The 72089-nt window shown below is 34.4% G+C and overlaps 1 protein-coding gene across 1 annotated transcript; it reads right to left on the bottom strand.

Moving 5' to 3' along the window:
* Window positions 1-19555: 19555 nt before the first annotated feature.
* On the bottom strand, window positions 19556-33665 carry LOC145686548 (endocuticle structural glycoprotein ABD-4-like). Its single transcript, XM_081759984.1, has 3 exons — window positions 33520-33665; window positions 26045-26160; window positions 19556-20064 (listed from the first exon to the last, which is right to left on the bottom strand). Exons 1-3 carry the CDS (start codon window positions 33526-33528, stop codon window positions 19794-19796), a joined length of 396 nt encoding a protein of 131 aa, XP_081616110.1. The 5' UTR covers window positions 33529-33665; the 3' UTR covers window positions 19556-19793.
* Window positions 33666-72089: the final 38424 nt, after the last annotated feature.

Genomic DNA, 72089 nt, shown 5'->3' with positions numbered 1-72089 from the left:
GCGAAATTTGCCCCATTGCCATATTAAACTGGTGAATTACACTTTTTCAGGCGTTTCTTTTAAAATGATAAATATCTCTATGTATTGTCGCAGAAAAAGTAAAAATAAACGTATGTTTCTACTAAAATTAAAACTTCATTTTCGTTCAAGGAACCGAGAAATATCACTGACTAGCATTAACTACCTTCTTCGCTAGGTTAAATTAAAAAAATAGTAAGACGTTCCGTTAGTCAGTCACTTTTTACTATTACTAAAGCGATCGCTGATATCGGTCATTTTCGATCATTTTTATATTTCTCTTTTCTCTTTCACCCCATGCTGCTTGGCTGAATTTAGATTTAATTGGCATTGGAAATGTCACTGGTCACCTCAGCGACCTCGAAAACTATGGATTTGACACTAATATTGGGCATTTTGGGTCATATATATATATATATATATATATATATATATATATATATATATAGATAGATAGATAGATAGATAGATAGATAGATAGATAGATAGATAGATCCTCTTCCCCTTCCCCCAAACTGCAAGGCTGAATTAGAATTTAAACAGTATCGGAACTGTCATTATTGATCTTGGCAACCCCGAAACTATAGGTTTGACACTAATATCGGTCATTTTCGATCATTTTTAAATGTCTATCCCTCTTCCCCTTCTAGAAGTTCCACAGGAAAAGTGATATAACAAAAACCATCTCAGGCGAACCTCGTATATGTTGAAAATTTTTGATCGAGATCGGTTGGGTTGTTCAAGAGTTGATTATACTATATATATATATATATATATATATATATATATATATATATATATATATATATATATATATATATATACCTCCCCTAAGCTCTAAGCTCTACTGCCAAAGTGAAATTATAAAAAAAAAATCTTTTCAGGCCCGAACCTCATCTACGGTGAAAATTTGATTGAAATCGGTTGGATGGTTCAAGAGCGATGAAGTCACAATGTCAATCACTTTCATTTTATTTTTTTTTAAACTTCTCTAGGTTGCACTGTCAAAGTAAAGTGATAAAAATCGTCCCAGGACCGAAGCTCATCTATATTGAATACTTGATCGAGATCGGTTGCGTGCTTCAAGAATTATTGTTTTATTTACTTTTATATACATCTCCCCTTCCCTGCCCCCTAGGTTCTATCGTCAAAGTGAAATGATAAAATAAAAAGTTCCAATTCAGATCCTCATCTATGTTGAAAATTTGATTTAGATTGGTCTGGTGGTTCAAGGGATTAAGAGTCACAAACATCGTCACTTTCAATTTTATAATATAGATTTGACAAAATAGGTAGTCTGTCGCTAAAGGTTAGAAAACAATACTTAAACTTAGTATTAATTTGATAAAAATCGATTTATGCTACTACAGAACCTGGTTGATAGCATACGTTCAGAAGCAAACAATAGTTCTTAATTCACTTTCATAAACCATTTCCCTGCTGCAGCAGAAACTACTACCATAAATTTCGGTGGTGAGAAAACTCTCTAATTAAACCGGATGGACCAAATTTGTCAGTCCGCCCCTGACTGTGTGTATGTATTGGCAACAAGAACACAAGTAGGGAACTCGAGACTTAATCTGAGAAAATGGCTAAAAATATTGCATTTTCGAACGTTTTTCCAAGAAGAATGATTATAAAAGCAAAACAAGATTTGAATTTTAAAAATTAAGAATGATTATAAAAGCAAAACAAGATTTGAATTTTAAAAATTAAGAATGATTATAAAAGCAAAACAAAATGTGTACTGTTCTTATTTGTATCCTAATTTAATTTTAAAAATTAAGAATGATTATAAAAGCAAAACAAGATGTGTACTGTTCTTATTTGTATCCTGATTTAATTTTAAAAATTAAGAATGATTATAAAAGCAAAAAATGATGTGTACTGTTCTTATTTGTATCCTGATTTAATTTTAAAAATTAAGAATGATTATAAAAGCAAAACAAAATGTGTACTCTTCTTATTTGTGTTCTGATTGAATTTTAAAAATTAAGAATGATTATAAAAGCAAAACAAGATGTGTACTGTTCTTATTTGTATCCTGATTTAATTTTAAAAATTAAGAATGATTATAAAAGCAAAAAATGATGTGTACTGTTCTTATTTGTATCCTGATTTAATTTTAAAAATTAAGAATGATTATAAAAGCAAAACAAGATGTGTACTGTTCTTATTTGTATCCTGATTTAATTTTAAAAATTAAGAATGATTATAAAAGCAAAACAAGATGTGTACTGCTCTTATTTGTATCCTAATTTAATTTTAAAAATTAAGAATGATTATAAAAGCAAAACAAAATGTGTACTGTTCTTATTTGTATCCTGATTTAATTTTAAAAATTAAGAATGATTATAAAAGCAAAAAATGATGTGTACTGTTCTTATTTGTATCCTGATTTAATTTTAAAAATTAAGAATGATTATAAAAGCAAAACAAAATGTGTACTGTTCTTATCTGTGTTCTGATTGAATTTTAAAAATTAAGAATGATTATAAAAGCAAAACAAGATGTGTACTGCTCTTATTTGCGTTCTGATTTAATTTTAAAAATTAAGAATGATTATAAAAGCAAAACAAAATGTGTACTGTTCTTATTTGTATCCTAATTTAATTTTAAAAATTAAGAATGATTATGAAAGCAAAACAAGATGTGTACTGTTCTTATTTGTATCCTAATTTAATTTTAAAAATTAAGAATGATTATAAAAGCAAAAAATGATGTGTACTGTTCTTATTTGTATCCTGATTTAATTTTAAAAATTAAGAATGATTATAAAAGCAAAACAAAATGTGTACTGTTCTTATCTGTGTTCTGATAGAATTTTAAAAATTAAGAATAATTATAAAAGCAAAACAAGATGTGTACTGTTCTATTTGTATCCTGATTTAATTTTAAAAATTAAGAATGATTATAAAAGCAAAACAAGATGTGTACTGATCTTATTTGTATCCTAATTTAATTTTAAAAATTAAGAATGATTATAAAAGCAAAACAAAATGTGTACTGTTCTTATTTGTATCCTAATTTAATTTTAAAAATTAAGAATGATTATAAAAGCAAAACAAGATGTGTACTGTTCTTATTTGTATCCTGATTTAATTTTAAAAATTAAGAATGATTATAAAAGCAAAACAAGATGTGTACTGCTCTTATTTGTGTTCTGATTGAATTTTAAAAATTGAATCGGTGAGTTGAAAAAGTACACATTCCAAAAATATAAACTTTCGGAAAACTAAGAAAAACGGTTTTGTGAGAAACCTAATTGTTCTACCAAAACATTTACTATTGTCGATTTGTGTCGTTTAGTGTAGCAAACGTATTGCACATGATACCTGTACATAATTTTTTTTATATATACCATATAATTGTATAAAGATGTTTAGGAATATGTTCCTTTTTCAACTCAATGTTTTTAAATGCACAATACTTTATCCCAATTAGTGGATTATGTTAAACAGGTTTCAGAAATAAGTGAGTAATATTATTCAATCTTTGTATAAAGGCAAACAAATGTATTTCAAAACTGTTAGCTACACATATTGACAAAAATAACAATGTTTTCCGATAAAATAATGGTCATTGTTGAATTTTTCAGAGTAGACAATCGTCAATCATCTTGATCTAGCGGATCAGCAGCTGAAAAACAAAAGCCTTGATCGTAAAACATTATAAAAACATGTTCCCTTTCAGTTTGACCATCATTAGTAATTTTTTATGTCATTAAAACACACCGAGCTGCGAAAAAGTGCTGAGATAATAATATTAAAACGATTTATTTTAGTTTGCCATTGCAACTCAGTCTCTTTTTGTTACATACACGGTCCAATGTCATAACCTACCATAAAACATGTCTGTAATAAAGATAGCAATACTTAGGTTAGGTTAGGTTAGATTGTATTATGAAGTTTCGTGTTATATTCAGACTGTAGTTAGCATAGATAAGTTCAGGTAAAATGAAAATAGTCTAAACTAAAATAATTCACAAAATGTATAATACTGAATATAAAATGTACACGTTTTTCATTGTCATTAAGAGTGTTTGATTTAATTTTGATCTTCAGGTCTTCACAGGTACTGCAGACACCGACCTGAGGTCTGCCAAATCGGTAACCAAAGTTTTTCTTGAAATATTCTAAATAAAACTCATACTTAATTACATTCTTCAAGTAAGGACATTTTTCCCTGAAAAGTTCATGCATTAGGCTGAGCATCGATATATATGGTTGATGCAGACGTATAATGTGCAACATATTTATAAAATTAATCAATATGTGCATGTATTTTAACTACACGTGAGGCTGGAATAGCATTAGAACCGTGTTCCTGTTTACCTCTCATGTCAATAGGGAATTTCCAAGAAGCCAAAATCTTTGTCAACCAAATAACAACTTTGTGTGATACCGCATGAAGGCTTATGTACGCATTACGACATACTTCAACTCTGCTCGTCCCTTTCATGGCAAATTATTTGAAAGAGGACTCGTATTACTTTGGGTTAGGATTTGATGATCTGAGCCTTGCAATATCATGCCTCTCAATTAGGCTCACTAATAATGTGTCCTGCTCGTTCTTAGGTCTTCCACTATATAGGATTTTAATAATGTTCTCCTTTTCCTCAATAGCGAAACTATCCATGCATTTCCTCACAGCTTAGGCTGGTTGTTTTGGCTGGAACAAGAACGCCTGCTGAAGTTACACACTCCTCACCTCGACGCCTTGCTAACTTTTCCATCTTCCGTACACGTTTTCCTTTGTTGAGGCTATCCTTTTTAAGGCTTGGTTCACCACTGTCACTGTCTGTTTCGGACATTGTTACTAGGTTAAAGCAAATAAACATTAATTAACTTCACTACAATACTTTCCGCAATGATCTTCACTTTCCACTTTAAACATAACCAACATGACCTTAAACAACAGCTCATCTGTTAAGTCATAACACATAACTGAGCACTAGCGCTGTGGCGAGTGCCGCCGACACTAGCAATGCTGTGAGTTGAAGAAGGGACATATTCCTGGAATATGTTCCTTCTTCAACTCAATTTCAACTTCAACTTTTCTACATATTTTGGCAAGCTCATTTGCAATAGTGAAATATGTTTCTTTTTCTGCTCTATGGATGTAGATACGTCCAAATAAAAAAATGGCTATCTCAGTTTAATTTGTTATATTTTTGCAATATGTACCTTTTTCAACTCACCGATTCAATTAAGAATGATTATAAAAGCAAATCAAGATGTGTACTGTTCTTATTTGTATCCTAATTTAATTTTAAAAATTAAGAATGATTATAAAAGCAAAACAAGATGTGTACTGTTCTTATTTGTATCCTGATTTAATTTTAAAAATTAAGAATGATTATAAAAGCAAAAAATGATGTGCACTGTTCTTATTTGTATCCTGATTTAATTTTAAAAATTAAGAATGATTATAAAAGCAAAAAATGATGTGTACTGTTCTTATTTGTATCCTGATTTAATTTTAAAAATTAAGAATGATTATAAAAGCAAAACAAAATGTGTACTGTTCTTATCTGTGTTCTGATTGAATTTTAAAAATTAAGAATGATTATAAAAGCAAAACAAAATGTGTACTGTTCTTATCTGTGTTCTGATTGAATTTTAAAAATTAAGAATGATTATAAAAGCAAAACAAAATGTGTACTGTTCTTATCTGTGTTCTGATTGAATTTTAAAAATTAAGAATGATTATAAAAGCAAAACAAGATGTGTACTCTTCTTATTTGTATCCTGATTTAATTTTAAAAATTAAGAATGATTATAAAAGCAAAACAAGATGTGTACTGCTCTTATTTGTGTTCTGATTGAATTTTAAAAATTAAGAATGATTATAAAAGCAAAAAATGGTGTGTACTGTTCTTATTTGTATCCTGATTTAATTTTAAAAATTAAGAATGATTATAAAAGCAAAACAAAATGTGTACTGTTCTTATCTGTGTTCTGATTGAATTTTAAAAATTAAGAATGATTATAAAAGCAAAACAAAATGTGTACTGTTCTTATTTGTATCCTGATTTAATTTTAAAAATTAAGAATGATTATAAAAGCAAAACAAGATGTGTACTGTTCTTATTTGTATCCTGATTTAATTTTAAAAATTAAGAATGATTATAAAAGCAAAACAAGATGTGTACTGTTCTTATTTGTATCCTGATTTAATTTTAAAAATTAAGAATGATTATAAAAGCAAAACAAGATGTGTACTGCTCTTATTTGTGTTTTGATTGAATTTTAAAAATTAAGAATGATTATAAAAGCAAAACAAGATGTGTACTGTTCTTATTTGTATCCTGATTTAATTTTAAAAATTAAGAATGATTATAAAAGCAAAAAATGATGTGTACTGTTCTTATTTGTATCCTAATTTAATTTTAAAAATTAAGAATGATTATAAAAGCAAAACAAAACGTGTACTGTTCTTATTTGTGTTCTGATTGAATTTTATAAATTTCTTTAACAAAAGCAATAATAATAATAATAATAATAATTTGAAGGCTCGTCTCTTGAAACGGATACTTAAAATATCTCTTTGCATTTTTTAGTAAAATATAACTCATACAAGTTATGATATTTTAGGAACGTTCTCTGTACCTTTGTGATTGGACTGATATTGCTATTTAATTTCTGTTGAAAATAAGAGCAATATTCAAACAGCGATTATGGAAATTTGTTCACAAAATTCCTTCTTTGACAATTGTTTAGTAAAACCACATGTGTTCACTACATATAAAACGAGATATGTATATGAAAATTTTGCAGAATACCGTCCGTCTGTCTGTCTGTCAAAGATATCAGTGCAAAAATGATAATAGATAACAAGAAATTAATGGATGTTCATTTGTGAAGAATGCTGCGTTATTTTCTGGTACTTGCGGTTTGCAATTGAAAAAAAAAATAAAAGTGAGAACAGAATAGCTCTTAGAAAAGCAATAAGTGGGTCTATGAGAGGACATGCTGGTAAAACTGTGTGTAGAGAGCACCAGGCCGTGATCAGAACACTAAGACAGGAGTCCGAAGTATTTTGGGGGCTGACTTGAGTTCACCTTGCATTGCTACACAGGCCCGTAACCAGCCCAAAAATGTAGGGGGGGCTGAAGTTAGAAGGGGGGCGATCCAACCATATGATAGTTCATCACCATATTATAGTTCTTTTGCAAGCCTACTGTAAAACTTTTAGGGAGCCAGCAAAAATTTAGGGGGGACAGCCCCCCTAGACCGCCTCTGGATACGGGCCTGTTGCTACATACATACCAACAAACAACTGAAAGTTTCAGGGAAGCTCAAATGGTCAATTGGTGGCCTGAACCCCTGGCCATCTCCTAGATATAGGAGTGTAGCGCACAAATACCTTTTAAAAATGGAGTATTTATAATTTCAGGTTTAATCCTAGATCGTCCTAATTGCATTTTCTAGTGAACAACATTGCCGTACGCAAAACCCCATTGAACTAGGAACCCTATTCGAAAAAAAAATTAGCATAAGCAATTTACCATAAAAATTTACCGTAAATTTCAGAAAAATTCTTAAATTATATGAATGTGGTAGCTTGAACCAGTTTTCTCCGTGCTGAAATTATGTGTCTGTTACTAGTGAACGGCATTTCATGCTTAGGTTTTTCTCAAAGTTTTCTTTTTGTCTTTCTTCTTATTTCACTAATTACTTTTTAATCTTCTCATTTCATTTTCTACATATCCTAAGACTACGGCTGAGAACATCGAAATTCAATTTTTATATATTTTCGCAGTAGATAACATCTACCGTTTCTTACTTTCTCCACCATGCTAAGAGAGGGAAAAGTACCCTTCACTCTACGGTACGGGCATAATAGTAGATTTATAACTTATCAGCCTTCAGGATTGCAGCATATTTATTTTTGTATTTCTATATTAATTTTTTTCTAAATATCAAGATTATATTAAAAGGCTAGGTTTATATGTTTGTGGTCAAGAATCATTTATTTGTTTGTCTCCAATCCTTTCGACAATGAGATCTCGAAAACCACAAGATAGAAACGTGCCGTTTTCGCTGGTCGATTCGAAATTTTGTGTAGATTGTCCAGTTCTAATTGAATATTTAAAATAATATGGCCGTTATTTCATTATATTTTTAGGGTCACAATGGAAGTGTTGATTTTTTTTAAAAAAACTAAAGCACTGTATCCTACGAGTTATACATTCCAACACCACACATTTGTATGCGTGGATTGTATATTTCTCTAATGTCTTTATTTCATAGCCAAATGATAATGAGAAAGAAAGGATAACCATTTCACTAGTCTAACAAGGTACATTTGCGAAGTGTCCCCTCGGGATTCGTCTAAAATTGATTTAAATGCAAAGTTCTCCATAGCTTAATATGTATTGTACTAATTTTAGCTACCCATACGGGTAATTTGCATATTTATGGGCCTTCATAAATACGGAATTCATACACTACTATAACTCTCGGTCACAAAATTGCTTTTAGTTTCTTTAGACGTAACTGAACATGAATGTGGGCATATGCAGAACAAATGGGATCAAATACTGCTTCTCTGACACTTGTTATCCACACCAGCCGCCATCTTGGGTCAACCATCTTGGATTCGCCATAATAATTCAAGTTTCAACGTAAATAGGATATGGTAGATCTTCACCAAAATCTGGTCATATCTAGATTTACATTAGGCATTTTATTCGTAATACAATACTTCCTTGTTATAGTATAACATGGAAGTAATAACAATCACTCACAGAAATGTTGTAAGATTATGACACCAATGTTGTAGAGAGTTTCCTAATACTTTTCCAGTTAGAAATTGTTTTGATTTGTCAACATCAAAAACGTAAGCGTAACTGATATTACTCTGCAATGTCTATTCACGAAGTGCCTAGAGAGATTTAATATGTAATATCTCACAAATTGTACAAGCTACCGTAAAACTCACTACACTAATGAATTTCCAAGAAAATTTTATATGAAGTTTATGTATCACATGCACCTATTCCTATTTGAAAAATCGAAAGTTGAATCCAATATGGCGGATCCAAGATTGCGGCCGGTGTGGATAATACGTGTCAGAGAAGCAGTACTTGATCCAATTTGTTTTGCATATGCCCACATTCATGTTCAGTTACATCTAAAGAAACTAAAAGCAATTTTGTGATCGAGCGTTATAGTAGTGTATGATTGAATTCCGGGTATACGAAGACTCATAAATATGGACCGCTAAAATTTGTACAATATACATTAAGCTATGGAGAACTTTGCATTTAAATCAGTTTTACATGAATCCCGAGGGGACACTTCGCGAATGTACCTTGTAAGATGAATCTTTTTTTGTTTAGAGTCTTTTGCTTAATGAACACCATATATCACTGACATTATAATTTATTGTGCATGTAATGTACTTGCTTACTTCATGCTGTATGCAGAAAGAAAGAAATCATTGATCATACATAAATTAGAAACTCCAACTGGAAGTAAGCTGAAATCTTGCAAACGGTGCCAGATATTGGAAAAATAATCTCCCCTTTATGGTACCCCTTGCCGATTTTTATTATGACGTGTCTGTAAAGGGACATGTACAGGAATTGTTGAAATGAATATTTTTGTATGAGGGAGAATGTTTGCTTGTACTTTATTTTTCTACGTAGTCCCCTCCCAGATCAATGAACTTCCACCATAGGATAGAAAGTGTTTTGATAGCTCATAAGAAACATTCTTTTGGTTGACGCAGCAGCCACTCGTGCACCGCCAATGGGACGTCTTCATCAAACTTGAACTCCTGCCTCCAAGATGCCTCTTTAATGAATCAAAGATCTGGAAATCTGATAATATCGAATATGACGACTATATGTGGGAGACACTTGAATTGTAGGTCGTTGATACTTCTCATGGTTGTACGAGCAGAATGAAGAAGAGCGTTATCATGTTGAAGCAAGACACATACTCTTAACAATTCCCTTCACCTTATGTATATTTCTGGCTTCAAATAGTTCTTGAAAAAGTCGGTGTAGGTGGCTAGTCACTGTGATATGTGGGAGCATGTACTGTTTCAGAATAGGACCATTCTTATCCCAGAATAAAGTCAACATGACTTTCCCTGCAGAGAGCAGGCTGCGACGTTTCTTTGGTTTCAGAGAAGACGAATGTAATTTTTTGTTTGCATTTCGTCTCCGGTTGAAAATGGTGCACTCAACCTTCATCAGCAGTGAGTGACAATGTGAACTAGAAAATCCTTACCTCTTCTACGTAACGTCTCAGCATCTCTCGATATGTATCAATCCGATGATCTTTCAGTTTCTGCGTGAGCTGTCGAGGAACTCACATGGTGAACACTTTTCTGTAGTGGAGTTCGACACGCGTCATGCACTATTTGTTGTACTTAATCCAAACTCATATTCAGCTAGGAAGTCATTTCAGCCAGGGTGACACAGTTTTTCTGAATAAGCCGATCTGCTGTGGGGATGCACTTCTCTGTCACAACGCGATAAGCCTAACTCGGACAGGGGAACATGTCAACAGTCTTTATCTTCTGTGATTTTCTTGCACCACTCAAAGACTTGCCGTTGTGACAAGCAGGTGTCCTCATCTACCGGTACTCCTTCGTACTACTAGCTCGGAAAGACGTAAAGGACTGTTTGTAAATGTTCAAATACCTAAAAAAATAGATTTTTAATGGCACTCTTTATTGTTTTCATTCGATCCCCTCGTAAATAGATTACATGCTTTGTTTGTTTATTTATGAGCATAATATTACTATAATATGTATTCATTTATTGTCATGCAATTTTGTTCACAAGTTGGCGAACATGCGTTATGATGCCAAGGCCCGCCCATCTACGGATGGGAATGAAATGCGTTTGATGATAGTTTGCCTTTGAGAGCGAGTATTCTTTTTAGAGCAACTTAGGTTGAGGAGGTGGTGAGGAAAGCTCAAACGACCAGGCTATTATATTTTAACACTGGAGAAATGATGTGGTTTATTCTTGAGGGTGAGTTCTTTTCGGACAATTTTGTTCATATTTTATAAATATTTACCTGATAATATGGTGTAATTCATTTGTCTTAAATAAAATAAACTCTATAAGGGGGTAGCTTATTATAGGGAGTGAGTTATATTCAGACGATTTTCTCAAAATCAACTCAGCCAATTTTGTTCATATGTCATAAATAAATGTTTACATTAAATATCTGATATATGCCATAGTAATTTTTACTGAAAAAATTCACAAAGGGTAGTTTACATTTGAAGCTGAATTTTTTCCAAAAGCATCCTATAAGTTTGTTCGTAGTTCAGAAGAAAATATTTAGTTAATATCAACAGAATAACATTATTGATACCATTTCAAAAATAATAATAAATAAATAAATAAAATCTTTCTAGGGAACGACGAATACAAATCAGCTGCAACGAAAATTACTCAGACGATCATGCTAGAGAGACACGTCTGAAAGAACTCTTACTAGATTTTGCTGGTTAATAAATCGCAAATATGTGATACATTATTATTATTATTATTATTATTATTATTTTACCGAGTGAACAGTATATAGGTTAGTATGGTTCAGGCCTATATTGACGTAAGGTAGAAAACATGTAAATTAATATATATATATATATATATATATATATATATATATATATATATATATATATATATATATGTATATATATATATATATACATATATATATATATATATATATATATATATATATATATATATATATATATATATACATATATATATATCAATCCCTATAGAGGTCTCATCTTAATGACCCCATACTGATCCCTCAAGTAAGTAGAACATGGAGCGAAGATAGTAAAAACTCTCTCTCAACGACAGATTTCGATCACTCTTTACAATGGTATGACCATTTACTCATCCCGAAAATCATGAAGTTGTTTTTGATCTCGGAGACAAACACTGGCGGTTTAATGATTCTAAACAAGGGGTACGATAAGCAAAACAGCGGCTCCATATATTTATATAGAATAAAAATAGTACAAAAATTTCACATATCTTTTATATATATATATATATATATATATATATATATATATATATATTACATTTTACCAAATGACGTCATTAATGTACAATTTTCTGCAAAAGCAAAGGAAGTGCAAAATCAAACACATTTTTGCTCAACAATATAATCTTTTATTTATTATTTACATTGAATTTCAATAATTTTAAAATTTCGCGCTTTTCCGTTGAACTATTGATAAATTTGTATAATAAAACTTGCTCCAAGTTTTCTCTTCTAGTAGATAATATATTAAACTATGTTTTTAAATAATAATAATAATAATAGCATATTTTATTTAATGGTAATAAATAAACCAATATTCCTCTATTCCAACAAATGTTCCTTTACAAAAGGATTTTATTCAGTTACTCAAAAATTTTCACTGGTCGCACGTAGCTGTATAACATATTCACAAGTTCTGTTGAAAAAATGAAATCAAATCTTTGAGTTTTACGTCCCACTCTTATGCCGGTTAGGCTAAAGGAGATGGTGATGATGAGTAATGAGTGAAATGGTGGAATGAAGAACGTGGGAGGAAACGGGAGACCCCGAGAAAACCCACGCACACGGTGTTTGTCCACCACAAGGTTCGCTTGGCGGGGGCGGGGATCGAACCCGGGACCCCAGGCATCAGAGGTGAGCGCTCTACCACTGAGCCACCGCGGCCCCCCCACAATTCTAAGGATAATAGCAGCTCAAGCGTTTTACCATTTTCACAGAGAGTATTTGTAATTCGAAATCTCCAGTCAAAAGGTCCAGAGATGGCTTGGATCAATGAAAACTTGACCCACAACCCACTGACCCACGACCCACCATGATCCGCCACACACCGTGATCCACTGTGACCCATCAAAACTCATCGTCATCAACTCTAACCCACGATCCACGCCTTCCTTTCAACTGACTAAAATGTTTACACTTGTAATAAAATAAGGCTGTAAATTATCACTAATTGGAGTTTGAAATTCTACGGTCAATCGCTCAAGCACAGCTCTGTTGCAATACCGGTGGATCTGATATTTGCGATATAAAATGGTAAAGTGTTTGCCATGGGCCATGAATTTCAATTTAACTACCATATATAATTCTTTCCCTGTTGAATTACACATACTTTTTTAGTGGAAAATAGGATTAAAGTCCCAAATCAAGGTAAGTAGACCAATGTAGAGGGTGAAACAGGGGTAAAATTTTCCATATAATTAAGCGTACAATACAAACTAAAAAAAATTCCGTGTAATTAAGCTTACAGTACAAATTTAATGTCTATTTTTATCACAACTTTATGATTTGATTGCCTTGTGCTGTGAACGCTCCATATAATAAACACAAGCTTCAGCAATTATTATAATAGAAAGCAGTGGATATAAAATACGGAACACTGTAGCTTTTTTTTCTCACAAGGCAGGGTACCTAGGTGTAACATGCCGATTGTGATAAGATTGCACAGGTATAAAGAGCATTGAAAAAGAAGCGACACGTATTTTTTTATATCGGCCAACAAGCGCATTGAAAGGGTCAAATAGAGGCATAAAAATGGGGTCAAAATCAGATTATGAGGAATATAGCGAGAACGAGAAGAAATATCGGAAAAGGTTAAATGTACGAAATACTACCCATAATCGACGCAATTCAATGAGGTAGAACGCACCCATGAGAAGAGAGCAGAACATCCGGAAATGGATCAATCATGTGTACAACATTGTCACAATGTGTTACAGAAATGAGCGAAAAGGGTGATAAGGAGCAGGAAGAAAGAAGAAACGAAAACAGAAAATACGTGTTTTTGCTTTTGGTGCATACATCACCCATATGCGAAAAAATCGCAGATTTATCTCAATACACGAAGATGGGATAACACGCATGAAGGATGCAAACGCCGTTCGTATAGGCAGCCAGCGAGTCAGTGCTGCGCAGTGGGTAGAATATATCGGGTAATGGGAACAAAAATTCATAGCACAGTACAATGTAATAATAGCAGGTGGTTCACATACGTAAGATAAACAACAACATTAATATCAATACCACACATGAGTATCAACATTATACCACTACGAAAATACGCGTACAACATAGCAGTAATAGTAATAATTTTGTTTTTGTGTTACTACTGCTTACACATATTTTCGTTTCCAACATGCATCTCATAGTTCTTCTCATTACGCGATATATGCAACCCACCGCGCAGTGCTGTCTCGCTGGCTGTCTATATGAACGGCGTTAGCATCCTTCCTGCGTGTTACTCCATCTTCGGCCATTGAGAAAAATCTGCGTCCCTTTCGAATACGGGCAACATATGCACCCAAAGCAAAAACACGTATTTTTTTCTATTTTCGTTTCTTCTTTCTTCCTGCTCCTTATAACCCTTTTCGCTCATTTCCGTAACACATTGTGACAGTATTGTACACGTGATTGGTCCATTTTCGGATGTTCTGCTCTCTTCTCATGGGTGCGTTCTACCTCACTGAATTGCGTCGACTATGGGTAGTATTTCGTACATTTAAACTTTTCCGATATCTCTTCTCGTTCTAGCTATATTCCACATAATCTGATTTTGACCCCATTTTCATGCCCCTATTTTACCCTTTCAATGTACTTATTGGCCGATATAAAAAAATACGTGTCGCTTCTTTCTCGATGTTCTTTATGTCTGTGCAATCTTATCACAATCGGCATGTTACACCTGGGTACCCTGCCTTGTCAGTTAATAATTGTTTCTCAACTAATATCGATCGTTTTCAAATCAAACCACTACCAATTTCCCATATAGAAAGTGCCCTTCTTCTCATAAAAGAGAATTTTGAGAAATGCTAGAACACGTTCTGTTTATTTTTAATAAAGAGTTAATATACGGAATTTCAGCTCCCTAAATTGAACGGCTCGTGAGATACTCAACTTCCACAAAAAAAAAATCTCTACTCCCCCTTAGGATATGTATTATGATGAAAGTGATATGATAACATCCTAGTTGGGATTAGGCCCTAACTATATTCCAAAAGTCACTTCATTTAACTTGGCAATTTGGCCTTATGATCACGCACACATAGTTGCATTCAATTTTTATATAATAATTCATATATTACCGGTTGATTCAGAAATATATTTTATCCAGTAGTTAGCTCCTCTAAATAAATGGAAAGAAAAAGACAGGCTGTGTCTCGAAACTCAGGTAGTAAGTCCTATTGCTATTATTACAATTACAAATATCAATATTCAAAAGTGCCTGAAGTTATTTTTTTACTTAGATATGCTCATCTCAGGTAAGTAAACAGAAACAAATAAAAAAGGAAGAAAAATAGTGTTTCTTGAATGCAAAGCATAGACAAATTTATCAGTGTTCAAAAGATGCTTTCTGCAATGCACTGAGCAGAGTGGGTCTGTAGGTCAGAGTGGATCATGATGAGTCGGTGGGTCAAAGTGGAACATGGTGAGTTGTTGGGTCTGAGCAAATCACGGTGAGTGGCGGGTCACAGTGGGTCACGTCCTGCCAACCCACGATCCACTGACCCACTCTATCTCTGGAAAGGTCATTTATATACTGAATCACCTGAGACAAAAGAACGAATACTATAAGCTGCATTGATTCAATAGGAAACCAAGATCATTATTCTACACAGTGGCGGCGGTTGGACGTTAAAAGTGAGGGGGCTAGACATGATCTGAATATTTGTATATAAATGTTAGTTTTCCTGGTTGTTTCTAACATTTTGTTTGACGAAAGGTTGTATAACTAATAGGATACTATATTTTCAGTTAAAATACCGTATATCGTATATAATAGTTTATTAAGTAAATTGAGAAGAACAACGCAAGTAGATACTAGCCCTTTGTACTCTTAAACAACGAAAGTGTAAGAAGAGATTTGATTCCTTGCTCATGAACATCTTAAAATTCTGTCTGAAAAATTGTGTGATCAGATTATTTAATAAATTTGCAAAACAAATAAATAGAAAGGATAATATTAATCATAGTAATGAATAATGATGCTTGTTTTGCAAAAGTTATATTGAAACTGAGGATTAATGAAAAACTTAATATTTAATTCCACACAAGATATTAAATGTATATTATTACTCTTAGAAAATGAAAGACAGTAAATACTACAAGCATATGCTACGACATTTAAAGAAATATTTGCTTTTGCAACTTCTTGAAATATGTTCGTTGCCATTAGGTGCAGATTTCACTTTCTTGGAACACATCAAAACACAAAAATACTTACAATCCACACTTCAGTTATACAAAATAAACTTAAAACCTAGAATTATGTTCAATTTACTAAATTTTATTGTATATACACTCGTACATCCTTAAACACAACACTTCACTCGTATATTACACTACAAAACAATGGAAAAGGTAGAAGTTGTTTCTTATCACGCTCTTTTTAATCGATATTCCTTACTTTAGAAAGAAGAAAAGACATTTTAGGAACTGTCAATTTTTGTGCAATTAAAGAATAACTTGTGAAATAGGCCCTACTTTTTTGCATAATGTTCTTTCGATTAGCTTCAAAGCGGCTCACTAACATATCGAGCCCTTGTAAGAAGAAATGAAAGTATGCTGAAATTGTGCTCCAATAGGTTATTTTTGGGGTTATTTTCTGTGGCGATTAAAACGCAATTACTGTAGCTTTCTTTACTCCACGGGAAGACAACCAATACGTATTCACGCAACAGCAAATATTATATGGCAGCATTTTTTCCTATTAATCAGTAACACATACAAAATCGTTACATTTCCAAATGAAACTATATACATTAATTGGCTACTTAAAAAAAGTGCGGGGGCAACTGCCCCCCTTTGCCCCCCCCCATGATTCTACAGAGAAAAAGATTGTAAATGATTTCCGTGACTTCCTGACGAATTGTCGAAAGAAAATTGAACAAGTATACTCGAGTAACCGTAACAAACCTTCAGAAAGTTACAATCCTGATTATGGTGGATTTGTTATGTCGTTCTGTAAGAAAAATACTTAGAAAACTGTTTCTTTACATAAATGCGATCATGGTTGAAGACATTCTTGAACTTCATGCTTTGTTAGCTTATGAAATAATATCTGCAAATTAATTTCCCTGCATCTCAGATTAAGGGGTTAATTCGCTTGAATAGCATTTTGTTTTTATTACACAGAAGCTCTTCAATAAATAATAACTTTTCATATAACTTTTTGAAAATCTATAATATGCATCATAAATTTTGATTTCTTTGCCTAATTGTTCCCAGTTTTTTTTCTAATCTTCTCAGGTTCGAGTCCCGATACCCTATCATAATGGACACAAACTCGGTAGTTCGGTGAACTTGTAGTGAACATACTGGCAAGGATCTGTGTCATGAAAGTGCAGTGGAATTTCACCCTTCGGAACATGTTTCAGTCACGTGTTCCTCGTTTACTTGCTTCGTTTACTAACAAAAAGATACATGATGAGGAATATGGAAGAGTAATTCAGTTTTCTCGAATTTTTAATTTACCATCTTATCTTTTCTGTTCAATTTTAACACCTTATAAGTAACAGCTCTACAGATGTTATTCCATCTACTGTATCTTAGTCGAGGTTTCTGTTTTCATTTGAAGTAGACAGACGCTATTGGAATTATCAGCGTATTAACTCTACGTATTCTAGACTCGATGTTTTCGCTGACTCTCGGGTTCCCACCCTGGTTCTGAGAAGTTAAGAAGTAAGAATTTGAAATTGAGGCTGTCATCTTTCCGTATTTGAGTGCCACAGGTAGAAGGCGCTGAGAAATGAAATAGATATATCTCAATATTTAGAAACACTTATTCCAACAGTCTGTAATACACACAAAAGAAGGTTTAAAAATGCAAGGTACTTTATTGAAATTCGGGAAAAGGCTACTTGAAACATATAAATCAATAACGCATCGTAATCATGACAGTACTGAGAAAATCAAAAGTTTTGTGAAAGTTTTACTCTGCAAGTACACACTTATTTTCTGGTATACAAAAAATACGCACTGAGGTTTGGTAAACCTTGGAGTACTTGGATTATTCTACATAAGATTTGCAAAGTAATTAATAGAACTTGGATGCTTTTACATAAGATTTTAAATAAACTTGGATGATTTTGCATAAGATTTTGAAAGTAGTTAACAAAACTTGGATAGTTGTACAAAGATTATGAAAGTAATTGTGAGACTTGAATATGTCTTAATGCAGGAAGATAAGTCGACAGATAATAAATATACATACAGTATGTCGGAAAATATTGAGATTATATATACATAGACACGCGCTCGCAATATTACACCTTGGTTTTCGTATTATTTAGAACATATAGGACTTACGAATAATGTTTCCGGAAGCTTAGTGTAAATTTAAAATATAGTCGGGACCCTACAGTCTCCAGTGTGCACTTGAAGGGTTAAAATATCAGAAATGGTTTTGGGCAGTGGCGCACACAAAAATTTCATGAGGAGGGTGTTAAAACCCGAAAACTCCCTTTGTGTACGCCACTTGATTTTTAGGGAAAAGGTATATCAAGAGAATATACCAGCGTTTCCCAACCGGTGTGCCGTGAATGGGCCGCTAGTGTGCCGCGACGAAATCGAAACAAATTATTAATTCTATAGCAGTCAAATTGCAAGACAGGGAAAAATGTATATTTGTATTTAACATTAAAGTGAACCTCTACTAGGTATCTATAATTTTGAGTTTCACACTGTTACTTTTCTGTACATTTTTAATGTTGAAAATAGTATTTGTTATCATTGTTATGACCATTATTGCTTCTTTATTGTTACAGACTGTTTCGTAACTTGAAATTTTAAAATACATCCAGTCCTTTCGACAAAGCAAACATGCATACAAATTACCTACATTTGTGTTTTAAAAGTAAAAGAAATTTGTTTGTTCAGTGATCTTGTTATTTATTGATCTTCCTTCTTAGTGAGAGGTTGGATACAGTTTTTTAAAAAAAAGTGTATTTTTAAAAGCCTTGGTCCCATATCTCATTGCAGTTGTTTTATATTTTTAAATTAGAATTTAAAAAAAGCATAATGATTTACCACGGGGGGAAAATAGTGATCGAGCTTTTTTCTCTGTGAAAAGGAGATCAGTAATCAAAGAAAAAAATATCACTATATTTCATATTTAGAAATAATAATAATAATAATAATAATAATAATAATAATAATAATAATAATAGTAATAATAATAATAACAATTATAATAATAATAATAATAATAATACTAATACTAATAATAATAATAATAATAATAATAATAATAATAATAATAATAATATCTATATGAGTGTGCCGCGAGAATTCAAGTTACACCTATAGTGTGCCGCAAGTTGAAAAAGGTTGGGAAACGCTGGAATATATGGTGAGTGATCGCGAGATCATGTTGTAGATACACTTACAATATTAGAGCAAAGAAAATAGTGTTTGCTTCAAATAATTAAATCTACAATAATTGCTTAGTGTTTTTCTAAGCAAAGAATAAAAATAACAAATAAAGGAATATAATGTTATCATTTTTCTTAGGAAAAGCTCATTTTATTTTATACTTTGTATAAAGTATGTACAAAAATAATCCATATAAATGTTTCTGGTAAAAGAACAGCCAAGACTAGAAATTGTCATTGTTATTGGGTTCGGATAAAGTTCTTAGTTAATCCAGGAAGTACGCCGCCACAAAGCTAAAGGTGCTTCATGATTATGCTTCCCTTTAGCCTTTTGGTCTTAATAACCTTCTCATTCTTCACTCTCTATTTATTTTCGCTTTCCAGGTGTTTCTGGTGTTGGAGGCAACGATTTGAGATATTCCAGAGCTCGCTGGATTTGAGGAGGGATTTCTGGAGGTACTGGCAGATGAGCACCTTGTGGTTGGAATCCATTTTCATCAGCGATGTAGTTCACTTCGATAACACTGCCGTCTGGCGCAGTGTATCTGTATGATCCCTGAGAAACCTCACCGGCTTCGTCACCAACCTGCTTCAGTTGTCCATTTTGATTGGCAGTGATGCCATCACCAGTTTCATAACTGAAAAAAAGTAAATTCATATTTGAAAACACAAAAATGCTTTATTTTACTTGATTGTTTTTTTTAAATTCAAATTATCGTAGCTATTCATACTTATATTTACGTTTTTCATTAGATGGAAGTGAAGTCTCAGTTAACTTACTTTAAGAACGGCTCTCTTGTAAAACGAATCATAACACCATTCTACAAAATTAAAGATACTTTAATTTGGTGTGTGAAAGGTTACTTGTTTTTAATTAACAATATTTATTAAAGTTTAAAATATTTATAAAAGAATATTGTTTCCTTTATATTTCTTTTTTACATATTCAAACTACATGAAACAATTTTTTGGTATATTTATAGTTCAAGTTTTTTTTTTTTTTTGACACAATTGTCTTGCTTGCATCGTTCTAACGTTATCGTGATTATGCAATGCAAAATTCCATTTGTTTAGTTACACAATAGTCAAAAAGACAAGATATTAGTGAATTTTAAGGGGCCAGCAAAAATTTAGGGGGCCTCCCCATAGACCCCTCCCTGGATACGGCCTGGATTCATTTCACTTTCAATACTTTCGTACGTTAGTACTGTTCTAACAGTACTAACACTTCTATTATCCCCAAATGTTCTCTCATTTAGGACACTCTAACAACTCAGCGTCTGTGCCGAGATCTCACCACACAGTTGAAATCATGAGTTTCAACGTTTATAAAAATGAGTTTAGTAATATTTATGCTGATTACTACAGTTCGATTCTCGAATAGAGTTCGTATCCAGCGGAAGTCTTTAAACAAACAACATTTATGAAGTCCTTTACTTTTTTCTTGATCTATTACCCTCTATTCAGAGAAAATTAGTTTTTTTTTTTTTAAGTGGATTTTCAAGTCCAAAGTCTGAATATTTAGACATTAGAAGAAATAAACTATATAGTAAGACATGTTTTGTGTTTCATTTCCAATTACAATTTCTATAACCATTGACGTTCCACTTTACACTCAGCTTTAGCCATAGGCTAAGCCATTACCTCTGTATGTAATAATACGATAAGTTTACAACAAATTATTAGGATATTGTTGTGTCAGCTCATTGTAAAATATTACCAGGGTCAAATAAAAAACAGTATCTGTTTGCGTACTTATAACCTAACGCAAAGCTTCCCACTTAATGATATAAAAAAATGATTAATTTTTATTCACAAAAGTGATTCGATTATTGTATTCACTCATGTGAATCAATTAGGGTTTTGTGGTTCTTTTTGAATTACGAATTCCTTTCAATTATTCATCGTTAGAGTCGTTTAATTTTCTTCGCTATTCTTTCGCGGTGTTGAATCGGATAAGTCGTGAACGGTGAGATTATATTGGACCTTTGTTCTCTGTACCTTGTAATTATGATGCTGCTTGCCATGTGTTATTGTAGCTCCAGTCTTAAGATAACGTTTCCAAATGGTATTTCAATCTGTATAACCGAGAAGATATACTATACTTCCTATTTTCTTCCTTATCCCCCCCCCCCTGCTTTGTACCAAGTATACAACGAAATCTTTCAGTATCGGACATCGATGGGACAAAACTATTTGTTCATACGTAAATGAGAGATAGCCTATCCGTTACAGAGAGGTAACATAAATTTAAATTACTCAAAGCTCATATGATAATTACGGTGTATACATGAGATACCATTAGTTAAAATTATGAATTAGCCAAATGAATTATCCGAATACTGTACTCAGTACTCGAATTACTGAGGTAATAATGGGGAAACCCACTCTGAAAAGAAGAAAAGGATATTTAAGGGGATGTGTTTGTACGGGCTTACACTACAAAATTGTTGGATGGTCTTTTTATTCTCTACTAGTCATATATATATATATATATATATATATATATATATATATATATATATATATATATATATATAAGTCCCGTAATTCGTTTGCTATCTGCTTGAAAATTAAAAGTAACCCAATAACAGCATGCAATGCCATCGCCAAATATTGAAAATGTAGAAAGAACTAACGAATCATAATTGTTATTGAATTTCTTGCTGAGAAGTCTTCAATACTTGTCTGCCCTATTTCCGATCTTTTTTTCCTTAAAAAAAAAAAAAAAAAAAAAAAAAAACAATCGGAAATTTGTTTTCATTTGCTAGGAGAGTTCAAGGCATCAATTGAAGATTTATTTTCAGATGTAAGAAAGTATTTTCGGTGCTAAATAAGTATAAGTTGATAATAATTCCTGTCTGTTATGAAGATATTACTAAAACATTGAGGGTAAAAGAAAATTGACCGTGTCCGCATGCCTATCTGAAAGTATCCGTGGAAGTGGGAGGGGAATCTTTATCATAACAGTACATAGATTTTTGTAGCGACAAAAAAAAAGTACGTGTTATTGAGGTATTTGCTATTGAAATATGTCCGTTAACGGAGGATAAATGTGAAGCTTTAGAAAGAACCTAACTGATTCGTTTACACGTTTGGTGATTGTTGGTTCACAATTCGCTAGTGGCAAAGAATTGGTTGAAGAATGATTTATGATAAGAATCATGATTCATTTCTGAAAAGAAACATGATTTATTTGATTTAAACGATGAGTTGATCATAATGATCGATTCGCAGATAGGCGACAGAACAGTAGACCCCCCTAATTCGGCTCTGGCTTGCAATACGACAACTTCTGTAAATTTAGTTATATAGACAGCTCATACTGGTCATTTATGTATATTTTCAATAAACGTTTGCATCGTTTCCGTTTAGTGTTGAACGAAGTTCTGGGCACTGCAGAGTTCTCATTGAAATATATTGGCTGTCCTTGTCCGATATCTTAGTAAAGTATCGAAATTCTGATATATTCTACAGATACCCATGCTACATCTAATTTAAAACTCTTTAATGATTCTGATTCGATAGTGTTGAGCTAATTTCTAAAACGGCGTTTTCACCAAAGTATAATTACCGATATACTCCAGATGTAACAAAGATTCGAGTAAGATCCGCCCGTAAACTTCGAAATTATGCTATACAGAAATATGTAAATTTGTATATGCATGCAGACGGGTTTTGTCCGTCCGTCTGTTGACAGGTACCGTATCAGGGCAGAATCTGTAAGGTAAAGTGAGAAGCAGTTCTTCTTTGATCGACTCAGCGTCCCAGAAATAGGAACCCATATATTCCACTTAACCCTATAATTAAATCAGAAGTGGTGTAAATAAATTAAAACCGGTAAGACATAGCGAGTAATGGCTTTTCCAGATAGGGATTCACGTTCCAATAACATAGGGTCTATTTCGTTTTAAGATTTCTATTATTGCCATATTCAAATCGGCAGGGATGTAAATCTGCCGATTTCCTGTTTCAATATTGATCACCATAATGAGAGAATGGTAATAGATACCAAAAAATAATTTATTAGTATGGATTCAGTGCCATAAGAATGGTCTGAATCTACTATTTTATTTCTCTTTTCTTTATGGTGGACAAAAGTAAACGCAATGACGACTCATTTGGAAAACAGGTGTCGCGAAGAAGTCGTCTCAGTTATTCGATTTCTAGGGGGCGAAACATGTAACCACGGCTGAAATTCACCGACAGCTGGAAGAGATTTATGAAGAGATTGTAATGTCTCCTTAGCGTGTCACAAAATGGTGTCGAAAGTTTGCGGCTGGTGGAGGAAATGTCTCCGACGAGGAACTTAATGGCCGACACAGCACGGCATCAACAGATTTGAACACAGCTCGCATACGGGAAGCAGATCCGGGTCCTCGCTCCAAGCGACTTTCACTTGTTTCCATATTTGAAGGAGCACCTACGATACCGCCGCAGAGCTTCAGACGATGAAACACTTCAGGATAGAATCTTCAAACTCATAACACGATGCAACAAGTGTCTCATCCGATATGCAGACTATGTCGAAAAATAACGTAATATATGTGCTATCTGCTGCCTGTATTGGTTGTATTAAATGATACACACACGTTTCACAGCAAGCGTTGTAACCATACTTTCTGAACACTCCTCACATTTCACACGATTATGTAGTAGGTAAATGGATCCTGATCTAATAAGATCGGTGTATGGGTTTTCGTTATTGAAAAGGTGATGCAAAATTAAAGCGATCAGAACTCGGGCTCCCAAAGCCTGCACAATATAACATTTAATACGCTTATTTAGCAGGTCAGCATCTACCAACTTTGTTCTCGATTACAGTGGCGGATCTTGCCCGAGACTGAGAGGCCTAGCCCAACCCCTGTGACAAAAATAATTTAAACTCTTATTTATATAGTTTTGAAAGTGTATATAGTAAGCATTGCCTGTTATTCTTTACTGGAAATTTTTGGAAACTTTTTAGATATAGTTTCAATTGCAGTTTTTCTCTTATGCAGTAGGTAAAACAATACTTGAGGTCCACAATATCAACGTCCAGCCGGGACAGAGTCAAGTTGGAAACTTCTGCTGAATCCTTGAAAAATTATATATAAAGGGTCAATGATGTATAAAGGTAACCAAGAAACTTCTGTCGCTTTTGGTGGAGGTCTGTGTTCAATTGGCCCTCACACTGTGAGTTTAATGCGAATGGAGATAAGGCGAAGGTCATTCTTAGTGTGGGTATATTCAACATACTAACTGGTAGTGGCAGTTCAGTTACACCGTGAACATGCGTAAGGACAGAGTGAACATCGGACCTCCATAGAGAGTCTTAAACGCGTGTATGCAGTACGAGTTCAAACTGGGGTCAAATGTCTGGCGGAATATATTCCAGGTTTTTGGTGACGGTGTCGAGACTAGGTTGACAGTGCAGCGGTGGTTTAACAAGTTTAAGGACGGTGATGAAACACTCGAAGATGCCGGAAGACAAACACATGTACAAAATGAAGATCTTCAGGCAGCAATTGAGGCGAATAGTGACCAGACATGTGAGGAACTGAGACTACAATTCAGTGCGAGTGGACAAACCATTCGGCAGCATCTCTATCAACTTTGGAAGACTACAAGTTGGGTCCATGGGATCCACATAATTTGACTCCGGGCCAGAAGGCAACGCGGACAGACACCTGTGTTTCTTTGCTGTCTCGTCTGAGGAAGGAACCATTTCTGGACGGGGTGTTGACATGTGATGAGAAATGGGTCCTGTATGAAGCTCCACGGCGCCGTCATAATTGGTTAGCATCCCATGAACCGCTTCCAAAACAGCCGAAACCAGCACTGCATCAGAACAAATTCCTCCTGTATGTTTAGTTGACTGCTCGCGGCATCTTGCATCGGGAACTGCTACCATCTGGTCAGAGCATCAATGCAACTGTACACTGTCAGTAGTTGAGCCGCGTTAAAGAAAAACTCAAAACTCTGGAGCCAACACCTCTGAATCAGAAAGGGGTCCTCCTGTTACAGGACAACGCTAAGCCCCACGTGGCTAGGATGACCCGGGACACCATTCTACGCCTTGGATAGGAAACACTATTGCATCCGCCATACTTCCCGGACATTGCACCGTTCGATTATTACCTATTCCATTCCTTGGACAATCACCTCATAGGACGCCAGTTCGAATCCCCAGTAGAGGTGCAAAGTGCACTTGATACCTTCTTCGCTTCACAGCCCACCAAGTTCTACCGCGATGGAATTCATAGCCTTCCAGAACGTTGGCAGAAGGTCGTTGCTGCTGATGGGCACTATTTATGATCTTGCAGGTACGACTAAGGTGGCATATCGATGTTCGAAGTTGATGGGTGAAAAAGCGAGATTTTTTTTTTGTTATATTTATACTTATCATAGTCTGTGTTCTTGCTGCCCCCCCCCCCTCCGTTTTTACCTTCTCGATCCGACACTTCTTGATTGGTTTAGTTCGGATGAACTTGTAAGATCAGAGAATAACCAAACGAAAGACAAAAATGAAGATATCAACTAAACTAATGGTGAAGAAAAAAGATATGACTTTGGAGAACACTAAACAATGTACAGAAACGCAACACAGTGGTTACTATTATTTCTCTTGATTCTTACTTGTATTGATAGGTGCCGTCGTAATTGACTTCACTTTCTTGCCTAATAATTGGTACTGGATCTGGTTTCTGTTGCGGGAAGGCAGAAACTGCCACTAGACACAATGCGAAGAATACCTGTTGAAATAGATAAAAATAAAAATATTATAAACAAAGTAAACTTATGGGTACGAACTACTCTATTCTCAAATATAAAATCTATGTCTTTATGATATAAATTACAAACGCACTCAAATAAGATAAAGTTATACAATTTCTCCACGGAATTATGTTCGTAAGTTGGAAGGTTGTATAATAGAAGAAAATCTTATCGATAACACTAGTTCACTAAACTCTTAAGCTCTCGGACACTGTTTTGGTGTTAAATGATTCGTGGGATAAAAAAATAAAAATTATGAATTGATAAAGTTGTTATGCGAACACAATGAAGAGGATGTATCAACGTTTAAACATACGTAAGTTATTACACAATATACTCTAATCATAAAATATGGACTAAATGTCAAATCGTTTGGTTTCTGGAGGGATTCTGACAAGTTTTAGATGAAATTAAGAAAAAAACTCAAGACCATAAATTTTGTACACAAAATTTACAAAACGAAACGAGTCGAGATTTTTACAAAAGTTCACGAGACGAGACAACGTTATTTTTGGTATAGTGTTGTCTCGTGGGCAGCACAGAGAAATTTGATATACCAGTATACAGGCCCGTATCCAGGGGGTCTAGGGGGCCGGGCCCCCCTAAACTTTTGCTGGCCCTTTCTAAAATTTTCACGGTAGGCTTGCAAATGAACTATTTAATATAATAAGGTGATGAACTATAATATTGTTGGATCGGGCCCCCCCAACTTCAGCTGGGCCCCCCTAAATTTTTGGACTGGCTACCGGCCTGCATGTATAGGTAGAGTAATCTAAAAGTTCTAGATATTACGTAGCAACAATTTGTGTAGGGAAGTCGGAAAATATTTCTTATCAATAGGTAGCCTATATTTCACATTGTCTTAACGTAAACTCGATCGTTACTGTTAAAATTAGGTACGGATATTTGACTTTATAAAAATGGAAATACATGTTTCAAAGAAATATAATATTACCTCCATACCATTCATTAGATACGGTGCAGGATACGGTGAATCAGTGGAAGAGCATTTATCACTGGTGTGTGAGGTCTGCGGTTTGATCCCCGGCTAAGTAAGTTGGTGGTGGACAACATCGTGTCTGTGGGTTTTCCCGAGGTATACCCGTTTCATCCCACATCCTCATTCCACCCATTTTTTCATCATTATTCCCTTGCCTTAATCATCCGTATCCCTTTAGAGTCTTCATCCCGGCGAAATTAAAATACCGCTAATTTTACAGTAATTATGTGATATTTTCAAATAGATAAAAGATAATCGAAATGTGTAACAAGAGCGCCCTAGACAATATTATTTTACATGAGAAACCGTTATCACGACTCACTTATCTGCTTTCGATTTCGAGCCATTTTGAAAATCGGCATTTATTTTCGCGTTTCTAAACACTGAAACGGAAATCCACTAGGTCACTTGTGATAACGGTACCTCACGCAGAATAATATTGTCTAGGGCGCTGTTGTTCCATATTTCAATTATCTTTTATCTATTTGAAGATATCACATAATTACTGTAAAATTAGCGGTATTTTAATTTTGCCGGGATGAAGACTCTTAACTTAAAGGGCTTAATCTTCTGACGTTAAGCTGAAAGATTTGATTTCAATATAACTGTCAAAGAAAGATTACCGAAGCTGTAATACCAGTTATTAATATAAGTTGTTGTTTTTACCAGAGTTTTGCTTAGAAGGCAGGGGAAGGGGGTACAAAGTGTTCTGTCTTGTGTAAGTTACCGCTGGCTTGATTCTACGCCAGGTAAGTAAGTTTGTGTTCGACAACAGTGTGTCCGTGGGATTTCTTGCGGTTCTTTAATTTTCTCCCACGTTATCATTCCATTAATTCTTACGACACCGTTCACTTTCATTAATTACCCGTTCCTGTTTTCCTAAAGGAAATAAACTGGGGATATTAAACTAGAAATTTCAATTAACGTTATCGCTAATTTACTGGCAGTTAAATTTCATATTTATTTCTCGAACTTAAATTAATGTTAGCCACTTTAACCTAAACTATAACATTATTTCCGTCTTTGAGTAAGCGTTATTAATATTGCTGCTATTTGAATTCGCGGGTGGACTTCCCCATCGCTAGCCGGTTAGAGTGCACGCATGGTGTGGAAGATTCGGGTTTGATTATGTGGTGTGAAGACAATCATGTACACTCATGTCCAAAATTATTGTTGCATATCTATAACTGTCTTCTTGTAAGAATATAATTTGATAATGATTTTGCAGCGTCCTTTTAATACTGATACTATGTGTATAAGCGGGAAATGTATATTTGGGGTTAATTTCATAGGAAAAGAATTATAAATACAAAAATTAGAATAAGTAAAACAAAATGTTGCTAAAAGGACAAGAAAGTTTTATTTTCGTTTTATTGTTCTTATTTAATGCTCTTTTGACATGAAATTTGTCACATACATGTCTTTGCCGATTATACATATACTAACATTGCAAAAAAATACCGAGCGAATTCGTTATCAAATTATATTCCTACAAAAACATATTTATAGACATGCGAGATTAATTTTGCACGTGAGTGTACATTCTGGTAAAATGCAAATTAATACGTTTATATGAATGTATGTCCTTTGTTAGCAGTAAGGCTACATAAAACGGGAGCTACTGTTTAAAATGGTATCTTTACTACTGTAGTGCCTTCAACGCTATTCCAGCGAATCCAGGACTTAAAGAATTAAAGACACACATGATAGCTATTAAACCAGCGAGTACGGCTTTATTGGCTTTTGTTATGAAATCAAATCTTCCAGTTTAACGTCCCACGATTAAACCTATTAGGCTAAATGAGACAATGGTTGAAGCAAGTGAGGGATGATGGTTGATAGAACGAGAAAGTGGGAGAAAATGAAAGTACCCGAAAAAAACACGGACACGATGATGTCTACCACAAACTCACTTGGGCGTGGATCGAACAAGGGAACCCAGGCACCAGAGGTAAGCACTCCACCACTAAGCCACCGTGTCCCTTAGTTTTTGTTATGAAAGTAATATAGTTATTAAAAAAAAACTATTTTTTCTGTGTACTACCGTCGTCAGATTTTTTCCCTCTACGTGTAGCTTGAAATAATTAGTCACTCAGTAAGGTCAATCTCTTACACTTCTCAAGTAACTATAAAAAAGTGCATGTCATTATTTTTCTTTCATCTCTGCTTTCGCTAGTCTTGAAGGAGAGTGAGGGGGGGGGGAGAAGAAGAAGGTTGTTAAGTATGATTATATCATTAAGAAGTTGGTGCAGACTCGTGGGTGGAACAAAGCCGGATCACTATGACATCACTGTTATGTAATATAAGTGATGTTGCACAAATGCTTCAAGAAGATACATAACAAAAAAATGGCAAACAATAAAAAAAGAAAACTGCATTCATAAACAATAATGCAGAAGATATTTTCATATGCAAATGCAGGAAAGTTCACATGCATGCAGTTCTGTAGAGTTTGTTATTTCTATGAGACAGGCTGTTGGGTTCAACATTCAAACGTTTAAATACCATGTGTGTATTATTGCTCTGCTCTACTTTCTTTAGAAAATATTTTTGAATGATGTCCTCAAGTTACGGTATAAATTCCCAATATACTGCTCAGATACTGTTAAAATTATAATGGAATTGTTACTAGCGTTTGTGTCACAAGACAAGCACAAGCAAACGCTAACTCATACTGAAGGTAGTACAGTATTATATAAATTTGTAAAAGCAATTTGCAAAATGTGCCTATATCATTTTTTTTTATTTCTTTTTTAATGCATGTTAAACATAGGACTTATGCTGGAAACTTCCTTCCTAGAGTACACCGTATTGCATACTTGAAAACAAGTTAGATCCCTAAGCTATATTGAACCTTATGGCTTACAGCCTTTGGCTTGGGAGACTCGGGTTCGATCCCCGGGCGGAGCTCATGTGGTTGGGATTCCACGTTAATCAGGAGGTCCCGTCTCATGTAACCTCGCTGCTGAAAGAAACGTTAAACTCAAAATCAACTCAACTCAACCTTATGGCTTTACTTTCATCAAAATGCTAAACTGTTAGAGGGTCATGAGTGATCACCTGGATTCAATGATGATTTCAGAGGTTGGTCCAGGAAGAATTCTGCAACTCTCCTTCCTCACGGGGCTAAGAAACTTCTCCCGGAACCCCATTCATGTTCCATTTGGGTTTATCAATGTTAACGCAATACTTCTGTTCACCCCCTCCTCACACTGAAAGTATCCCGGAGGGTAAAATCTGAAATCTTCACTACCCAGATTGTAATTCGATAATTTCACACCGAATTTCAACACTGTCAATTTTGAACTGTAAGATCCGGATCTCATTATTTTCTTTTCAATCCAAGTGACTCACTCGTCCTCACATTGTACCGGGTAAATAAATAAGCTTTCTGCGATTCCATTGAGAATCGAACCTCTAACCATTCAAATGGAAAGCACGAGTTTCAATATTTGAACTACAGTTGAATATTTTAAACGTAAGAATATTAAACATTCTTATGTATTTATTATTTAGAAAAAGGAATGAAAACATTAACATCCCACAGTTATGTCTCTTAGGCTAAAGAAAACGGATGATCAATATAAGTTGTGTGATAATAAGAGAAGAATCAATGAATGCGTCACGAATTTATATGAGCTGGGACAGATCTAAAGACCCTTTCCGTCAGACGTGAGCTCTCTACTAGTTAAGCCACCGCACCCTCTAGCAATAAACCTAATATATCATTTAATAAAACTATTGTCGATGAAAATCTGTCATGTCGCAGCGTGGGCGTTAAATATGAGTAAATTATAAACGTCAGCCACACGTAGCATGATTGTATATAGATATTTAATAATCTATTGCATTTTGAAATTCGTGTAATATTCATTAATCAATATGCTTTTCAAACTCTATGAAAGGGTGTTATTTATACTATTCTCCAGCATGTATTTATTTGTAATAAAGATAACTTCCCCTTTATTTTTCTTTTCCAGAAATTGACCTTGAGATTTACTAAGGAAGTACACAGCAAATGCTCTTCTCAACCTTTCTCTTTGCAACAAACCATCAACAGGTGTGTATTTCACTTATAAAAAATCTTTGTTTACTAAGTTTCCGCTGTGTTCTTCGCTGATCGTGGTTTGGAAACTGTTTCAAACCGGTCAGGATTGGCCAAACTAAGATACTAACAAAGGAAGGTAAATTAAATTAAACTTCTAATTTAATGACCCACGTTATGATTTTTTAGGCTAGAAAAGAGGGATAATTGACGAAAATGAATAAATATTAAAACAGTGGAATGAGAGTGAGGAAAAAAGGGAGAATCCCGAAAAATCCCATGGTCACTATGTTCTGCACCACAAAATAACTCATACGGCCAGAAATCAGAGATATTTACCCTTGAGGTGAGCGTTTTACTCCCGAGCCACCATTCAATCTCAGGACATGTGGTAAACACACATCGTATCCGTGGGTTTTCTCTAACTAGGTTGTGACCCGGTGTACCAAACGGAAGGCAATTTGCAAGTCATAAGACGCCATTAAATAACCCACCCACCCTTATCTTACAAAATGCGTACGTACCTCACCATTGTGTTGGACACCCAAGAAAAACCCCTGATACCAAAAATGAAGCTTCTGTTTCAAAAAATGGTTACACTTGCAATCGAGGATTTCTTCGGTTGCCTAATTGTTTCATATACAAAAAGGGGTCTAATGAGCATAGTATCGATATGTAGTCAGAGTGATACCCCATGACCATCCCTAGTAAGTTTTCCTGTTTTTCTTCATAATGCCGTTTCATCAGGTCTTTGGTAACAAATTTCATTAACCACTATTTTCCATTAGCCAAAAGGACATTATTGCGGAACTATATTGAAATTTTCAATTCATTTCAATTCAGGTCTTCTACGCTGAAAGAGCATATACTGGTTACATAGCCAAAATTGTGCTCTTTACTATATTTTAATGATTTGTTTCGTATGTTCTTTCAAATGAAGAATTGAATTGAATTGGTTTTGGGTTTAACGTCCCGTTCAGCATTGATGTTATATCAGACGTGGACCTACTGATTAACGTGGAATCCGAACCACATGAGCTCCCGCCGTTCAAATGAAGAACAAAATCATTTTGTATAAAAATAAGCATGTAAATAACAGACCTATTATTAATAAAGAACTAACTTTAAGAATGAAATGTATTTTCGTTTTCTTTTTTGTTTTATCATTTTCAATTCTTTCTTTTCTTTTTCTTTCTTGTTTATTTTATAGTTATTTTTACGTGTACAAAGTAATGGCCATTTGCATTGTCATGTAGAAAAATCAGTATCGGAGATATTCAGCAGGATTCATAACGTGATTCAAAGGATGATAAGCTTGTACGTCATTCAAGGTTGAAACATCATGGGAAACACATGGACGAAAGAATACATTGATAATTTAATATATATATATATATAAAAGGCTTTAAAAGAAAGGAACATGCTGTTTTCATTTTCTTTTCTTTCATTATTTTAATAAAAGTTGAATTCTGTATCGATTTGTTTCGTGTGTAAGTTAAAACAGAAACTTTTAGAGTAAAAAGTATCCTCTGATACAACTTACTAAATTAACTGTCTGTGAATGTTCATTGTAAAAACTTATACATTAAAACTTTATACTTTGAGAAAATCAAATTCACATAAAAAATAGAAATATGTTTACATTTTAACTCTAAATTGAAAAAATCTGTAACACATAAATAACAAAATTAATTTTAAAATAGTTATTTATCATCAAGAAACATTGTATTTTTTTCCATAAAACTAACTTTCCTAATATACGTACTTTTTAAATATTGTAACAAAACATAAATCTACTGTTGAGCTCCTTTGTGGCTAAGCGGTTAGTGTATACGCCTTTGGCATGGGAGACCCGGGTTTGATTCCCGCCGGAAGCTTATGTGGTTAGGATTCCATGTTAATCAGTAGGTCCGTGTTTCATATAGCCTCGATGCTGGAAGGGATGTTAAACTCAAATCAATAAACCTACTGGAAACAATAAGGATCAGATTTCTAATACCAGTGGTCTAAGTTCGATTCCCTTTTTAAAGATTGTTGACTAACAGTGTATTTAGCGGTATTCATTCTCTAAAGACGAACACTTTGGATGGACTAGAAGTTCGAATATTTTTATGTGATTGTACTATTATTCTTTGAACTTAATAAATATATTCCACATCATATAGCTGACCTTGAATATAGTTATAATAATTACATTATATTCATTATGATTGTAATTATGTTTCTTTAAGAGATGACTAACATTATGAAACCTATGCAGTAAGAATGTGTATGGGAATGTTGTTCACTTACCCAATGCATAATGTTGGTTGGTTTATGAAAAAAACGTAATAAAAACTAGCACAGTGGTTACGATGTGTGTGGTTCTTCTGGAATACCTGCAGTGCTATTTATATGGCGGGTTGATTGCCTCATCTTCGTGTCCTCATTTGTTTCGATGTGAGCGCTTCGGCGGCAAAAGGTCAAACAGACAGCCACACCTCTTTCTAAAGAAGATTCAAAGCGGGCATCTCATTTCTCATTTGATGCTTCACCAAAAAGGAGACCTTCTTCCTCACACACAGACACACAAACTCACACCCTCTCACTCTGTAGCACCATAATTCATGCATTTCCGCTCCATATAAGTTAGTTGTCTTAGTCAGTAATTGACGTCTCCGAGGCAAATTTACACTCATCTTTGTTTATTTGCCTTGTTGTGGCTTCAAGATTGTCATAGTAATGAATTATAATTACATTAGACAGTAAACATACTTCTTTACGTGTTATGAAATTAAACGAAATATAAATTACAGCTACAATTATTTGCTTCCTGTTAAAGCACAAGATCATAAATAAATACCACGCAACACGTATTATGTCACACTTGTATACAGTAGTTTCCATAGGCGCAAAAGGCCACACAAATTAAACACACAGTGAGAGGACTTCTTTTTTAATTATAGTAAGATGCAAGCATACATTACTGAATCTGCAGCAATGTATCTAGAAAGCTTGACAAAGTTTGTGGTGACAAAATTACACTTATATGTATATGTATATATATATATATATATATATATATATATATATATATATATATATATATATATATATATAACATCTATCATTTTTGTATATCGTTCATCTTTTGTTGAAACATCTAGCAGGAAGTTTTAGTAATGTTACTATGTCAATCAAGATTTTATCTCCAAATAACAGGAAAATATTACTCACATATTTTACTTAGATAGATATAAATTAAATATGATTGTTTATTAGTTTCGTTTAAATTTGATGTTCGCCCTTGATTTGGCCTTTTTCTGTACTACTATTTAAAAAATCTGGAATAGGTGTAACTAATTATTGGCCTTCATGGAGTCTGCTTAACAAACACTGAATGGTAATTAAATCTCTAAACCAAATTGTACAAAAATCAAGTCTTGAAACTTGAAAATTATTTTTTAAAAACAGATATGCGAAGGTTGCAGAGTTACTAACCGTTTATATAGAATTTTTTAAACATACGGTGTAGTCTACGTGATGCCTGTGTGCACCATCATCACCATAGTTATTCTGCCATTATTGGCAAATAACTTGCCGCAACTGAGAAATTTCCATGTTCCACAGTCTTTTGCTAACCTCTTCGTCTTCACATACGATTGTTCTGTTTTGATATCGTCCATTAATTCTAGTCTCTTCTTTGCTCTCTTCCTCTCTTTCCTGCCACCATATCTTTTAGCGTGTACCTCAGGATACAGTCCCTTCTTACCCAATGTCCCAACCAGTCTCTCTTCCTCTTCTTAATAATTTCTAAAATTGTTCTCTTCTCCCCCACCATTTCTAATACCCTCTCATTCGTTTTTCGCTCGACCCAGCTAATTCTTTCCCATCCACATTTCGAAAGCTTCAAGTTCTTTTTCATCAAATTGCGTAACCCCCTACAGCACAATACTCCACACCAAGCATTTTATGAGTCTTTTTTCTCAACTCTTTATTCAAGGTCTCACAAAATAGTATTTTCTTCCTCCTAATGATTTCTTTTGCCATTCCTATCCTTGCTGTTATTTCATGCTCACATTTCATATTATCACTAATAATACTTCGCAGGTATCGAAAACTAGTCACCTGTTATATTTTCTCCCCTCAGTATCCTTTAGTGGAAGAGGTCCCTAATTTGTGCTCAGGTCCGGTATTGTAATAACTCTTATAGGGTAGGAAATATTATTGTTCTTGTAGGAAAACAGTGTTTTTCTTTCAGAGCGTAATGAACACATCTCCATGCATATTTGTATATTTTACTTTAATAACGATGGTTTATTATGAGTGATTTTATCTAAAGATATTAATGTTCCAGATAACCTTCTTTCTCATCTTTAATCCTACTTAGATAAGCAGATATGCGAGGTGATTGCATTGTGAGTCGAATTTATGAATGTAACGATATGGGTTAGTGACCAGACTAGGATTTTGAGGTCTAGTAGGGAAAAATCAGTAGAAAAAAATGTTGCATTTGTTCAACCAAAGACTTTATCCATATCATTAGAGAAGAAGAGAAAATGTTCCCCAAGTTTGGGGTGAGCGAAACGAACTTTTCAGAATTTTTATCAACGAGAAGCTTCGGTAACATAGTAACAATCAGAAAGAAAAGACTTGATCTTTATGATTTCAACTGGCTGAATATCAAGTGGTTACATTATGAAAGAGATTCTCCTTTTTTCTTAATATGATACTTAAGGACAATAAATTCTGATGTACGGTATATATTTGACCTAGTCATCCTGTAATACGTTTATGTAACATCTAGCTGGACCTGCTTTACATCCAATGATTACAAGTAACAAAAAGCAAAGACAGACATGAAAGATTTATTTCCGTACATATCGGCTGTGTATCACCAGTTTTTCAATGAACTACCACGTAAAACTCCTACAAAAGCAACTGCAGCTGTACAAGTGCAAGTATAGATGAGAGGGAATATATTTTTCTTTGAATTGGATTTTTATAATATGATAGTTTGTGTTTGTTAATATCGGTCATCAAGGATCTTCAAGTCTAGGAGGCTCAGGTGAGCAGGCCATGTAGCCAGAATGGAAGAAATTAGGAAGGCTTTCAAAATTTTAACTGGAAATCCAACCTCAAAACCACAATTCGGAAGACCTAGGCCCAGATGGGAGGACAATGTTAAGATGGATCTCGTAGAAATAGAAATATAAAGTCGAAACTGGATCCAGCTGGCTAAGGACAAAACAGTCAATACAGATCTTTTATGAATGCGACATTGAACCTCTGAGTTCCATAGGCTATAGTGTTAGTTAGTTTTACAAATATTAATTAAAACAGACATTTGAAATACAATACAAATTTGAGTTCTGTATAGATATAACGTGTTTTCGTTACTATTTTCCTCGTATAACCTAAACTGTAAGAACTTAGGGGAAAACACAATTGCAAAACATTCAGAGCTCACAGTCCCACAATTTTAATTTGCATTAAAAGTATGATATAAATTAATTTAATCTGCCCTTTTTTTTAACGTAGAATATAGTATACAAAGTATTTTCTATTATTGTGACGTTGTCCAAACAGTGTAAACTTCTCCCTATTACTAAATATTACATACAAACATTATGTGAATTTTTCTCATAATTTTGTGAATGTGACTTGTTTGCTTTGTGCTCGGAACGCCCTATTAAAATTTTGTTTAATTATTATAATCATTATTATATTAGGGGGCATAGTAGGTTTGTCTTGGGGCGCTCACCTTTGATGTGAGGAGTCGCTGATTCACCTCAGACCATGTGAGTTTGTGTAGTGAACAAAATCGTTCGACTATTTCTTCATATGTTTTTTTTTTAAATTTTATAGCAAATATTTCTTAAGCTCACATTCTCATTAATCATATGCCTCCTTTAGTCTACAAAGCATAAGGCTTGGCCTTATACTTGTCAAAGTTTGGTTTCTGAGGTAATGCTAAGTTAACGGCAATATAAGTACACTAAAAAAAAAAAAAAAAAAAAAAAAAAAAAAAAAACGGTGTCCAAATATAAGGATAAAACGGGGATAATATGCTTTCTGTTGGGAACACCATGACAAGACCGTGGTGTCAATCAAAATACTTGGTGCAAGACCCTTATTTCTTGTGGCTACGTACGTCGATAAGTGAAAGCACCAATTATTCCTGCGCAAACACTAAGCACCGCTCTCACTTACTGGCGTACGTCGCCACAAGACATAATACTGTTGCACCCAGTATTACGATTGACACCACGATCTTGTCATGGTGTTCCCAACAGAAAGCAGACTATGCTCTTTCTCTCCTGAAATCTGGACTCCGTTTTTTTCAGTGTAAAAATGAGTGAAAACCTGTATTATGGAGCCATAACTGGAAATATTCAGTCCTTATACAACTGGTAGCACTCATACTAATTCTTTAATGTCTCAATTCTAAATTCTTCAATTCTACTTTTTCATGTACCTTTCGGAACCATAGGACTAAGTACTATGCGACATACTAATGCTATATTGGTTTACTTACTTCACTAAGTGAATACCCGAACACCTCCTTTGGAATAGAACATTAATACATTAGAACATTAGAATAGAATATTATAATGAAAAATATTTCTTTTACAAGATTCCTACTTGTTTTGCTTCAAATGATGGAATAATTGGTGGAATGAGAAAGTGGGAGGAACAGGGAGTACCCCGAGAAAACCTACGGACACGATGTTGTCCACTACAAACTTACTTAGTCGGGGATCGAACCAGAGACCCTACACATCAGAGGTATGTGCTCTACCATCGAGCGACCGTGCTTACTATTCCAATTTATATACGTAATTATATTACTATTAATCTTAATATTTCTCAACTTCTGTACATTGCCGTGTTGCCTGCTTTCAGATCATTAGTCAGATTTTTTTAAAAAGTTTTCTAATAGAAATTGTCATATTTTATTTTGCATAAATTGTCCAAGCCACAGAGAGTTCATCCACGTTCCCGTAAGACAACTAGGGCTAGATGTCCTAGACCATGTGTCTAGCTAGTTAGTTGCAAGCTCACAACTACTATGTAGAAGGATCAGGTTCCCTCCAAAAATTCGAGGTATTCCGAATCTTTGAAGTGTTACTACAGATTATTGCCCTTTATTAAAAATAATTTTCCCCACTTAAAGTGGACAGAGAAATATTAATGAAAACATAGGTATGGTTAGTATACTACCTTATATAGGATGGTTAGAAAGAAAAGACCGTGAATCGTATCCGGTATAGGCAGCATTACTTTGAGGAGTTAAGAGTCCATTATCTGTCTTCTGTATTAAGTGCTTTGAAAAGATTCATCCGGTATAACAAGGAACCAAATGAAATATATTCCAAATCAGTTAATGAATTTTATTAGGCCCTAATGGAATACAATACGACTGAATATTACTTACGAATCGGATAAACCTTAATGTTTCATTGTAGCACAGTTGACATTACCATTTAAAGTTTGCGTTTATTTTAGTTATGTTATTTTATTACACTTATATATTTCTTCTTTATTAACATTTTTCTTAATTTGTCCTTGTGGTTAGGTACTTATAGTCCGACATTTATTAAATAATATTAGAAGTTTAATTAAATAAAATGTTGGTAGATATATTTTTGATGAGGATCTTTAAACAAGGATGAGGATTTTTTTTTAAAACAAGAGTTTCTTTCCCATCCGAGGAACAGCGGGCCATAGAAGGTAACACCTTCTCTGTAACCAGAGATATCTTCTAGTTTATGGAGCGTTAAAATGTTTAGCATGGTGTCAGCCTGTATGGTACTACAGACTGAAGTAGGAGAATATATAAGGGCATACTAGTGAGCAAATCAATTTGATGAAGTATTTCATTTAAACATTACCGGTAGTATGGAATACTTTAATAACTTTTCAAAAAATTTAACTGTGTATATTGTTATATCTAGCATACTTTTTACAATATAAGTTACTTACTTATTTACAAATTATTTCCCTGCATCAACTAAATTTATTTCTATTTCGTGCAGAAATTACATACTCTGAAGCATTTGTATGCATCTACCAAACATCGCTGAAATAGTAGATGCTCAGTAGACATCTCGTGAATTCCGTTATACTCATAGTAAGCTAATGATGGTCCATGATTGCTAATTTAATTTCAGTGACACTGAAATTATAGACAAAAATCAAGGGGACCAGTGGCGGGGTCTAGCCCAGGGCCGCGGGGTATAACCCCCCAGTTTTTTCAACGACAAAAGCAATTGAAGCTATTAGTTGTATGTGCTTGAAAGTTTATAGTAAACTCATGATATACCTATCATAGTCTGGGGTCTGGTTGCCCCCCTCCTTCCCAGCTTTTAACTTCTAGATCCGACACTCAAGGGGACCCGAAAGCATCTACAATTGACAAGAAAATAATTACTATTAAATCTTTGTGAAATCTAAGTATCTCTTTTTGCCAATATTAGGCAGAGAAGGGATACACCGTTTTACAATTTTTGAATACCTCTATTATAATACCTGTATAATGGGAGAGAATTTGCTGAGTCGAACAGAAAACTAATGAGGAAGTATTAGAAATAGAGAGGAAGAAAAGAAGAATTTTGCATATTATTGATAAGAAGAATAAAAACTGATTGGGACTTTGCCTAAGAAGGAACTGTATCATGAGGGACGTGTTAGAGAGTATGGTGGTAGGAAAGAGAGGGATGGGACGAAGAATATTAAAATCGATGGGTGGTACCAAAACAGAAAATTCGAACGTGAAGACGAAGAGGTTACCTGAAGACTTTGGGGCATGGAAGCTTCTCAGTTGCTGAAAGGACCTGCTAATAATGGCAGAATTCCTGTGATGATGATGTTTAATTGCGATTTATCTTACTGCGATTTCAGAAGCATATTTCTTTCACTAGATTTGTACGGTATTGTAATTTTTACGGCAAATGATGACTGACTGAAACTATTGTATCCTGAAAAGAATACCTTTTCTGGGATAGTATTATCAATGTGCGATGTGTTAGAACATTCTTACCTTCACTCGGCCACAAATCATCTACCTTTCGAGTAAGATGAAGTGATATTTTAAATTTGATTGATTTTTTTTTTTTTTTTGTCAACGTAATTGTGAAGCATACTTTTACTCCGGGAGTAGGGTACATTTTGATCTCATCCTTGACTGGCTTTAAACTGAAGCAGTAGGGATTTTACGAAATACTCAAATATAGATATACGTCGGACGATATCAAAATCTAATATGTAATTTTTAAAAAGACAAACTTAATTTTAAATTTGGTAGATGATCAGAAAGTAAATCTCTCTCCATTCTTCACTGATTTTCAATCCAGGTAATGATGTTGCTCATAAATCCTCGGAAATAATATGAGACATATTCCATCAATATTTGGTATTATATACTAAAAGTACCACCGAACATGCTTTCTAATTGGGAGTATTTCCATAATGTAGGGGCAGTGATGCCCACCCCCCTCATGTCCATGACGCACCCCCCTCAATTGTCTATCCGTAGGAGTTCTTCCATGAAAAAAATAATCTTTTCGATTAATTTTTACACCCCCTCAAATATATTTATATAGATTTTGACGCCCAAATATTTCAATGACGCAGTTTGCGTCATAGCTCCCCTTTGTGGGCACCCCTGTGTAGGGAAGACCCGGGGCTGGTTGACACAATTGTAGGTTGACACACTGCAAATAAAATCCACGTTTAGCTGTTGGTACCCCCGATACTCATGTCATTGGAGTGGCTACGTACGACGCAGTTGTTGTACTTCATGGAAACAGGAGAGCGTTTCAAGAGTTGAGAACAAAAAAAAAAAAAAAAAAAAAACTTTTTATAGAGGGGGCAAGTAAATTTTTATAATTCTAGTTTTTATATGATTTGGGGTACTAATTTACTAGTAAAGAAAACAACGGATAAGAAATTTCAAAGATTACTATTTCACCTACAATAGGCATGAAATAACAGTGTATAACTCATAGTAATTGTTTGCGGAAGCAAATAAGCTAACATGACACGTTGGGGCTGGTCGACACAAAAGGCTTAGGGTAGATTGACACATGTGTCAACCAACCCCATGTGGTGATGAAAGATATTTTCAATGTATCCTGTTAAGTCTTATGGTGAATGTTGTTTCAGTTTCAGAAGTTTGACATTTTCTTCTTTCAGTTTGGTACTGTAGGCCTATATTTATTGATTGAAACTTTACTTCTCTTCACGTCAACCAGCACTTACCTACTCTCTCCCCCAACTCAGAAATTCCCAAACGCTTCCGATTTAGCAGGTCTATATTCTTGCCTAAGAGAGCATTATTTTCCACACTTTATTTCATTAGCTAAGCTCGTAATAATAACAAAGGGGGAAGGAACTTCTAAGGGGTGTTTACTGCATATCTGTCTTGCATTTCTGATCATTGAGACGAAGGTCAATGTTTCTTGTATTCCTAAAGCAGCAGAAGAGTTTGAAAGAAAGAAATACCAATCGGAAGAATATGATTATTTAAGGTAAGATGGAGCCAAGAACGGTGAAATGATTTTTCTATTGTAATATAGATAGGCGGAGACCTACTGTTTTTTTAATACTCAATAAGGAATAGGTTGTGAAATAACTACTGGGTCTACGTCAGCTATAGGTAAAAGTATTTTCCATCTTGTTCTGTTTTAGTTGTGAAAAGAATAACCTGAGGTCAATTATAGGCCTATTCCAGTCATTAGTTCTTTTTGTTGTAGGAAGAATTAATAATATGCAGTTTTGATAATACTCTTGGTTGTAATTGTTAGGTAGGAAGCACAGGACTGATACCCTTTTAAAGAAATTGTGAACGTTAGCTTGTGTAGTATATAAGTTTTCAGTTGCCTGCAGTAAATCTAACACTCCATGTGCATTATTTGTATTCAGTTGTTTGAGATACTAGTCCTAGTAGTCATTTTCGTACTTATTATCTAGAATGTATAATTTGAAAATTCCCTGAATATGAAAGAAACACGTAGAAAATATTTCAATATATAAGTGTGTCCACCTACCCCATACAATGTGTCAACAAACCCAGACTCGGGGCTACTTGGCACTTCACTTAATGTTATTTTCAAACGTCTAGCTCCCATAATATAATACGACATTATTTTAATTAGTAGGGGAAAGTGTAACGAGCTTGCAAATACTTCCTTTCCTTCTCTAGAAAATTTATCTCACCAATTATAGGCGACAAATGAAAAAGTGTGTCAACCATCCGCGGTCACCTCCTATTGGTTAATTTGCTGGAATAAATATAATTAAGTACGGGCTGAATGTCTCCTGAAAGTCTTCTATGTCATGTAGTCCTTTATGTGAGAGATAAAACTAGACTTATCCTCACGATAAAAAGAAGCTCAATATTTGCTGCGACACTCTCTCCTCCTGAACTGCTCCAGAGTCGAAAAAAAAAATGAAATGAAATCTTTAACTTTTACGTTCCCACATTATGCCGGCAAGCTAAAGGAGACGGTGATGATGAGAAATGAATGAAATGGTGGAATGAAGAAAGTGAGAGGAAACGGGAGAATCCCGAGAAAACCGACGCACATAATGTTTGTGTACCACAAACTTCACTGGGAGAGAGCTGAGATCGAATCCAGGACCCTATGCACCAGAGGTGAACGCTCTACCATTGAGCCACAGCTACCCCAGAGTTGAAAAATGTGAAGTTTATCTCGTAGTAGCAATTCCTTATTTGTACATCCAATAAGGTGCTTGTGGACGGTTTCCGACGTCGTATTGTTGAAATCTACACTCAGCTTGATGACAGAACAGTATTAGACTTGGTGCAAGTACACTAACGATGACTACTTCCGTGGTGGTAATGAAAGAGCAGGACTCTGTCCTCGGTGTTGTGACGTTGTCGCAGAAAACCAGACCTATTGAAGCTGATGTTATACAGAAATACAAGACCACTTAGCTTAGCGGAAAAGAATTACAGAATGAAGTCATGGTGATAGATAAACAGAAAGCTGATTAACAAGTATAAGGAATTATAGTATCACTGGTAAAGTAAAAAGTAGACGCTGATACTCTTGGTTTATTGTTTTCAAAGAATTTTACAATCGTGCATCGTCTGATGCTTGAAACTATAGTAAATATTTTTTGGTGGTGAATGTTGTTTTCCTAGTTGCGTTGAAATTATATATATCGTTCTTCTGGCAGGTGATGTCCTCCGGAAAGGTAACCGTCGATGGTCTCAGGCAACTTGTCTGGAGATTTATCCTTCCTCTTGACAGTCAGAGATCACCAAATAACTGGCTATTTGGGTTGCAACAAATGGGTAATTAACCGCTGATACAAAACAAACCATCCCCATTCATGATTGATGTTAATCCCCAGCAGAAGAAAGTCAAGGGCATATAAACGTCGTATTGCACCAACTCAAATGATTTTGGCAAGCGTTATTGAAGAACACTACTTTTTTTTTATCGTATTATTTGAGCAAGAAAAGTTCAAAATTAAGGGAAACTCACCCCATTTTATACACTAACCCTTGACCAATGTAAATGCAATCAATGAGGATACCTAAATGTCATAAAGGAAAAGTACGCTATATCTTATGAAAATCGAATAATTTTTAAGTAGGCTGTAGTCAAGGGCGCCCATCAGAAGGAGCCAAGGTGGGGTGCTCGTCCCCCCTAAGAGGAAATTATACTTGGGAATATCGAAAACCCAATAGAATTTTTACATTAGTTACAGCAAAATTTGAAACTATATTTGAAATGTTGCTTATACTTGCCCCCTCCCCTTGGAAACCACAACATGGGCGCCCTTGTAGTGGAAAATTAATTTGTATTTAAATGTGCAAACTCGCAACATAGCATAAATTTTCATCACCTCTACCCTTTTATTCTCGATAGGTTTCAACCACAAAAACGTGGTCATTTCTGTTAATTCAAAAAGTTCAAATATCAACTTTCATTAAAAAAAAATCTCATACATATAATCTCATAGTGTTCTTGTGAAACAGATGGACAGACACACAAATGCTGCAATATAAGTTGAATAATAAAAGTTTCGTTACCCTCGTTTAAATTGAAAAGCGGATTAGAATATGATAAAGACTGTTTAAGAAGAAATCATATTCTAATGCAATGATCGCCAACCTTAAAAAAAAATCTTACATTTGTTTATTTGTTTGTTGCCTATAAACTTAAACATATGAAATCAAACTCTCCAAATTAGCAAATGTCTAATATACATACGAAAAACATAATGTGCACAACCCTACACGTATACAATCAACTATGAGCCAAGGCTGACAATGACAGTTGCGCGGGAGAAACAAGCTGTTGTCATGGTCAGCGCTCCCTGTCGTTAGCGTCAGCTCAGTGGATCAAGGGTCTTCATCCCGGCGAAATTAAAATACCGCTAATTTTACAGTAATTATGTGATATCTTCAAATAGATAAAAGATAATTGAAATATGGAACAAGATCGCCCTAGATAATATTATTTTGCGTGAGGTACCGTTATCACAAATCACCTAGTGGCTTTCCGTTTTCAGCTGTTTAGAAACGCGAAAATAAATGCCGATTTTCAAAATGGCTCGAAATCGAAAGCAGATAAGTGAGTCGTGATAACGATTTCTCATGTAAAATAATATTGTCTAGGGCGCTCTTGTTCCACATTTCGATTATCTTTTATCTATTTGAAGATATCACATAATTACTGTAAAATTAGCGGTATTGTAATTTCGCCGGGATGAAGACTTAAAGAACCGGAGCGTTATTGCAATCTACTGACAATGTCTCCGCGAGCTACTAGTAGCTCGCGATCGACGGTTTGGCGATCACTGCTGTAACGGATACAATAGAAAGTATGGTAGATGGTAAAGGCAGAAGGGAGAGAAATAGACTAGAAATGAGGAGGGGCATAAAAATAAATTTTAATATAACAATAATATAGCGTGACAAAAATACTTGATGATTAGTTTAAAAAGATAAAAATTCAGTGAAGGTAATAAATAAGTAAACAAATAAATGAAAATATTTCTACAAGTAGGAAAAATATCACATGTAAATAAAATTCATGGGAAACGATGTGATGTTTTCAAATATAATCTATTATCACCAAATATTTGCAAGGCATTCATATTAGCTAATTTAGTTATGTATATATAGCAGAACACGACCTTGAACGTAAAATCGTGACAAAATGAAACTGAACTTAATTACAGAATAAAACGATCCTTTCTTTGCTCAAAATGAATATTATCGTGCATGATGGACGAATATTCAATTAAATTTAATGATGAGAACGGATTTTTTTTTTCGATTTCCTGTTCCTCTGGAAGGTATAAAACTATGCGGAAGATACATATTTCTATAATTATTAAATAAAATTATCTGTTATTATAAAAATATTGTAACGTTAAGATTAGAACCTCCATTAACCAGTGTACACAAGTGTAATGTTGCAACATCAGGATTCCATGAATTGACTCTAGAAGTATGCGCAATTACGTGCAAAAACCGGTTAAAACTTTTGTATGAACTTCAATATTAAGTGAAAGGAAATGCCAAGTATTTGATGACCTGTAAGAACAGATTGCAAACTGAAAGGAAAATTGAATATTTCTCAAGATAAGGAATGCAGTGGTATGTTGAAAGAGTAACTAAGTATTTTTAAAAAAGGTACCTTTCGTTCTTACTTATGATACATAAAGATAACATAAAAAGACGAACTGATTTCCGGCTTTAGGAAGATCTTAAAGAAATACTATAAACAGTGATGTTGTGCCATGACGAAACGAATGATTTTTTTAAAAATTATTTTTGTATTTTAGTTGCTGCATCGCTTATCAGTTTCATAATGTTTGAATAAAAGCAGATTTTTTTAAACGATATATGATTTTTACATCTGGGACTGACTTAAATTAACTTTCTGATGTGAAATTAATTCACCTCAACATTGTTCACTTATTCTTGGTAGAATGGATCACTAGAATACCTCAAAGAAAATATCTAGTGATTATCACGTGTGCATTTGGTGCACATAATCCTGGTGTGAGAGCATGAAAAGTAATTTCATAGTAATTCAGTTTCGTTAATCACCCATCTCCTGTAGGCTAACGGGCATTATCTTGAGATGTTAAACTTTAAAAAGAAAATCAGTTCATATCTTATAAAAAAAAAAAGCACCACGTTTCTTTAAAATCAAACAGTTCTATGTTTCAGCAAATTATTGTGGAAGGAGAATTCACATTTACATTCTTGTCAGACTTTAATGATAAATGGCAGGATGTTGGGAAAGTCCAGAAGAAACTATACGCCATATTGCATCAATATTTAATAATTTTGGTGAACATTATCGAAGAAAGTAACTTTCGTGTTGTGTAAATGGGGAAACTTCAAAATTTGGGGAAACTTACTCACTGCCACCTATTTATCCTTGACAGATTTCAACCGCAGCAGCTGTGGTTGTTGGAGATGTTTTATACACTATGTTTTATCAAAATCAGATATTTTCTACGTAGTGAAATATTGTTTTATAAGTGCATGTGAACACTTGAAATACGAAGTGAATTGGGGGGCGCGGTGGCTCAGTGGTAGAGCGTTCACCTCTGGTGCTTGGGGCCCCGGGTTCGATCCCAGCCCCCGCCAAGTGAACTTTGTGGTGGACAAACACCGCGCTCGTGGGTTTTCTCGTGGTTCTCCCGTTTCCTCCCACTTTCTTCATTCCACCATTTCACTCATCTCTCATTATCACCGTCTCCTTTAGCCTAACCGGCATAACCGTGGGACGTAAAACTTAAAGCTTTCTTTACGAAGTGAATTTTACCCCTTTATTATTGATGGATTACAGCCCCAAATAATAGGATTATCACTGTGGGTTGAAGGAAGACTCATAGCGTTATTCACAAGACGAAAAGAGAAATAAGTCCTAGTAAATATTTAGAAGCAATGTCCCGTCTCGATTCTCGAAAACCTCTCCTCGTATAATCAGACGTATTATCATACTGTCTTTTTTTTTTAAATAGTGGTCCACACATCACAAAATTTCAGAACACCCAGTATAACTTGCATACATATTGACAATGGTTAAGGGATATAATTCGTTTGTATTCTAAATATAAATCTTCGTTTTAAATTAAATAGGGAAATTTTCGGGATTGGTAGGAATTTGAAACTCCAACGTTATTAAAAATATATTTTCTTTTCATTTATTCATTATTTTTATATGTCCATGCCATATAAGAGAATCTCAATTACGAAACCGTGATTTATGAATTGTTTTCCAAGTTAAATCGCATTTCAAGAACTGGATGTAAATTTTTCTAAAATTATTTGCTAGTACCGTGTAAGATAGGATACTCATAACACCCCTCAACCTGATAAGATACCCATATTTTGGCAAAACAAGTTTGATCCGGTTTATAGGCTACTAATTTTTATTCGAAAACGCTGATTTATTATTGGCAACTGGGGCTGACCTCAGTTGTTAGCGCCTTAACGATAACTTCTCTTTACTAGAGTGCGTCAGGTATACAGACACACGTAATTCGTGCTCCGAAAGTCATGGACAATAGTGCAGGCATACAAAGAATTAAGGAAGCCTAGATCTAACACAAATAAAATTAAATATCCAGCGACAATATTGGATCCACAAATTCCAAGGATCAACGGAATTTTGAAGCAGGAGCTAAATTAAAAGTTTCAATATTTCCTGAACAGCCGCCATGCTTCGGGAGAGCAGCTATGGAACCATTGCTGCCGGAAAGTAGTGTGATTTTTATTTTACACGTGATCAATGCAAACATTTTTTGAGATTCCAGCTTTCCAGTAATTTTCCCTCCCTTTCTCTACAACTTAACCGATTTGTGTGGTAACCTGAATAGTTAGTTAACTTTGTAATTTTGTGTTTTAGATAGGATAAATATATCATAAACACTGATGGTGTGGTGATAGAGGTTGAGTGTATGTGCTCCGTATTTTCTGTGTAATATATCTGGAAATATGAACTGGAGATATTTCAACGGATGTACAATAGACAGTAAGTAACTGTGCTACATATTTTTCTTATTAGAATCGATGTTCGTGAAGTTTAAACTAATTAAACAGCATTTTGTGAGTGCAAATTGTGAACTAGCACTAATGTAAACAAATATCGAAGTTAAGATCGATTGAGGTTAAGATCGATCTGCAATAGTACCAGATACGTTAGTATATTTAAAGTTGCCAGTTCATACTTGAAATTAATCGGGGTACAAACACGAAATGCCCTAACAGAATTGAAACCGACAAGAAGTAAAATTAAAGACGCGAGAATTTTCATAGTTGCCAGTTCAGTTAGAAGAAGAATCTAAGTAATAACAGCAAATAATCATGAGTGTTTGTTTAGAGTGCAATAAATTGGTTACTCGTCAGGATTTGTCAAAAATACAGTGTGTGCAGTGCCTGAACTACGCTCACTTGAAATGTGTTAATTTGAAAGATGATGATGTGACGTATATGAGATCGGAGAATCAAAAATGGCGATGTGACAATTGCTCGAAATTAAGACGTAAGAGTTTACTAGGAGAAACTGTATCCGAAGATTTAATTACGGTCGAAAAAATGCAAAAAGTACTGAATGAGTTAAGAGAAGAAATAGCAAATTTAGGAAAACAAAATAGAGAAATTGAACGTGACCTAGGGAAATCGCTGAATGTTCTACATGAGAAGTTAGATGAAAACAATGACTTAATCAAAAAACAATCGGAAATGTTGAATTCGTGTGTTGAAAAAATTTCAAATTTAGAGAGTGAAAATGTGTTATTAAAGAAGCAATTAGCTGAATACCATTTGCAATTAGATGAAGTCGATCAATACAATAGACGTAATTCTATTGAAATTTACGGTGTACCTGAAAATCAGAATGAAAATACTTTTGAAACTGTTAGGAATGTCTGTAAAGCTTTGGATATTGATATAAGGGAGGAACAAATTGACATTTGTCATAGAATGAAAAAGGTGCCAAATCAAAAAGACAGGGGTATTATTGTTAAGTTTGTTAGGAGAACGGATAAGGAAAAGGTTGTACAAAGGCGTAAGGTGAAGCGAAATTTAAATACAACCCACTTGGGTTTGAACGCTATGCAAACCATCTATATCAATCATAGTATAACTAACTATAGAAGAAAAATTTTGGGACAAGCAAGGAAAGTAAAAAAAGAAAAAGGCTATGCGTTTGTTTGGGTTGATAATGCTGGAATGGTAAAATTAAAGAAAAGAGATACTGATAGAGATGTTGTATTATTAAAGACAATGGATGATGTGTTAAAACTGTAAAATGCCCAATTCTCAGACACGAGATTCGTAATTCATACCAATGGCAATAAATGACAGCAATATATTAATATATTACCAAAATGTAAGGGGACTTAACACAAAATTAAATGAATTTTATGTTAATAGTGCCGATGCTATGTATGATATAATAATAGTTACTGAAAGTTGGCTGCATAGTTATGTTCATAGTCGCGAATTCATTACTGATAATTATGTTGTTTATAGAGATGAGAGGATTGATAGAGGTGGGGGAGGTGTATTAGTGGCTATTAAAACTATTTATATTTCTAATAAAATAGAGTTTAAATGCAATACAGAAAGTCTATGTGTTAAAGTAAATATAAATGGTGATATATACTATATTATTACTTGCTACATACCCCCTTCTTCAAAGTATGAAGACTATGTATCGTTCTTTAATGCTTGTGATTCTATGGTAGACATATTCACAAAAAATGTAATTATAGTAGGCGATTTTAATCTGCCACATATTAGTGGTTCTACCTATGATCTTAATCAGGATGGGGTATGTTACAATACACTTGCAGATTTCATTAATATGAATGGTTTAAAATCAATAAATGATGTAAGTAATGAAAATGGGAAAACGTTAGATTTAGTGTTAACTAATGTGGAAGAAGAGGCGATAAAATTATCTAGAATTCACAGTCCATTTGTCAACGAAGATATACATCACCCAGCTATAATGCTGGATGTAATTTTAAAAATTAAGAAACAAGAAACTAAAAATGAATATGTATCAAAACGTAACTTTCAAAAAGCTAATTTTCTACAGATTTATAAAATGTTGAGGGAAGAAACGTTTGAGATGCTTGGCAATTGTGATAATGTTGATGAGGCAATAGACTGTTTTTATTCTAAAGTAAATAACATTTTTGATAAAAATGTACCGAAAGTGATCTCTTCAACTAAAAACAAATACCCATGTTGGTTTGACAATGAGATAATTGGGATAATTAAACAAAAACAAATACATCGAAAGAGAATGAAATATTCAGAACATGATAGAATAATGTTTAGACAACTCAGAAAACAATCCAAGAAAATGATTAATAAAGCATATAAGAAATATATAAATAATATAGAGCAAGGGTTGAAGTCAAATATAAAATGTTTTTGGAATTTGTTAAGCAGTAAAAACATAAATACTAAAAATAATTATAACAGAATAATGACATACGGAGAAAATATATTGGACACAAATAATGCAATTGCGAATGGCTTTGCTGACTTCTTTAAATCAGTTTATGAAAATTCGGATTGTTGTAAAATTAATAACTTAAATCAGTTAAACAACTTACCCCCACACACGTTAGTATTGAATTTAATTACTGTTGAAGAATTTAGAAAAGCAGTTAAGAAACTCAAGCCGAAAAAAGCTAGTGGCCCAGATGGTTTTCCACCTTACATACTGAAAGCTTGTGCAGAAGTATTAGAAAAACCATTATGTATTATTTACAATTTAATCATAAAGACTATGACCTATCCAATCTTATGGAAAAAAACTCGTATTTCACCTCTCTTTAAATCAGGAGACACTAGTAAGATTGAAAACTATAGACCATTTGCAATTTTATGTGCTCCATCTAAATTATTAGAACACATTTTATATAATCGTATTCTTGCTCATGTAAAATCATATATCGATATTAGACAGCATGGCTTCTTCCCAGGAAGGTCAACTATTTCCAACTTAATAACATATACGCAATATATATACTCTGTATTACATAGAAGATCGATTGTACATTCCATATATTTTGATTTTTCCAAAGCTTTTGATAAAGTCAATCATTCAATTTTATTGTTAAAGTTATCTAATATGGGTTTGTCAAATCAGTTCCTGTCTCTATTAAAATCTTATTTAGTAAATCGTACTCAATATATAGTTTACAATAATTTTGAATCTGCTGAATTTGTGGCAACTTCAGGAGTACCACAAGGTTCAAATCTAGGCCCATTATTGTTTTTGATTTATGTTAATGATTTACCATCAAGGGTCAAATTTGCAAAATGCATTATGTATGCAGACGATATAAAATTATATGGAGAAATTAAAGGTAACGATGATATTATTGCTATGCAAAATGACATAGATTCACTTTATAAATGGTCAGTTGAAAATTATTTGCAGTTTAATATTAAAAAGTGTTTATATATGATATTTTCAACAACAAAACGCTCATATAATACATGCTACACAATAAACAGACAACAGCTAAATAGAGTGAATACGTGTAAAGATTTGGGTGTGGTAATGGATGATTGTCTGACCTTCAAGGCTCATATAAATGAAGTAAGAAACCAAGCTTATAGAAAGTTAGGTTTCATAATTAGGAATGCTTTTGATTTAAATGATATTAACAGCTTCAAATTACTATATAACACATTAGTTAGAAGTAAGTTGGAGTATGGTTCATCTGTGTGGTTTACATCTTGTAAGTTAAATTCAAGTAAATTAGAAATGATTCAAAAGAAATTTTTACAATTTCTGTACTTTAAGAAATATCATCTGTCTGCACTAAGATTAAGGATTTCATACTCCAATTTATTGTCTGAATTTCAATATATTAGCCTTGAGGATAGGAGTGTAATACACCAGCAAATTTTGTTGTATAAAATTATAAATTATAAGATAGATGTTTCAGAATTTTTGGAAAACATTTCATTTAATGCTGTTGGAATTAGAAACAGGAACAGAAATTTATTTAAATATGATATTCCTAGAACTGAAAAATTCAAGAACTCTCCTTTAGTACGTTTGTGTAAATTATATAATGACCTGTCAGGAAAAAATCAAGTTGTGGATTTAGGAGTTCCATTGACAACATTTATAAAAATCATAAAATCTGTAATTAAAAATTCAAATAGCTAAATATGAATATTATATAAGTATCCTTGTCAAATTTGAATTTTAACAATATTATACATTCGTCATTATTAATATGGTATTAATAAAACATGAGTTCTTCTAGATGAACATTATTTTTATACTGGAATTTAGATTTTTGTATGTACGTATGATTTATTTAGATTACTTCTTTTGACTGGTTTCATTTTTTTGTTTTATTGTGTTTTATTTTTTTTACTATGCATGTAATTAATAGTGTGTTATTTAATTGTATTATGTACATTTAATTACATTATTTAGTTTTGTATGTATATTATTTTACTGTATTGCTTATTGATATATATCTAATTTGTGTAAGCAGTATTTGTAAGCCTTCTTTAATTGGAGTTATTTACTCTGTTGAAGGCATAAATAAATAAATAAATAAATAAATAAATAAATAAATAAATAATGGCGGCATTTAGTTCGTTATTCTGTGCTACGAGAATGCTTAAGATGTAAACCTTATTTGGGAAGCTCCTTCTTTACTACATCGATGAGTTAATTAATTTATTTTTGAGGGTTATTTTTTCCCTCAGAAAAGGTCCCAAATATATTTTGGCAAAAATTTATTTCTGGAAAATGTCATGTTTAAGTACAAAGGTTTTTGTCATTTATTCGATAAATTAAATTTAGAACATTGCATGTTGTGGATAAATTATTAAATTTTCCGATATATGTGTATGATAAGCAAATGACTTACGAAACGTGGATTTTCGGTCGTTACCTCTTCTGAGTTTTTAATGGAGTTCCTAATTTTTTTAATTGTACGTGATTGGACTGATTTTGTTTTAGTGATTGACGTAGAACAGACAATAGTAAACACACACTTTTGTTTATTTCGGTACTTTCCGTACCACGACGCCATATGCACACACCTCATTTTTTTTATTATTATCTGGAATTATGGTATTATCTGGAATTTCGCGTCCAGGGGAGTCAAGTGGTTGATAGTGTTTAACAATATTTCGTCCTAAAACCACTCTGTTAGCACGAAATTATTTTATTTATTTATTTTCATTTTTTTGGCTACCCCATTCAATATCTCTATTCTTTTATTCCTTTCTTTTTAAACTATTTTTTCTCTTCGCTGCTGCTGTGGCGTCGAACAATTTTTGTTGTTATAGACATTTCAAAATTAGGGTTCTGCTATCCATCCCTCAGTGATACCTTGGCGGCTGGGCCAGATACGGTGAATAAGTGGAAATTTTATAAAGCTTTTTTCCTTTGTGGGATCTTTACTTAAGGGCACGGACTTGCTCCTTGGCTCCAAGAGACCCCCAGATGGCCGTATATATTTTAAGGCCCAAATGTTCCGACCAATGAAGATGAAATTTGGCTTTAAAATCGACGCTTGTCGTGGCTTTTTGTTAGGTCCGAATATCATCTCGGTAGCATCTTTCTTCTGTTTATTTTCCCTTTCTACATCTATGTCCTGTTTCTTCTACCTTCTTCTTCCATCTTACTTCTTCAATTTTTTTTATCATTACCTTCCCCCGACCATTTTGAAGTTTTCTTAAATGTTAAAATAGTCTCAAGTTATATTTTGATTCCGGGAAAGTAATTTTCCATGCTGAATATTGAGGGTATTATTTCTGTGAGTCAGACACCTTCGCAATATGTCTTAGAGACATTTTATTTCCATAATCAGTAGTTTTTCCCTCTTTCGATCGTCAGTGGTCGTGATTGTATAACCGAACGAAGAAGAATAGTTTCGTGCCTCTTTTCTTTTAAATTAGTAATCTTGACCAATCCAGATTACAGTCTTCCTTGTTGGAAGTTCTAAGTTTCAGCTTTTGATTATCTGGGTCCCACTGATAGTGGCGTTTATAACCTTCAAACTTCGAAAGTATGTCTCAGAGGTGAAATTTTGTTTTCCCAATTGTGGATCTAGAAACGTTTGGTAATAATGTATATTAATTTATAATATTTCGGCGATGTTGATCTGGAAAACTAACATATTATTTGGAATGTCAAATTTATATTGAAATGAATTTTATTTTTTATGTTCTCTATGCATATATAGACCTGCTATTTACTATCCAATATAATATATATATATATATATAAGAATGCTTTGAGGCATTCTGTATCGATCCTCGTTTTCTAGTCGGGAATTATGTAATTAAGAGTTTAATCTTCTATAAAGCTGAATGTTTGTGACTCTTAATCTCTTGAACCGCCCGACAGATCTCGATAAAATTTTCAATGTAGATGCGGTTCTGAGCTGGGAGTGTTTTTAGCTATTTACTTTGACGGTAGAGCTTAGGGTTGGGGAAGGGGGGGCATAGAAAAAATTAAATAAAACTTAATAACTCTTGAACCACCCGATCAATCTCGATCAAACTTTCAACATAGAAAAAAGTTCGGGCCTGGAATGTTTTCTTCATTTCACTTTTCCATTGCAATAAAGGGTTGGGGGAGAGGAGAGATGCATGTCAAAAAAGTAAAAATAAAAGTGACTGTCTTTGTGACTTCATCACGCTTAAACCACCCGACCAATCTTAACCAAATTTTCAACATAGATGGGGTTCTGTTATGAGGTGATGTTTATCATATCACTTTAACTGTAAAATTTGGGGTAAAAGGGAGGAGAGGGGATAAATCTCAAAAAATAAATGAAACTTGCTAACTCTTGAGCCACCAGATCTATTTTAATCAAACTTTAATCATATGTATGTATGTATGTATGTATGTGTGTGTGTGTGTGTGTGTGTGTGTGTGTGTGTGTGTGTGCGTAAAAAGAATAAAAACAAAACTGACTGTGTTTGTGACATCATCACGCTTAAACCACTCGACCGATCTTAAAAAAACAATATGGATGAAGTTCGGACCTGGAGTGGGTTTACCATATCACTTTGACGGTAGACCTTGGGGGAGGGGGAGGAGAGGGGACAGATATATAAAAATATATAAAACCTAATAACTCTTGAACCACCGAACCGATCTCAATCAAATTTTCAACATAGATGAGAGTCGGGCCTTGGGTGTTTTTTATCGTTTCACTTTCACAGGTCAACGTAGAGGAGGGGAAGGGGTGAGATATATGTAAAAAATCAAAATAAAAATGACTGTCTTTGTGACGTCATCACTCTTGAACCACCCGACCAATCTCAATCGAATTTTCAACATACATGAATTTAGAGGCAGGGATTACTTTAGGCTATTCACTTTGACAATGCAACATAGTGGAGGGGGAGGGGGAGAAAAATTTTAAAAATGATGAAAATGATGAAATGATGACCAATATTAGTGTTGCATCCATAGTTTGTGGGGTTGATGAGAGAAACAGTGACACTTCTGATGCTGTTTCAATCCAAATTCGGGTCTGATAGTTGGTGAGGTGGAGGGTACAACGTAGAGGAGGGGGATGAACATTTAAAAATGATCGAAAATGACTAAATTAGTGTCGAATCCATAGCTTTAGGAGTAGCTGAGATTAACAGTGACGATTCTGATGCCTTGTGCCGCAGCACGGTGGTGGGGGAGGGGGACCTATATATAATTATGATCGAAAATGACCAATATTAGTGTCTGATCCATAGTTTTCGGGATCATTCAGATGAACAGTGAAATTTCCGATCCAGTTTAAGTACAAAATCAGCTCCACCACTTGGGGAGGGGAGAAAGAGATATATAAAAATAATCGAAAATGGCAACTATCAGTGTTGAATTTATAGTTCTCTGGGTCCCTTAGATGAACAGTGATACTGATAAATTCAAATTCAAACCCGCAATTTGGGGGATAGCGAAGAGATATTTAAAAATCATAGAAAATGACCGTTATTAGTGCTGAATCCACATTTTTTGGGGTCGGTGAGATGAACGGTGACACTTTCGATGCCATGGCCGATGCCTAATATATGGTCAAAACTGACCGATATTAGTGTTGAATCTATAGCTCTTGCGGATGAGGAGGGGTGACACACATTAAAATGCTCGAAAATTAGCAATATCAATGTGCAATTAAATTATTTATTTCAACCCAGCGAAGCGGGTAATATATGCTAGTATATTTATATTTATGAAGATGATGATACTTCATTGATGTATATGTGACAATGTGTGATATGTCTGTTTAACATATCGGCCGATTAAACGACGTACTTCGTTGTTCCCCTTTTAGTATCTACCTGACTAGCGTATTTGCTGCCATATTTATAATATTTTAGATTTTGTTTGTATTAAACGTAAAACATATACCGACAAAATCAATAAATGTGGGTTTCTTTTGTGTGAAGTATGTATGTTTTATGTTGTATGAAGTATTCCCTCCCCCCAGTTTTTTCTCATTGATTACAGAATCTCAGAATTGTGATTTTTCATCGGTGTAAACTAAAAACAGAAGTGAATCAGAAAACGTCAGTGAATTGATTTCAAAACATCGCTATTACTAAATCCGTTGGAGGCACATTCCGAATGACACTTCGTTTCCAACTGACATTTCATTGAATAATCGTTTGTCTCTCAATACAATCAGTTCGAAAACTATTATTTGGAAACTTTTTCAACGAAGGTGACAAGTTACCCCCATTATAGAAAGGGGGTTACCCCAAATATTTCTTACTTATTTGGAAAGCATATACGTATTTTAAACATCTCGGAACAGGTACCTAGAAAAACTAAGATACCAAATTGTGACTGTATTGGCTGTCATGCCATTTCAGTTGTATTTAAATATCATCATAAATTTTGTGATTGTGTTAAATTGGACCAAATAATGAGCGTACATAAGTTATTGAACAGTGAATGCACGCTAAAACTAGCGTGAGAGTGGACACAACTTAATACATATCATTAAATTATAAGCGTGAGTTATTCATGAAATTTTATTCCAATAATTATTCGGCATGTAAAGGTTACGAATACTTTTTTCTTTCTTTTGAAGGACTAAAGGAGAATTTGTCTCCTTATTATAAATAATAAATATTAAATTTCTAGCTACATTGTTTAGCATGATATAACTATATTTTTATCATTAGATTCAATCTCAACAGATTTAAAACCAAAGATTCTGATGCGGCAATTTCGAATGTCGAGATATGTTCAAATAACTTAAATGGTTAATGTGAGAAATTACCTATATAACACGATGTAATTTATAATAATAATATTGTCGTGTGTGTGTGTGTGTGTGTGTGTGTGTGTGTGTGATTTTTTAAAATTTTCTCACTCTTTCTTATTTTCTTTCATTGATTGTAATAAAAACTTTGTAAAACTGTTGTTAGTGGATTTTCTTTTAAACTATAACTAACCTAATATATCTAAATGTTTATCTTTGTGTGGAGTGAGTGGTAGTATGATTTTGATTTGATTTTATTTTAGTTTAGTTTAGCGTCCCTTTCAGCAGCGAGGCTATATGAGACGTGGACCTACTGATTAACGTGGAATCCGAACCACATGAGCTCCCGCCGGGAATCGAACCCGGGTCTCCCACGCGAGTGGTAGTATGAGTATGACCTAGTTTTCAGTAAGAGAATCAACTATAGTGTTGAGAACTTATAATTATTTACTGTGTAGACATCGATGAAGATCTTGCAGATAACACTTCATGCCATAGTTCATGAATAATATAAATATGCTAAATTTAAATCTTTCTGCTATAAACCAATTGTGCCTCTTCGACCTTAACGAAAGTGACTGAATAGAAACCAGTGACGACAGCCGCCAAATTCTGCAAATCTCCTCATGACTTCAGTTGCATCTTAATTTTGTGACATTTAGTTTGGATTTTTGTTGTTTATTTCGTTCTCCATAGTTTCAATAGCTATCTGAATGTTGAACAAGAAATGCGAATACAGCCCATGTATCAAATCTGATTGAAAAAAAATAATTACAGGAACTAATATAATGTTTCTCATCAGCTGGACTGAGTCTGAGTAAATGCACATTGAGTATTTACTTGGATCCAGGTCAGTGTTGTATGAGTTAAGACGTGTCTAACTGCAACAGGTTTGATATTAATTTTTTCTTTCATGAAGATCAACGAGAACACACAGAATATGCAATGGATTTGTACGCTTTTGACTACACTTCAACAATTATCCCGTAAATTTTTCTTTCCTTTCCTTCTTAATTCCCCTCTCTATATTATTCTATCTTTCCCATTAGTCATGGGGCTCTCTTATGTCTCATGTGCCTGAAAGGTCCCCTCGATTTGACTTCAGATTCGATTGATAGATTGTTGGAATATTTAAAAGAAGTTGGTCACATGGTGTGGTGAGTGCTCGTTCTGTCCGCCATATTGGATTTTGGACATGGATAATGACGTTTTAAGAAAACTGTTAGTTTACTAATTAAACAGTTCTAGCATAGGTTGTAATTATAATACAGAAACGAGTTATACCTCATTCGAATTGCAAATATCCATGCTTTAAAACGGTGTATATGATATGCATGTGTGTCGCAGGAGGGAGGCGTTACGGTGGGGAATTCGCGGAAATTTACACAAAAATTCGCTTTTATCTAGTTTGATCGCTTATAAGCTGGCAACCATGAGAGCAAGACCCAACATAAAATTTGCTGGAAAGTAACAATATATCTGCAACACATCTAGAAAGTTTGAGGAAGATAGTTGATGTACAAACAGAGAAAAAAATAATTCATGAATGTGTTACTTATACGCGTGGGTGACCAGGACATAATTTATCGGGGTTTCCTAAGACATCTAAGAAGTGTAGTGTTGAAGTAGAGAGTACTTTAATTTGAAAAAAAAAAATATGTAGTGTTAAAAATTATACATAGTGAGAAGTAATCCTGAGATACAAGGAAACAACTGTGGACAATTATGACTACGAAGAGCACACTCCATCAGGAATAGGCTGGACGCATGATACTGTCATGATAATCTTCCGGGACAAAGTGCTTCTGGACGTGGACTTCGGAGAATCATTTAGAATTAGTGATTAAAGAATGTCTGTTGAATATGGAGATATTGACACTTCCAATCGGAGTTTATCCCATACTTTGCCATGTCAAGAACACCTTGTTTGCAATAGGCGACCAGAGAGAGGAAATGTCCCTCTCGCGTTTGTTCCGTCCACAAGAGCAGATACAAGTCAATCTGATAATTAATGTAGGGAACAAGACCTTTTTTGGTACCTCTCTCGGTTTCTCTAAAATAGATACTTTCTAGATGTAAGCGAAGACATTCAACAAGTACCCTCGTGGAGTGCATTCAATAGTATGATAACAGATGAAAATCAATCTATTACCCAGACTATATTTACTCCAATCATTCCATACATATCCAGCAATAGAGTTTGGTACAATATATACTTGTATGGTAAACTTTGAAGACTGTTTAAAACAAGTAGAGGTGGAAAGTGGATCCTTGTTTTGTGATCAAGGTGTGTTCCAGTTTGCGAAAGAAATACATTTCAACATTTTCATCGGCTTGGGTGGATTTTATTTCATAAATGAGGTCATTTCGTGTGCTGGGAATGCCTTTGAGACAGTTTAGCAGATCACATACTTACAGCAACAGAGTTTTTTTGGAAACAAGCTTGCAAAAGCGTTTTCAATGGTTTTCACTATGCTAGGGGAATGAGGGGACTTTCTATACTGGCAAAGGCAATGGAACGCTTGCGCTGGTTACCTTTCACATGCAAGTATGATGTGAATAAACATGGACAATATATCAGTGACCTGCACAGAATACAAAGATCCTGCCAGATGAAAGATGAAGAGTCTGTATGAGGTATGAAGAGTGCATGTGATCATTATGGACAGTTAAAAGTAAATATTCAAGCTTTTGTAATTGATGGAGAGCAGAAAAGTCATACTTTTCTCTTCTGGAGTCAGTTTGTCCATGTATTATTTCCTATTATCCGTGACCTGCTACGGGCCCATCGTGAAGCGAAAAGGGAAATATTTGTGAGTGCTGTTTCGTGATCAGTTCCTCTTTTCTTTGCTTTCGATAAGACAAATTATTCTCGGTGGGGTTCTGTAGTCCTAGAAGACTGTCTAAGCTTACTATCTATACTTGTTAATGTGTACCACTCTTTTAAAGCTGGCTACTTTGTAGTAAAAAATACCACTCGAAAATTTAGTTGTGTGCCGATGGATCAAAGATTAGAACAGAACTACAATAAGGCAGCAAAGGACACTGGTGGTATCACCCGCAGGAAAGCGGTGGCCTAGTATGATCTCTTCAAACACGAAAAAGTCTTATAGTGTAGGTTTTACGTACTTTCTATGACATGAATGATGAAGATGAGTGTTCCCTCCACCACGAATTTTCTCTCCCCACACTATTCGGCTTGAAGACTGTCTCAGACGTGTTGTTTATTTCATCCTAGCAAGAAAAAATTCTTTCAAAGTTTATTCTGGTGATCATACCACGACATTACCGTATATACAGGTAATATTGCCACAAACAAAGTGATGGATTCTGATGAGCAAACTTCCCTGCTGAACTGCATAAAACACGGTTAAGGACTTCACGAAGACTTTATCCAAGAACGCTTTGCTGACAAAAGCAGAAAGTTAATGGATCCAATTAAGCGAAGTGTTCTATGCAAACCTGCAGTCCGAACTGAACGACTGGATATTGAACAGGAAAGTTCAAAGTCATTGACGTTGCAAGAGCAAGAAGCTACAGTGTTGAGAGGTTACTGAAGTATAAGATCACACCCATGTCATTCCTTATGACAAAAGGAATGTTACTAAGTAAAGCAGTAAAATCAGACCTCATGTGTGAACTAGAGAAGCAACTTACTAACTTACCTTCGTCGCAGATGCCACACGGTGACATAGTTTATAGTGTTATTGTGGACTTTATGGTGCAAACTAGAAAGATTCCAATTAAACAATTGAAGCTGAAGACATTTGGTGAGTTTGCTGATTACTTGGTGCCAATTTCGTATCAAGTGAACCGTTTGGATGTTGTTTATGATATTTATGCGAAAATAAGAATCGCTTAGAACGAACGTGAAAAAGTAAAACAAGTTCGGTACAGTATGGTATTCCGTCACCACTCACACCACTTCCGGTTCAGACAGAATGCTACTGAGCCTCTTATGACAATAAAGTAAAATTCCAAGAGTTTTTCATATCAAGGACATTGGAGAAAGAGGACACCTCTACAAACCAAGACTTCTACCTTGGTGGTGCACATACTAGTGACAGATTCAAGTGTGTAGTGATCCGCATAAAATCTGTGTCAGATGGAACAATCTTCATTCCGAACATGAAGAAGCTAACGACCGAATGTTGCGTCACATCAATCATGTTGTAGAAACAGGAATATCACCAGAGGTAGGTGTCGTGTACAGATACAGACGTGTTGGTAAATGTTTTGTACCACTACAAAAATACATGGGAATCTCAGCAACTTCAGGAATAATGGATACTGCCTGGTGTTGGTAGAACATCTCGGAAAATTAAAATTCATAAACTATCAAAAGAAATTAAAGAAACTTCAATCCTTGGTTTGTCTGCAGTCCACACTAACTGATTGTGATTCAACTAGCAAAGTTGGAAGCAAAGCAACAGCAATGAAGATTGTCGATTTGTCTGGAACTTCACGCCTTGAGAACTTTGGAACAAGAGCGATAAACGAAATGATGTGCGCGATGAAGAGAAATTCATCTTGCCTTATTTGGGAACAAAACATGTATTCATATGGCGAAATGCGATTCACAAAGTTTCGTCGGAAACTGCTGAAAGGAAATTTCAGAAACCTTGTTCTCCCCTCAAGTACGATGGCGCTTCATATAAAGCGGCCATATTTTCAGTGCTACCGGTGGATGAACGCTCTTAGACCTGTCGAGCAATCAGACTCTGTCGATTTTGGTTATGTCGGTGATGGTGAATAATATATTCCAGATATATCTTCTACATCTCTATTATCTAGTGATTTCATTAAACCTTGTAAATGAGGGAAGTGTGCCAGAAAAGAAAAGGTGCCTCTACCAGGCAAGCCTCCTTCAAATGTTATACTTATTGTAAATGTTCCGCTTCCAGAGTCTGCGTAAATTCACATTAATGCACCTTTTGTTCTCCTTGTATCTCAAGATTACTAATCACTATGTACATTCATGTCCAAAATGATTGTCGCATATCTATAACTGTCTTCCTGTAAGAACATAAATTGATATTGATTTTTCAGGGTACTTTTAATACTGATACTGTGTGTATAATCTGAAAATGTATATTTGTGGTAAATTTCATAGGAAAATTATTATAAATACGAACATTAGAATGAGTAAAACAAAATGTTGCTAAATGGGGAAGGAAGTTTTATTTTCGTTTTATTGTTCTTATTTATTGCTCTTTTGACATGAAATCTTACACATACGTCTTTGCCGATTATACACGTACTAACATTATAAGAAATATTGAGCGAATTCGTTATCAAATTATATTCCTACAACAATATATTTATAGACATGCGACAATAATTTTGGATGTGAGTGTACAATTTTAACACTACGTATTTTTTCCAAATTAAAGTACTCTCTACTTCAACGCTAGACTTCTTAGATGTCTTAGGAAAACCCGATAAATTATGTCCTGGTCACCCACGCGTATAAGTAACACATACATGAATTATTTTTTTCTCTGTTTGTACATCAACTATCTTCCTCAAACTTTCTAGATGTGTTGCAGATATATTGTTACTTTCCAGCGAATTTTATGTTGTGTCTTGCTCTCACGGTTGCCAGCTTATAAGCGATCAAACTAGATAAAAGCGAATTTTTTGTGTAGATTTCCGAGAATTCCCCACCGTAACGCCTCCCTCCTGCGACACACATGCATATCATATACACCGTTTTAAAGCATGGATATTTGCAATTCGAAGAGGTATAACTCGTTTCTGTATTATAATTACAATCTATGCTAGAACTGTTTAATTAATAAGCTAACAGTTTTCTTAAAACGTCATTATCCATGTCCAAAATCCAATATGGCGGACAGAACAAGCACTCACCACACCATGTGACCAACTTTTTTTAAATGTCCCAACCATCCATCAATCGAACCTGAAGTCAAATCGAGGGTACCCTTCAGGCACACGAGACATGAAATAGCCCCTACACTACATATCTTACTTGAATTTTTTTCTCTCCCTTGTCACTTTCACCTATGACCTTTTCGTGATAGATTATTTCTTCAAAAAGTCATTCTAACAGACTATTTCTTCGAAAAGTCATTCTAGTTCTTCTTCTTTTCCTCCTCAATCTTCTTCCTTCTTCTTAACTTTCTCTCCCCGATTTCTAATGTAGAAAGAAAGAAAATATAATTATGTCGTCACCGTGGTGTATTACAATGCACGGTCTTTTTAATCTAAATAAAATAAAAATCTTCGAAAGTCTGATGACTAATATAAGCAGAGAGAATAACTGTAAAGTAGATTCAACGATTTACATTGAAATTTAATTTAATTTTTAATTTCTTTTAAATACCAACAAGTTTATTTTTATTCTTTCTTACCAGTTAGTACATGACTCCCAGGAATATTTTAACGACCCAATTAAAATCTCTTTTTATAGAATGACAACTCGATTATGTTTTTTTTTCTGCCTTTTTTCTGCCTTTCGTCTGGTCTCGTTTTGTAAATTTATATACAAGAATTATGCCCTGATTTTTCTCTTAAATTCTTCTAAAAGTTATAAGAATCCTACCACGTTACAAGAGGTTTACGATGAGTATGATGTAACAGCATTTTGGTCATAATTATAATTAAAGTATATTGTGAAATGACTTACTTATCTTTAAACATTGATAAATACTATTTATTCTGTTCATATAATTACTTTATTCATTTATAGTCGTTATAGTCTTACACTATTATGCAACTTTCTGCCTAATAGTTTTCCAACATCGCCAGTACAGTCATAATTAGTCTCATTTCCACCAGTTAGTTTTAATTGTGATGGCCGTAAGTTCTGAAAGGAAAATGGTTGGTGCAGCCTAAACCAACCTACAAACCACTTCAATTTGCTGTGATCTTGACATCGTCGAGAGTTGCGTAGCCCGATATGCTGCTCACTACTCTGAGAGAATCGTCCACAGAATTTCTCTACGCACTCACAAATAGTGTTCACAACAAGGATTGATATTATGAACCTTGATGGGACACCATCAGAAAGTACTCTAAACGTTAAAACTCTCTCGATCTTCATAGTTCTCATTAACGTCTGTAAAGATTTCAAGAAATTTCTCTCTATCAAATCAGACCGCAAGCTAGACCAAAATGTATCTTTACGTCTGATTTTGCGAAGAAACTGTCTTCTTCATACCTTCATAGAAGGAAAGATGGAAGGAAAGCGAGGAATAGGAAGAAGAAGAATACAAGTGGTCGATGATTTGTAAAATAGAAGAAAATATTGGGAGTTAAAAAAGGAAGTTGAAAATCGAGAAGCATGGAAGAAACATTTTCAGGCCCGAACTAAAAATTAAGAAGGAAAGAAAAAAAACCCTCATTAGTCCCAGGACCTGCCAAACAGCAGAATACTTAATAATAATACGTCTGGTTGTAAAATACCCATCAAACTCCTGAAATTCCTGTTGCGTCATCTCTTCCTCTAGAGTGGCCACCTACTGCAAGTAAAGATTGCTAGATTTTGCATAAGTAAGTCGCTCACTTGCGTGGAAATAAGGAATAATTTCAGCCACACTTTTTAGATGCAGAGACCAGTCTCCTTGTCGTTTGGCTTGAATGAACTGGCAAAGAATACAGACTTCATGGAAGAACTGTCTCCATTGCTTGCTTGTGCGTTCGAGAGTCTGATAAAATCTACTCTCTCTCTGATTTTGTGCTGTGGATTTCTGTGTTTTCTTTACCATACTCCAATACACAATTTGAATCATATGACTGTGTGAAGTGTCTACGTATCAGTTGAATGCGGTTATTATTTTGAGATTTAACAACAGATACTTCATCCAGAATGACTATTGTTACTGTAGAGTGCGTAAGTATGCATGCTCTAGCTTATGTGCTCACACATCGTATGCTTTACTGCTTTTGTTACGTAGACACTTAATCCACTACATTATACATTCGATGGCTCCCATATATAACATAAACATATGCATATTACCTAGTCTCGGAATTACGTTTGACAATTGACCACTATCCCTGCACTGTGCAACGATCTCAGTAGCTTTAGTAGCAGTATTCGACAAAAGCTGGTCGAATGAAATAAGGTATGTGGATTAGTCATTCTTCTGACCCTCCCCCTGATGAATTCAGAAGAACTGATGGTTTAAGGTCTGTTTGGTTGAACGAATATTTGAACAAACCATTGTTTAAACAACGGATATTTGGAGATTTCATTATTTAAATGACGAATTTATGAGGAATCCATTATTTCATAAACAGAATATGTGAAAAATCCATTACTTCAATAAAATAATCGACGAAACCATTATTCCAGCAAAAAATATTTTGAAGAATCCATTGTTCAAATACATAATGTTTGAAGATCCCATTATTCAAATAAGAAATCAATGGAGAATTAATTACAATAACGAATACTTTAGGAATCCATTATTCCAATAACAGAATATATTAGGAAAAATATTGGAAGAAATCATTATTCCAATAACGAATATTTGAGAAATACATTATTCTAATAGAGGATGTTTGAAGAATTCCTTATTCAAATAACAAAAAAAAAAAAAAATAGAAGAATCCATTATTTCAATAACGAAATATTTGAGAAATAGATTACTTCAATAAAGCAATCGAAGAATTCATAATTCAAATAACGTATAGGCTTATTAGAAAACGACATAAGGGTCATAAATGGATAACTAACTGTCCAAACCAACATCATGCATGTCAAGAATTTAGATCAATAATTTTATTTATTGTTAGTGATATATTTAAAATAATACCAACATTTAAAATATGTGTCAAAATGTAGTAATATAAATTCCCATTTCGGATCTTGATTTATCATTCTTGTGAGATGCAATCAGCTACAGCATCAAGGCTATGTTATTGTAGTCTGATAGGGACATGTCGGTATTCGAGCAAACGAGAGTAACAACACTCTCATCTCTTACACTTCCATGTAGTGTGTAAGATTAGCCATTTCTTTTTTGAAGGTTGTTACTGAATATTATGCGTATTCTTGTAGTATTGTCGAAATACTCACACCTCAAAACAAGAAGTGACTAATGGTCTTATTTTGGATTCGGACAGTAAGTTCGTTCTACAGACCATATTCTTCGCTTTGTTCCTGACATGCAAATAACGGGTTTCCATTTGAAACTTTACCAGTTTTAGCACTAGCAGCTCTGGCAAGTCAAATTTGGGGGGGGGGGGGGGAGGCATCAAAGGAACTAATTTAAAAGGTAGTACCTCAGCGGAATTTTAGATTATGTCCCGTTAATTTTTTTATTTATCTATTAAACAGATGTCCGTGCTAGACTAAACAAAATTAAATTATCTCGCAGTTATTCAATAAAACATTGAACAATAAAATTTAAAAAATAATTCAAGACGAAAAAGCAAATTCACACATACAATGAAGTAAGAAATACAAAATCATCTTAATTTACTTTAGTTATCTATTTTTTAATGGTGATTGGACCAAAGATTGTCCTACGACGGTCACTACTAGCAATAAATCTGTCTGCTAACTCCTTTAGGCTGAGAAGGTCCAGTAAATCATGATGTGGGGACAGATGATAACATCAATTCAATCTCTCCTGTGCCATTATACTTCTAGTCTTCGAATGGAATTAAAGCTCCATTCAGCTTCACATGAAGAAACTGGCAGCACAATCAAAATATAGTCTACAATAAGTTTTCAGCGTTTTTAAACATAGCTCGAACTTCTGGTTCCATTTCTCGTAATACTTTGCAAGCATGACTGACACAAGACACACCAGTCTTCTGCAGAAACATGTTCATCTCAAGAGAAAATGACGATACATCTATTTCCGGGTAATTTTCAAGTATGTCAACCACACTTGATAATAGTGTATCTTCTAGTTGCCGAAGACGCAGAAAATCCGATTCTTGATTCTAGGCCTTTCACAGCTGCATTAATGATGGCATAATATTTTTTTCCCCTATAATACGCATTGACCGGCATACGCATCTGCTGGTTCTGTGTACTTCCTTGGTACTCTCTTCATTCTTGACAATGAAAAGGGGTTCAAATTATATTTTTCTACTTTCTCATTAGCTACTTGCATTATTTTGTCCAATATTCTTCGTTGTGTAGCTTCTGAATATTTCCTGAAACAATTTCAACACCTTTAATCAAGCCTGTTACAGTTTGTTTTCGACGTTGGAATGACTTATGCAGAAGTTCCAGAATGCCAATTATATTCTGTCCAAGTAATAGACTCAACAGCGTTATGCCAGTTTCGAAATGGGCTAGAAGGTTTGGAGCTCTTATAAGCTGTGTGTTGGTTTCAGAAATATCATGCAGAGTTTCTAGTATCTTACTTATCTAGAACATCATACTTATCTAGAAATTCTTGAATCTACTCACCTCTGTATAACCATCTTGTAGGACAAGGTGGTTTTATTCTAGTGACACTGCCTATTGGATCTTCAGATTAGATTCAAGTACAGCAACAAAATGTCCTCGTGCTATAACTGATTGAGAAAACAAGACACCTAACTCATGCGCTCATTGCATTGCATTTATGAACTTCCAAATATTACCCTGGAGGACTATTACACGACTAATGAAGGAGGGTAAAAATATTAGGCCTACATTGAGATTATGTTATACCACAATGATTCTTTACCTTATTTTAGTCACAGTCCCCTTTGAGACTATGATTGGAGCTTTGAACCTCCTTCCAAGAAGTATTGACTTAAATACTGTATAAGTTTTCGTATACTTTATTTTACAGAAACATGATCGTGTCATACATAATAAATTACTACTCTGCCATCTAATACTAATAATATTCAACCAACACTGTACCCTAGAGCAACTTGTGTATTATCTTAGATTGAATTTGTTACCTTTTTAATCTTATCCAGGGGCGGACTGGCCCACCCTGCTACCCTGCAAATGCAGGGTGGGCCCCCCAAACAGGTGGGCCCCCTTCACCAATTTTAAAAAGATGTGCTCAGTTAAACCTACCAGCATCAAAAATATGGCAGGGTAACTCTCGCAAACTTGTGTTTTGAAAAAAAAAAAAAAAAAAAAAAAAAAAAAAAAAAGACGTAAAGTTAAAGTTTCATGAAGTTAAAGTTAAGACCTTATTCTTCTTCACGTTTATCGACTTGAAAAGGTTCCGTCTATGAGACATTCAGGCCCTGAAACATTGCGGGGTTTGTGATACAGCAACTGTTAAAAACGAGCACGTTAACTACTACTTTTTTAAATATAAGAAACACATTAGATTTCAGGCTGTTATTGGATTTGGATACCATTGCCTACTCCGGTCCTTTTACAAGCCGGCGATATAGTTTCGTAGATATTGTTGTTGTGGAAAGTGGAAGTGGAGTCGGAACTCTTTTTAACATCATTGTCCTCAGACCAAGCTTCGAAGAAAGAAATCGGATCAGGCTTCGGTGGTTTTTATTTCCCCTCTTCAGTGCGGTAAAGCGAAAAGAAATTAGTCGCCACTATCAACGATTGTTTTATACAAACCTCAAACAATTACTATGAAGTTGCTGCTCTCGGCTTGTTTTATTTGTATATTACATCGAAGAGCAAATCCGATAGCAGCAATTCAATTATTGGAAAACTAGTTACGTGTCGTTTGTCGTGGAAGACATGTAGTTGTGTCAGTATGGATGGTAGAAGTGGTTGTAAGGTTACTGTAAAGAAAAAATATAAAAGTGGTGCTAAAAAGCGAGAACACAAACGAAGATCTGATTTACAAAAAGCTGCATCTGACCCAAAACAACGTAGGCTATTTGAATCTGTGAAGCCCCAAGAAACAAATGAGCGTGATGTGACTCATTCGAGTACTGCAGGACAGTTGCTAGGTATTTTTTTGTTTTTCTGTCTAAGGTGTTTATAAATTATAATGTATACACTACGTCTTTGGATGATTTCAGTCAATTGTAGCTTATCTTTTATGGCTATTTTTACTTGAAATTACACAACTTTAACAGGCGAACACGAAATTAACTAAACTGTTTGCTGCCGCGTAGTGCTTTCAAACGGGTCAGATCAGGCTTTCATGGGTTAGGGGTCGAGTCAAGCCTGCTTGAGACATGGGTCTTGTCAGGTCACCTACGCTAGGGTCAGGGCTGCTCTAGCCACGGGTCGGTTCGGGTCAATTTTCTTATGCGCCGTTTCGGCTAAATCCTTCTCGGGTCGAGTTGAACTTCGACCCGACCCGACTCATGACCCGAATAGGTTTTAACCGAAACGATGCATAAGAAAGTTGACCCGAGCCGACCCGTGGCTAGAGCAGCCCTGACCCGACCTGTGACCCAACGAGGTTCGACTTGAGCCCTGACCCGATGAAGCCTGACCTGACCCGTTTGCGAGCACTAGCTGCCGGCACTGGGCTCAGTAAACGTGGTGTAACTTCTAAAAGTGCTGAACACTTATGCTGTCAGTCAAATCAGTGTGTATATCGTGTAAATACCTTTAGTTATTTAAAGTTAATTTAAAATAAAAGTGTAGTAAAATGTAAAAATTATTTGTGATGTGCAAAGTAGGTATTCATATGAAAAGAGAAGTTGAGGCCAGCCGAGGAATGGGCGGACTACACTAGACGATAGACGATATCTAATCTTTCTGCGACATGAAGATATGATATTATGACTTACTTATGTCAAGGAAAATCTTGCGTTTCGAAATCTATCGCAAATTTACCTTCAATCGCATTGAGACCACAAAGTTACAGCTTTTTCAAGTTTCCAACACTGACGCCATGTCTGTTGCCTCACCTGACACGCTTGGGGGAGGGTGAGTTGTCTGCTAAAAGCGGGGCGTACTTCCTCGAGATTATACAGCAATATTTAGACGAGTTTGTGTATGTGGGTTACATTTTCTTCTTGCCAAAAAGACAGGTACAGAGAGAGATTGCGGCACATTCGCGAGCAGACTCCCGACTGAAGTAAGTGGAATGCCAAGTACATTTTTTACATTTTTACATAGTGGTCCCTCATTTCAGTTTAGCAGGGTGGGCCCTATGGTTGCCAGTCCGCCCCTGATCTTATCTTCACGGACTTCCTGAGACACATCAAGAAGTCCGTTATAATCGTTTCACAGTCTGAATATTATATTCCAAATAAATATTATTTATATGTTATTCTGCCATTTGTAAATAAATTAAACTATTGAACATGAACATTAGAATAAACTATTGAACATTTCGTACTTCAAAATATTGGGGGGACGCGTCCCCCTCGTCCCCCCCGCCAAAGACGCCCGTGAGTTTTAGTACTGTTACTTCTTTCTGTTGTTATTACTTTTATTTAATTCCTTTGTTATTTATTCCTTTTAGCCTTTGAGTGACTCCTTTTAATTTTTACTTTTGATAAATTTATTGGATTTTATATTTAATAGAAGTTTTATAATTTTTCATCTGTTTTTAGGAGACATGCTTTTACTTGCTTTCATTTTGGAAATTCTTTCATGAGTGATATGTGTTAGATATCGGATATTTTTAGAACAGGGACAAATAACCTTGCTGCTGACGGTTCTATTAATCCCTCAACAAATCAATCGTTATATATGTATACGATAGCTCTAACGTACAATTTATGTACTATTATAAAATTTCATTGAAATAGTCTTTCAAGAATGTAATGCGTAAATGTATGTAGGCTGTATGTAAAATCACGAAGAGCAACTAAACGATTTGCGCATTTTTTCTGTTTAGCTCTTTGTTTCCGTGTAAAATTATTGAATCTCTCTGCTCCATGAGGATTGCGGAAGAGTTACTGTATAGTCGTATCAAACAAAAGAAAGAAATTGAGTATCCCATATTTGCATAAAGCAACAGAGATATTTCAGGCTTTGTTTGGAGTACCGCAAACCTCTCAGATTTAAGTAAGGCTTCATGTTTTTCAAAATTGATTAATATATACTCAGTAGCACAATTCTCTCGTCCTCTTGCAATCCAAAATCCCTTTCTTGGTATAAAATGCCGGTTCTTAGTTCCTCATATGTGGGACAAATCAAAATCTCAACACAATAATAAAGATCTTACAACCTGCTAAGCGAAATTCGTATTCGATATACTTTGATGATGGCTGTCCCGAGAAAACGAGACAAATTTTTTCCCAATAGAAACCAAACAATTTTCGAGACGAGACATATATTTCATGACAACTTTTCTGAGACGAGACATCTTCAATTCTTGTACGTATGCAACCCTTTGCATAACATTATAAGGCTTATTAATAAACAAAGTGGGCGGCTACGATTTTTAAAAAGATTGTTCACTAATATCAAGGCAAAAATGTATAAGATTACTCTTATAAAACTCATAACACTTGCTGGAAAACGAAAACAAGCTCCCTTTAAATTCTTTGCAGATTGTTTTCTTTACCACATTTAGAAAAATACTGTGATAAAGCTTCCCAATACGTACAATCAGTTGTTCCCTTTTATGTAATACCTGAAACATTTCCGACACTACCATAGATAATTTAACCCTGTTCTCAATATTGAATCTTGCCAGACTTAATTTGAAAGATGAACAACAAAGCTGCTGCACAAAAGATATTGCCCAACTAGTCACATTTTGAAATATATTTAGAGA

The sequence above is a fragment of the Thermobia domestica genome, chromosome 5, assembly GCF_964235325.1.
Source record: "Thermobia domestica chromosome 5, izTheDome1.hap1.1, whole genome shotgun sequence".
Taxonomy (NCBI): Eukaryota; Metazoa; Arthropoda; class Insecta; order Zygentoma; family Lepismatidae; genus Thermobia; species Thermobia domestica.
The sequence above is the reverse complement of the archived record's forward strand: the minus strand, read 5'-3'. Positions and strand labels throughout refer to the sequence as shown.

Bases quoted from the DNA above. Each gene is read 5' to 3' on its own strand.
- LOC145686548 (XM_081759984.1), bottom strand. The intron at 20,065-26,044 runs GTAAGAATCAAG...ACTTTTTTTCAG, and splicing joins GACGGCACCTATCAATACAA to TTATGAAACTGGTGATGGCA.